We start from the raw sequence: 72089 nt of genomic DNA, 5'->3' as shown, positions 1-72089 counted from the left end.
TGGGATTAGATTGTAAACTCTTTGGGATAGGGACCATCTTTTTGTTCTGTTGCTTGTACAGCGCCTAGCACAATAGGGGCCCGGTCCATGACACGGGCTCCTAGATGCTACCACGACACAAATACATACTAATTTATTATTAATGTTAAGAGTCTTTCTAGTCTTTGATTCATTCATTGGGCCCGTAAACTGTGCAAATGAGACGAATCTTCAAATGTTTCCCTTCTTGCGGCCTTTTCAAATATGTCACTTGCTCGATCTGCCAAATCTCTTCACATCTGGGCTGCTCACAATATTCTAGCAAGCTGCGGTTAAGCAGCTAGTGGCTACAAATAGATGAGATTAAATTCCCATGACTTCTACTGGTAATACCTACGATAGCAGAATAGACCATAATTAATAATAATGCTTTGCTTCAACCATTAAAAAATTCTCTTAACACTCTTGTGAAATTATTATTGTTATCCCCATTGCACAGAGGGGAAAAATGAGGCACACTGAGGTTGCAGTGCAATGGTCCAACCTAGAATATAAACCAGATATCTTCTGACTCACAGTCCTGTGCTTTCACCACTAGACCTCATTTTAAGATTTCAGTACCATACAATTATATTAAAAAAAACAACAACCTTACATGTGGTTGCAGCAAAAAAAAAATGTAGAACATTGCTTGACCAGCCAATGTGAGCGAGGGCTAAACTACCTTTTAAATGCATTCATGCATGGGTCAGACCTAGTTAAAATAAACCATAAGGGGCGGGGGGTGGGAGGGTGGGATCCTTCATGTTCCAAATACCTGCTTTTAAATTAAAATCTACCACTTCATCTCTGGGAATGTTTGTTTTTAAAGTTACTATAGGCCCTACAGGAACACCTATTTTACTCCACTTTGAAATGCTGCAGGAACATTTACTTGGTGGTTTCCAGGGTGGTGACGGTGGTATTAGCAATGATGCCAAAGCACGAGGATTATTTGGGCAAGATAACAAGAGACATAGGTTAAATTTGCTCTTAAAGAAAACAAAAGGCGTATTAATTTCAACTCCATTCAAAACACAGGGATGAAAAAACCCAGAGCCTGATTTTTCTGTAGTTTTACACTAATGTAACACTATTGTGCCAGATTCTAAGATGCTGTAAATCAATGTAGCTTCATTGACTTTAATGGAATTACATCACTTCAGTCCAGTTGGGGTCTGGCCCATTGACTTCAATGGAGTTACTCCTGATTTACATTACTCTAGTCCAGGGGTCAGCAACCTTTCTGCAGTGCTGTGCCGAGTCTTCATTTATTCACTCTGATTTAAGGTTTTGCGTGCCAGTCATACATTTTAACGTTTTTAGAAGGTCTCTTTCTATAAGTCTATAATATATAACTAAACTATTGTATGTAAAATAAATAAGGTTTTTAAAATGTTTAAGAAGCTTCATTTAAAATTCAGTTAAAATGCAGAGCCCTCCAGACCGGTGGTCAGGACCCGGGCAGTGTGAGTACCACTGAAAATTAGCTCGCGTGCCGCCTTTGGCACGCGTGCCATAGGTTGCCTACCCCTGCTCTAGTCTGTAACAAAGGAGAATCAAGCCCCCAGTCTCCTGCCACATGAAAACAGCTACAGAGGGTTAATGATTTCCAGGCTTCTAAGAATGTATTAGAAATCATAGGCAGTAAAGAAGATATTAAAACAAATTTTTGGATGCTCTCTCCCTCTCAATATTATGGTTTGCAGTGGAAAAAAAAAATCAATGATTCTTAACAAAAGATACGTCCAAACAGCAATCTGTGTGTCCTGTCTGGGGTATATTGACTCAACACTTACCAAGCTTCCCCTAGGTTTACTAAAAAGGTGAAACAAAAGTGCCAACGTTAATTATTTAACCTCACTTTTAAGGACTATAGTCAAGGTTTTCCGCAGGGGAAGAACATGCCTTTTGTATAATCAATAGGGCACCGGCCATGTAAGGAATTAATGCAGAAATGAGATAAACTGGGGTGGAGGTGGGGGAAATGCAACCCCAGTACCGTGCAACCTTTTGTTATAATTTTGCATTTTGCAGTCCTCTGTCTAGTGCTGATAATGGGCCCAATCCTGCCATTCTTACTCAGGCAAAACCCCCACTGAAGTCAGTGAGACTTTCCCCATTTCAAGTAGTGAGTGAAAGCAAAATGGCATCGCGTTGTAACCAGGTTGGTAGACAACGGCTTTATAACTGAGTCCCCAGAACTTGTTGCACCTGTAAAGTATTTCAGCTGGCCCCACAGCAGCATGTTTCCACTGCCATGAAAGGCCAGCACAGTTTTTCAGACCCTAGATCTAGAAATTAACCCAAAAAAAAGAGGTCCAGGATGAAATCAATTGAAGTCAACGGCAAAACTTACTTTGAGTTTCACCGGGCTAGGATTTTAACCCTAGGATCTAACCAAGTTCATTCTGTCTGAAGATGCAAATTTAAAAACCAGAACGAGTTCTGATTTAGGTTAAATGAGGTTAGTTAGCCCCACCCCCATCTCCTTTAGATTCGGGGGAGGGGGTGTCAGATTTTTACAACATGAATTCTATCATCAACAGTGGCCAGTTATCCAAAAGAATCAGCCTTTGTTTTTACAGTCGTTAGGGACCCTCCCTAGGCCCCATGTATAAGTATACAGTTTGCAGTTCAATAAAGAAGAGATAATATTTAACCCACTTTGGTTTACCTGCCAGTGACACATTTTGTGAAGGCGGAATCAAGCCATCCTCTGTAGTGTTTAGCGTGGAACTTTACTACATGCTCACATACTACGTAAGGCACACGCCAGCTGCGGGTCATCAATAATCTCCTATTTATTGATACTGGTCTACCCAGACTCAGGGTCGCTGCTGTCGTCCCATCATTTCTAAGGCAGACAGTCCAGGTGAATTATTTATAGCATCAGCCACAGAGGTTAGATTCCAAGAGGTGTTGAGTAGATTCAGCTTCTATGGAGCGCAAGCAGGATTAGCCAAGATAGTTCTGATTCCAGGATCAGGCCTACAGAATTCCTGGACTCAGCACATTTCACATGCTCTCCTCAACTGTGGGAGAACCTGCCCTTTGGCACTATGATGCTCTCTGTTCATGTTTATTCACTTTGTATTTTACCAGTTCATCTTTTCAGGACGATCCAACCACTATCTTTTTTTGGGGGGGGGGTCCTCTTTGCTTTCCTGGAACTTCCTTCAATTGAGAGGTGCCCGTGATATTCCTCCTGGTGGTCTCTCCAGTAGCACATGCTTTGTTCCAGATAAAGGTGCTGATCTTGCAACTAGCTATGCGCAATGTGCTCCATGCAGTGGTCTGCCCCGTGGAACCACTTGGAGGATTTGTTTCAGAGTAGCAGCCGTGTTAGTCTGTATCCGCAAAAAGAACAGGAGTACTTGTGGCACCTTAGAGACTAACAAATTTATTAGAGCATAAGCTTTCAAAGTGGAGTAAAATAGGTGTTCCTTGCATCCGAAGAAGTGGGTTGTAGCCCACGAAAGCTTATGCTCTAATAAATTTGTTAGTCTCTAAGGTGCCACAAGTACTCCTGTTTTTTTTGGAGGATTTGCTCATGCAATGGTCATCTACTCACTCCTTTTTACACTTACTAAGTGAAAATTACAGCCAAATTAAAAAAAAAAAATCTTAATGATGCCTTGCTGGTCTGGCTTATGAGAAGGCAGATTATTGGAATCAGACAATGCTCCAGCGCTCTAAAGTGCTCTCCGGGCTGGTACCTTGTACCATTCCATATTGTATCAGCTAGCAAGAATTGAATAGACAGGAAGAAACAAAACAAAACACAGATGGCAGGTATAATTTTAGGGTTCTGAGATTTGATAGCGTCCCTACAAACAACTGTGCAAAGGTCTCTTTCTTGATGGAGAGCTTTATGTGACTTACTGATCCAAAAGTCTTCCTGCAGTCACTAAAACCTATTAGCACTTGATCGTTGTCCCCTCGTCTTTCCACTATCATCCTTTGGCTGTCAGTTGGATTTGGGGACACAGGATCCTGTTTGTCCAGATATGCTTCAATTTCCATCTTCTTTGACACGCATCTGGGATACCCATTGGCAAAAGTGAGTCAAAATGGGATATGCGCCAGCACGTTTAGGAATTCTCACCATTTTTCAAGTTGCTGGCTTTCCTGTACCCAATATCAGCCCCATAATATGACCTCCTCAGTCTATCAGCATGTCTTATGTAGAATGGCCATAGCTAGCTCACCACCATCATTACATAACATAAGAACGGCCGTACTGGTTCAGACCAAAGGTCCATCTAGCCCAGTATCCTGTCTGCTGACAGTGGCCAATGCCAGGTGCCCCAGAGGGAGTGAACCTAACAGGTAATGATCAAGTGATCTCTCTCCTGCCGTCCATCTCCACCCTCTGACAAACAGAGTCTAGGGACACCATTCCTTACCCATCCTGGCTAATAGCCATTAATGGACTTAACCTCCATGAATTTATCCAGTTCTCTTTTAAACACTGGTATAGTCCTAGCCTTGCCTCTAAACAAATTCAGCAGACTTACTATTTCTCCATTTTATTTATTAATTATTCCTGAATGTCAGTGACCATTGCTAATGTACCTGGATGGTTCAATCATTAAAAATAATAATTTACAAAACCCAGGCAGGGGCATCATTTGGTGAGGTTCACAATTAATCAATGAGCTTTTAAATGATCAGATAGTCCACTGGAAACGGCAGCTTACTGAAATGAAGACAATTTGCACAGCTAAATCTCATTCACACCTTTTTGCCTGATGCCTAGGCCCAAAAATGCCAGGAGCATGGGGTAATGGTTAAAGCATGGCCCTTGCACCCTGGGCAGCCTAGGTTCCATTTCCAATTCTAAATGACTTGCTGCATGACTTTGAGCCAAGTCACTTATCCTCCCAGTGTCTGTTTTCCTGTCTACAAAACGATTACTTATTGTATCTGGAGGCTATGAGATCTAAAGCATATGATGGGTGAAGTTCACCCTGTGAAGAGGGACCGTGCAGGTCTATGGACCAATTAAACCCCACTTTTGCCCTATTTTGTGCACGTAAGTAGAAGATAGGCATTGTGCTGGTCCTTTGCACAGGGGTGACATTTACCCTAATGTCTGTAAAAGACTTTGATGAAAGGTGCTAAGGAAGTACTAGTCATGATCCTAAAAGGCCTCTTGATGCTTTGCAGTAAACACACCCGGTCCAGCATAGGAAGGGTTAAGTTTTATCCTGCAACTGCAACGCCCAATTTCTTTATTTCCTGTTAATGACATTATTGCCTACATAAAACCATTGGAACATGTTTCTTTCATTTGTTTAATTTCAAGTTCTGAGCACACAAGCTGGAAACTATGTTTAATAGTTAAACTCAAACCATTTGGATTTCCTTTCCTCTCTGTGATTTTCAGTAAGACTTAGTTTAATTTTTAAGTAACCATTTTTTTACACAGCTATAGAAGCCAGCCGGCAAACAAAAGGGATTATAGTGCAGCATCAAATCACATCAGTTAAGGCTAGTAACACATCATATATTTCGCTTCCTCCATAATCTTGCCAAGATCTCATCAGACCCTACTTGTTACCAAACAGAACAAATTCACCCTTCCATAAGGCAGGGCGTCCAGCCCTTTCAGAAGGAAAGCCAGGCCTCAGCTTGCACTATAGACATAAGAACACTTTCCCTTAACATGCATGGAAAATATGTTCCTGTTTCCATGAACAAACAGGATGGAATGTTACCGTAGTCCTTTCCTGCTTCTCATTGGCAATGGCATTCCCTTTACCTTCTGATCTTTAGACTTGCCATTGCTCTCCTACTGTAACTCGCTTGCCAAATTCACACTGTTTCATGAAGTGCTCCATTAAGTCAGGATAAAATGGGAACGCAGATCATTTAATGGTAGCAGAAAATCCCATGTCCTCTTGTTAGAACAGGGTGTGTGGATCTAAACGCCTTCGAATATCAAGGGGAAACCTCAGATTGGAATCTGTGCTCATGGTTTTGTTTCAGGTCAGATCCAGACAGCTAGGGATCTACCATCTGGTTCTGAATACATCGGAAACCTTACAAAGACAGATGATTTTAGCCCTCATAATATGATGGAAATTTCACAACCGCTGATTACGTGAGATTTCCTCCACTCAAGCTGCCCGGCCTAATGGTCTAGTTGCCAATTGGGGCTGCAATCTCTCCAAAACAACTTGTGACGTTTTGGTGGGCATTGAACCCAAACCAATAACCCAGCTTAAAATTATTCTGGATCCAGACTCAAAGAGACAGTCTCCTTTGCACATCTGCACCCAAAGAGCCAAATTTATGCCTGATGGAAATACACTGGAGTCAGTGTAGCTACTCCAGGAATTAATGTGGCCAGGAATATCTGTAGTCTCCAAAGGGTTAACTCATAGTGCCTGCCAAGTAGGCAAGCCTCCGTTATTTATCCTGTTGAACAGCATTACTTGATACTACTCTGCCATTGCAGCCATATGGCCTGATCCAAAGCCCATTGAAGTCAATGGGAATCTTTTCACTGGCTTCAAAGGCCTTTGGATCACGTCTGGTGAGGAACAAATTCTGCTCTTGGATGTGCATGTGGAGCACATCGCTTCAATGGAACCCAAGTGGATACACTCAAGGGCAAAATTTGCCCCCAAGATGGAGAGTTCAGTCACTGGTTGTTACCTTGTGAACAGAAAGTATGTAGCATAGCTAGCTAGGTAGTATTAGCATAGAGCCCGATTCTGCACCCCTTCCTCCAATGGAGTAGCACTTCCCTATGCAAATAGCCCTACTGAAACCAAAACTTGAGTGGTGTTTGGCATAAGGGTTGCAGAATTCATCTCATAGTGGTTACTTGTAAAATAAGAGGCTAGTTAATAGGGTTAAGTGGTCAATAGCTAGTCTGTGTCAGGGGGAAGAGTACATGAATGAATGAATCATGGAAACTTGGTCACAAATGTCTTAGTCCCCCGCTCTGTCCCCAAACCTCATTTCCAATCAATATTCCACACAGGTGAAGGAAACAGTTCAAAAATGTTAATAGATAGCAAAGTGCTTGTGTGCTTTATCAGCTGCTATAGAATGTTTAATGATGATATGGTGCCCCTTTTAAGTCTAAAAAATGTGGCCAAGAGTGAGCAGATTGCAGGGAGAGTTTTCAACAAAACATCAAGGAACATGTCTGTGTTGGGGGATGGAAGCGTTAAAAGGGTTATAGTAAGAGAAAAAATTATCAGACCTATCTGGTAGGACTCAGTAACAAAAGTATGTTCGCTTAAGGAACAAACTTCAAATCCCATAAATCTAGTTGTGTGTTTCCTTCTCTTATATTTGAGTCTCTTTCATAATCCTTTTGCCTCTGCTGTAAATATGTATCTGCATGTATATTACTCTGCACTTGTAAGATGACTGCTTGAGAGAGAGAGAGAGAGAGAGTATACAGATAATCAGGTTTGCACTTATTAAACTAATGATGTGAAACTAACTTACCAAAAAAAAAAAAGGAAGGAAGGAATAACTTCAAAGGTATTAGCTCACATGTGGGATGCAAACCTCATGTCTTCTATATACAGGGCCTTCCTCTTATTTTGATCAAGTCTGTTCCCAACACTTCTGTTGAACTACTTGCAAGCCTTTGATCTTCTTATCAACATGACCACCAGTCAGAATACTGCAGCTTGCATAGCATATGACAGTACATATGACATCAGTCACAAAGTGTGAATAACACAGCTTTTGGGTTTAGATTTTACTGTCATGTTTCTTCCCTGGGCTGCTCTTTTTCCTTCAGTCTCATGCAGAAATGTACCATACTTTAATAATGATTCACACCTTGCACTTTTTCATCCAGAGATCCCGATACACGTCACAAAAGTGGGAAGAGTAAATAGTTCTACCCTTCTCTCTCTCTCTCTCTCTCTCTCTCTCACACACACACACACACACACACACACTATCTCTCTCTCTCTCTGCCAGATGGGGACAACAAGGTACAGAGAAGCTTGGCACAATTGGGATTGTGCAGGAGGGTTTTGACCTGTCTTATGGTACCTAGGAAAGCCAGGAAGGATACTTGTCACCACTGGAGGTGAGATGACAGGGGTTTGGAGAGCTGAGGGTGGACAGGATTTGAGACAGCCAGCAGCTAGAAGCGCACTCATCTTTCTCCTTCCAGCCTCAAACTTCCCATCCTAAACAGAGACGTTAGCTCACTAGGCAGGCAGCTATATTTCTTCTTGACCTAACAGGGCAGATACTCCTCACAGCCATGCAAGCAGCTCTCGCTAAGTGCATCTCCCCTTCCTGTGTACCCCTCTGTCGCACACTCCTTCCAGATACATGCACAATTAAATGACCAAACGAGGGGGCATTTGCCTCTGCTCAGGCTTAGTTTCCCTCTTGTGCCACCAGCTGCCTGGTGTAATTGTGCATGCCAGCTAGTAAGAGGCAGGAGAGTATGCTTAAAATTTTCCAATAGGTACTGTGGTAGCCAACATGCTCAATATTACACCATGGTAGCAGGTGACATGCTAGCAGCACTGGGGCTCAGCAGAGGCAGCTGGGCCCTGTCTCAGTCCTTCAGTTGGTTAGAGCTAGAGGAGGCACCATAGAGAGAAAGGTCAAGGAAATGCAGTGGGGGAATCACACACGGGACAGAGCAAGGACACCATACGCCAGCACCTGCCCTGGTGGCTTTTTGGTGGGGTGAGAGAGGCTTTCATTTCGCTGCTCTTTCTGAGTCTGCAGCCCCAGGTGGCTGCCTGTCTAACCCAGGCACTGGTTATTTACAACACACAAACTGATTCCAGAGATTGTGATTTAATTAAATGGAGAATAAAATGACCTGGTGATTGATTGACGTGCCAGGCACTTTATATCTCTTATCTGTTTTGATGAAGGACTGGAGTGTTGTGTTTACTGCTGAACTTGGAAGTCCAAGCTACTTCTCTCTTAACAAGATCAACTTTACAACTAACAGTGCTGCTATATTGTCCACAGCCTATGCCCTTCTGTGAAGGGGTTCACGTCCTGCAGGTGGTACCTCCTTGTGGCTGTTCTAGGATCAGCTCTCAGCCAGTCCGGTGCCCTCTTCTGTCAGTTAGTCAAGCTGTTAATCCCCCCCCCTCCCCTTTCACAACTCAGCCCTCCGGCCACATCACTATATAATCCTCCCCTTCCATGGTAATAAAGTCTTTCCAGTTCAGCTGTCCAGTTGGGATCTCCAACACTCCTATGCCACTTCCCCGACCTCATAGGGAAACCCAGGCCAACCCCCTACACTGGGTTCCCTTCCAGCCCAACAAGCAGCCAACGTTTGCATAGTCCGACCCCTGGCTACTGTTTCCCTGGGCTTCTTCCTACCTAGTCCTCTCAGGCTTTCTTTCCCCACAGCTCCTCTGGGGTTGACCCTTCTTGCAGGGCTAGAACCCCAGGTCTTATACTCCCTTTCCCCCACTCCCAGAGAGCAACTGCAGACTCTTTCCCTGCAGCCCCTTTCTGCTGCGAACTTCCTGGCTTTATAATCTAGCCTACTCCTGCCCATCTGGGCTTCTTTTCAGTTAGGTCTGGCTGTCTTCTAAGAGCACCTAGCCACCTTAACCCCTTCAGCGGCTGGTGTGGAGCGAACTCCCCATCACACCTTCTGCAATAGGGATAACAGAAGAGATTTTCAGGGGAAGAAGAACACCTATATAGATAGACTCCAACTTTTCAATATTTTTCATTAGTAGAAAATATATACCACCAAATTCCATGGTGGGAATTTCAAATTGTGTGTCCACTTAATAGTAATTCTGCCAAGCCCGCATTTCTCCAGCTTACCTATCAGAATGTCATGTGGGACTGTGTCAAAAGCCTTGCTGAAGTCCCGGTATATTATGTCCACCTTCCTTGGTGATATGTCCCTACTTCCATTCCCTGTATGTATCCCTTTTGGTTTTTAGATAGCTCAAATATGCTCCTTTGGGCAGTCACATTGGCCTCCTGTGCCTCTGCCTTGGAATAGCCTCATGTTCCCTCCCTGGGGGGGAGGGATAGCTCAGTGGTTTGAGCGTTGGCCTGCTAAACCCAGGGTTGTAAATTCAATCCTTGAGGGGGCCATTTGGGGATTTAGTTGGGGATTGATCCTGCTTTGAGCAGGGGGTTGGACTAGATGATCTCCTGAGGTCCCTTCCAACCCTAATAATCTATGATTCTATGTTGAGCCTCCAATATTATATCTTTTAGGAACTGCCAGCCCCTTTTAACTCATTTTCTGTTAGCTCAGAACAAGCATTCACATGAATAGGTCAAGTTTTTCCAAGTCTTTCCCGGAACGATTGGGGCCCATTTTGAACAGAAGGTCCCCTTCGTTTGCTGGATCAGAAAGCAAGCCCTGAGACAATTTAAACTCGGGCTATTTATCCAAAAGTTTTCCTCTGGGGAATCCAGTTTGAACTAGTCTAGACAAGCTTCCCTAGGAGGTGGTACCTCTGTAGAGGTGTTACAACCTGAGTGAATTTGCCTAATCGCCCCTCCACTGTTCTTAATTCCTGGAGAAGCTGTGGTTTCCATCCCCCAGGGAATTACATACAATCACTGGCCCACAATGGTATGTAAACTTAATTCAATAAGGTTTAACTTAATTCAGTAAGAGTTGTCCAAGATATTGCAGGAAGCTGCCATATCTCTCACACTGACTTCCTTTGTGAAGCACCTTGAGCTCTATGGATGAAAAGTGCTATATAAGAGCTAGGTATTACTATTTCTCAAGGCCTTAAGATGTGCTTGTGCAGTGGTGCTCTTCACGTCATTATTCTTTCCAGGAAGCACAAGGTGCAAAACACTTAAAACTAATGTTGGCCGTAAAAGGCAATTGCTTAGGATGCTGGTTATGTGTTTTCTTCTAAACAAAAATGAGCCAGATTCTCAGTCAGTGTAAATCAGAATAGTTCCACTGACAACAGTGGAATGACACCAGTTTACACCAGATGAAGATCTGGCCTAATAATTTGTCATCTATTTCTTTTGTGAAAATCAGAGGTAAGGTCTAATTTAGCATCTTGCGAAACATCCACAAAACTGCTCCTCCCAGTGGTACCGGGAGGTGTCAAAACTGATCAAGTTGTCCTTGAGCACGTGGACAGCTTCAGCTAGGTTTGAGCTGAGAAATGAAACAAGGCATTAGAAATTCTAGGAGACCAGAAGTGGCTTGATCAAATATGTCATCACAGACAGGGATAGTCCAAGGTGAAAACAGTTTTTTAAAATGACCAAATTTAGCTCTCTTCGTTTGATTATACCCATAAATAACTACGGTCAGGAGAACTGAACATGGCTGCACTGGTGTAGTCTTTTGAGATTCAGCATTAGTGGCATTTGACCTACTTTTATGCGGGAAGGCAACTATCTGGAGACGTCTCTTTCAGAGTGAGACACCAGCGAAGCAACTGCTTTGTGGGCAGAGAAGACATTGATGGAGCAATATGCTTGAAAGTTAACTAGGGGAAGTTTGGAAGAATACACATTGGTCTAGAAAATGTTTGTGTTATAATGGGCCCTCTGACTGTTGTTTGGCCTCATTGCTAGCATTACACAGAACCACTGAAAGCCGAGATGAAGAAACCTGATTTGATCAACTACTCGAGTTCCTAAAGAAGCACAATATTTTTCCGTACAAATTTTCTTCCCCTCTGCTCCAAGGAGGCTTCTAGGAAAATTTCCCTTTTTTCCAATAAGCTGATTTCATGCTCTTTGCCCTAAACGTAAATGTCATGTCCATAATGTCAGAGGGGGTTGGCATGGTTGGCTGCCACTGCTTAAACAGACCATTTTGTCACTTTATGACACTTTCACTGTGGTGTTATATAAAACGTAGAATGTAAGGTGCTGTGAAGTGAATATAAATTGTTAATTTTGCTATCTGTTCAGTGTGGGAATTCAGATTCAACTGTAGGCTGGTGAATCACAGGAAAAATCAAAGATATCCAGTTTCCTTGGTAGCTGTAGTAGCTCCCTGAACATAGAAACTTTCCTGTAGGCTATAAACAAGGATTTCCACAATGCCAGATACTGGTAATGATGAAGAAAACTCTGGAAGTTCTACTTGTACCCACCATTGTCCATTTATTTCATCAGTCTAGTCCCAAGTGGACCCTAGCAGTGTATGTACCACTCAGCATGTTTACACATCACAGATGATAACGAGAGAATATATTATTATAAGGTTACAAAGTTTTCATTGATGGGAGGAGGGATAGCTCAGTGGTTTGAGTATTGGCTTGCTAAACCCAGGGTTGTGAGTTCAATCCTTGAGGGGGCCATTTAGGGATCTGGGGCAAAAATCTGTCTGGGGATTAGTCCTCCTTTAAGCAGGGGGTTAGATTAGATGACCTCCTGAGGTCCCTTCCAACCCTGATATTCTATTACATGACTTGGGGATGTTCACATTACCCAACAGTGGCAAATCACACATGATTCATACAGGATGGTCCCCAGGTTCCAATACAAACTTTATAGCACCCATACACCACCATGTATTCTGTACACCATGTATTCTGGGTTATCCTTAACACCAGGCTACCTTCTTTACTATGAGTCCAACTGTCCAGGTTTTAGGGGGAGAGGGATGTGGTAACTAATACGTTTGGAAAAACCTTTCGAAGTTTCCCAAGTTACCTGGCCCATCTAGCCCAATTCCAGCTTGTGCTTGAGGTTGGAGGGGAACGGATCCTTAGTATCTTGGACCTAACTGGGCTTGCATAAAAGTGCGCTTGTCTCTGCAAATGTGGGCCACGGTGACTGTTTTGAAGGACAATGATGGTCAAGTAGCCCCAAGGGATATAAAAGAAATGGTACCAAGTCTGCGTTAATGTATATTGGCCCCTGTGCTATATCACCCTCCAGGTATCATTTCCAGGGCAAGGGCAGTGTTATTACATGAGGGCTGTTTACCAAAATGGCCACTATTTGTTTAAAATACACTTTGACAAAAATCACATTTTTGAGAAGCTAAACTATGAAAATGATGCCTGGAGACTTCTTTGGAAGGGGATGCGTGTCCTGTCTCACACATGTTTTGACCCCGCTAGAATAGCTTTGACCCCGCTAGAACAGAATTCTAGTATAGCACATGATGCTGTTTCAGCCAGTCAGACTAGAGTATATAGCCTGGATAATTAAATGGATGTTACCCATGTACGACCTTAGAGCTCCAGTTCTTCCCCTGTGAATGATTTAACCACAAGAGTTAGTAAATGGGGGAGAGAGCTTTTAATGTCCAAATTTCTGGTTCAAAGTCAGTCCAGGAGATAGGTATCCAGAAGCTACTTATTACCCTCTGATGGTTGTTTGGTGATCTCAGTCTAATCCCTAGTCAACAGGTGTCCCCATCAAAAATCTCACCACTGGCATGGACAATGAGACAAGAGTTGTAAGCTCTTCAGGGAAGGGGCCATCTTTTTATTATATGATTGTAGCGCCAGGCACAATGGGGCCTAGATTCGTGACTCAACACTAACCACAACAAACACTACTACTAATAATAATACCAGGTGCCTTGTAGAGAGAGTTCCTCTAGCTCAGAGTTGAAACACAACAGTGGGGCAGCCATAGGGAAGCTTGCTGTACCTCCCCTATGGATAGAGGAACTCCATCTTCCAGGGTGGAAAAACTGGACACTTTCACCAACAATAAATCCCCTTAAATTATATTTTGTTTTAAATTGAAATGGCACCAAAAACCTCCCATGGTGCCCAGGAGATGCATATATTAATATGTGACTGTGTTAGATACACAGTTTCTGTGCTGTCCAAGATTCAGCCAGCAAAGAGTTAATCAACACATGCGCTCTTCAAGAGCCACCAGTCTCTTAGGGTACGTCTACACTACCCACCGGATCGGCGGGTAGCGATTGATCTATCGGGAATCGATTTATCACGTGTAGTGTAGACGCGATAAATCGATCCCCGATCGCTCTCCCATCGACTGCTGAACTCCAGCTCGGTGAGAGGTGGAAGCAAAGTCGACGGGGGAGCCGCGGCCGTCGATCCCGCGCCGTGGACGCAAAGTAAGTAATTTTAATTCGATCTAAGATATGTCGACTTCAGCTACACTATTCTCGTAGCTGAAGTTGCGTATCTTAGATCGAAACCCCCCTCTCCGCCCAGTGTAGACCAGGCCTTAGTATCTTGGACCTATAGCTCAGGCCTAGGGCCACTGGAATACACAAGCTCTTCATTGATTTATTTGTAATCTTCCAAGAGGTGGTGGTTAGGGCTGGGAGGAAGCCATGCAAAGGTCTCAAAACCACAGGTCAAGGGAAATAGCTTGTTTAGCAATACAATTAGTTATGGATATTGCAAACCTAAAACATGTTTTTAAAGGGTATAAAAGAGAAGAGAAAAAGATGCAGTCCTTGTCTGGGAAGATTCTTACAGGGACACTCTCACTTGAATGAGCATAATTTAACTTACTATTGTCACAAGTATCATCTAATATTAAGTGAAAGAGACTAGAGAAAAAGTATATATTTCTTTTGTTTTTTCCCCCAGTTTGCTCTGTAGATTGACAACACTTGTTACAATTTTTTCAGTTTCCCCTGTATAATCAGTTAGGGCCTGGGCCTGTGAGCACATCAGCATCTGGGTATCTTAGCTGAGTAGTCCACCTGTCTTCTACAGTATGACTCACATATGTAAGTGCTTGCAGGCCTGGGCCCTTCGTTGTTTGTGTGGGGTCTTTAACACAGCAGCTAGGTGTGAAACACATAGGGCCTGATTTTCAGATGATGAGCATCCACATTTCACTGCATAACCCTCTCACACTCCGATGGAAGGCAATGGGAGCTGTCAGGTGCCCAGCACTTCTGAAAACCAGGCCCTTAAGGAACAATCTGTTCCACCTTGCCTGTGACACTCCTTCCCTTTCCCACACCTGCAGAAGAGCTTGGTGGAGCTCAGAAGCTTTGCCAATAGAAGTTGGTTTTCACCTCACCCATCCTGCCTCTCTCAAGCCCTTAAGGAAACAGGTGTGATTGTAGAACACGATAGTTGACAGGGGAGCGTAGGGGCAGGTGCACTACTTCAAACTGCTTCCCTTTCTTTCTTTCTTTTTTTAAACTGATGAAATTGGCAGGGCCTCTTTGATGTTTAAACCCAGGGAACAGATAGCTTTGGATGGGAGATGATTTCACTGCATCACCCTCTCACACTCACACACATAATGGATGACCAGATAGCAAGTATGAAAAATCAGGACGGGGGTGGGGGGTAACAGGTACCTATATAAGAAAAAGCCCCCCCAAATCGGGACATCTGGTCACCCTAATCTCAGACACACACAAACACCCCCCCTCCTCCTCCTTTCCACTGGGACTCCTGCAACAGGGCTGAAGAGAGGAACAGGATTCCCATCTATACTTCAACCTACCCAGCCCTTACGCTTTGCTTACAGTGGCTGGCCTTTGCGTTTCCCTGCCGATCACAAGGGATCGCCCATCATCCTCCCTCCCCCCAACCTGCCAGGCGCGCAGCTCATTCATGAAAGGGAACGCAAGCCCCGCCTCCTCCGCCCGCCCGACTGCAAATGTATCAATCGCCGGCATGTGGCTCTCGCCCCGCTGACTGTCCAATCAGAGAAGCCAGGGGAGGGCGAGGGGCCAATGGGAAGTGTCCGAATGACACACACCAGCTGCATGATCGAACTAGAGCTGTCAAACCTCATGCTCTCTGGGAGAGATCACCCCTCTCCCCCCAGGGCTTTTTCTTTGACACCCTCGGACCTGCAGAGCGGCACGAAGCCAAAGTATCATGCAATGGCACGGCGGGGGCGGGGCTGTGTGTAACCATCCATTCCCAACTCCGAAATAAAAGCCCCCGCTCCACCACAACACGATTATTCCTCCCCCCCCCCCAGGCACCACGTGCCGCTTATGGCACCCCAATTCCTCCAGGACACTTACCAATTATTCCCCGCACAGAAAATGCCCGAGCTCCTCATGCTGATTATCCCCCCAAATACCCCCGTGCCACGTGTTGATTGTAGCCCCCCAAAATATGCACCACGGACCCTGTCCCCCCTGCCTATAATGTTTTCTTGCCCCGTGCACTTGGTACTTCAGGTCAATAAATTAAACCCAAACATGCATTAGAGACAAGTAAGGGTCCCACCAACTTTCCCACTACGGCATTAAATGTGCATCTTTCCCCTGGCCCATACAGTCTAGTGGTTTCACTTCAATGACACGCTTCGTTGGTTAGCTTTGATTTTACAGAAAGAAGCGCCCAGATCCTCAGGAGATATACACTGGCACACATCCAGGAGAGTCTCTGTTTACACCAGCTGGGGGTGTGGCTCTATTGACTTCAATGGAGCGACCAGCTGAGGATCTGGCCCCATTGATTTCAAGGGAGCTATGCCAAGTAACATCCGTGGGGATCTGGCCCCATTGTCTTCAGTGGATATGCACTAGCGAGGATCCAGCCCAAGGTGGTTTTAAAGAAAGACCCCTCCAGGGACAAAGTACGTTTCTGTATTATCCGCCTTTTTTCCATAGTATTTCCCCCACTTACTCCCAAACCTAACCAAAAATGCACCAGTTACTGTTTACATCTGGCCAGTGGCGTTAAATGATGGTGAACAAACGAGAAAGACTGCTCCAGAGTCTGGGTACTGGAGACAGGCTGATGGAAATTCTACATAATTGCTATTTGCATTGCCTCCACTATGTATACTTTGGGGAGGTGGGGGGAATGTGTGCAGAGCAGAGAGAGAGGCAAGTCTTGTAGTTAAAAGTTAGTCTGAAAGGCTAATAACAGGTTGCATGTAGCTTTTGCATTTCCAAGGGATTGTCATAAATTACATTCACAAAAAAGAAGCTGGTGTTTGAAAAGCATAGCCCATGTGCTGCTTGGAATTCACTTGCAGTGCCAGCCCTGCCCTGCAGTAGTCGCCATTCTAGACACTGGCTTCTCCTCACACAGGCATTTTCAAAAGAGTCCAGCGATCTCAATTTTGGCACCTAAATCAAGTGGTCTGATTTTCAGCCTTTTCCACTGAGAACAAATGAGTGCTGAACACTTTCCAAAATTCAGCCCTTGATGCATATAGTAACGTTCTGACCATAACATATTTTCCTTAGATTGTGAGCTCCTTGGACTGTGCTTTTTGAGCTGGGGCACTGCTGTAAATAAATAAGTACATGTAATAGTGCATGCAACTCGGTGCACATGAATAGTCCTATTGGGCCTACCCACGTGAGTAAAGTTACTTACATGCATAAATAGTTGAACGATGAGGACCTTACATCATATACTCTTCGGGCAGGGACTCTGTCTTTGTATGTACTGGGACAAAGCACTGTGAGTGAACCTGTTTGCGGCCTCTGGGCGGAATCATAATCTAGAAAATAACAAGAAAAATCTGATTGCAAAGTTGTTTCATGCCATCGAGGACAAAAACACCAGTTGCCTTGTTTTGGCCAGGTAGAGGGAAGTTTCCCCTGCTTTTTGTTCATTCAGTTTAAAAACATCTGAAATGTGTGTTCTGTGTTCCTTAGAGGGGGCCACGAAAAGTTTTTCAGTACACTAAAACTAGAGATGAGCTGCAGCCACAAAGTTGGGACTGGACTGGTGGGAACACCACTTAGGACAGGGGTGTTCTGGTTCTGCCCTTCCCCCCAAAATAAACACATATGAGTAAGGGGGGAAAGGAGTTAGGGCAGCCTATAATGTGAGACTCAGGTGACATGAGTTCTAATCCCAGCTCTACCCCCTGGATTGCGGGGTGACCTTAGGTGAGTCCCTGTACCTTAGTTTCCCCTTCTGCAAAACGAGGGTAGTGATTTACTTGACCTCCCTTTATAAAGTGTGTTGAGACCTCCTGATGAAGTGTCATGCAAGAGTTAACCTCGGGGAGAGGAGACGGATTGGATGAGGAATACAGGTTTGGGGTCCAATCTCTAATTAAAGCCTTTTGTATAAAGTTTTTTTTTAAAAACCCCTTTCTGTGTCTGGTTAATATTTCACATATGGGGAGAGAGGGATGTGAACACAGCTTAAACCAGAGTTCGGTTTATGTGCCAGTTACATTACAATCAGATATTGTTTAATTAGGATGCAGCCTGAAAACAGGCATTTGGATCATTAAAACGGGCCAATTTTCTCCTAATACGAACAGTGTTTTTGGAGGGGGAGGTTAAGGTTTTTTTTTTTATATACCGCAGAAAAATGTCACAACCCTCCGGTACTAAAGCTGACCAGAAAAATAAAAGCAATAGGCTGTTGGTTGGCATTGTCTAAGGAGGGAAGAGTTCAAGACCAACGGATACCTATCTCGCTGGCGGCTGGTTACAAAGCAGACACAGAGCGAATGGGGGTAGGCAGGCGGATTGAGCATGGAAAGGGTTACACGCAGGGCGCAAAGCTGGCAGCAGCCGTGGTAAAGGGGGGTTGCCTGTCCCTTTAAGGCTCCGGCAGCTCTGGGAGAATTGCAGGGATAATACGATTGGGGCGGCAGGATCACTTACTTCTGACGTTCCAAAGCCTGGGGGAGTTGGCTGGAGATTGTTTCCCTTTGATAAGGTCCTGGCAACTTAGTAACAACTCAAGAGATGAAAAAAAAAAAAAAAACCAAGTCCGAAAAACTTCATTAAAAAAAAAAAAAAAAGCAACATAATAAAAAATCCTCCTTTGAAAAAGAATTAGCTCCAGCTGTATGCCAGGCTGCCACGGGAGTGTCTGGCGCAATGGTGCAACAGGAAGCTGAGGCGTGTATGGGATGGGGGTTTTTTTTTTGTGGTGGTGGGGGGGGGGGAGGTGTTGCAGAAAGGCGCTTATCTCCCTTGCAGGACCGTTCTCTCGGTTCTTCACTTTGATGTGCACAGTTAAACCCACAGCTCAGTGTTTGTTGGAATAGCCTGGAGGACATTTGGTGCATGGAATGACTGCTTGAAACAGGACCTGAGTTGAAAGAAGGGGGGTGGGTGGGGGGTCAGGAGAAGCAGGGAGGGATCAGCTCTTTTGTATTTTTTTAAAGGGGGTGGTGGTTGGTAGAAGGAGAGGATCACCCTGAACTCTTTTGCTTTTACTCATACATTCCCTGCAGCCGCTTTCTTCCAATGCTCTCAGATGCTATTGCAAAGCCAGAGAGGAGGAGGAAGAAGAAGAAAATATAGGGGAGGGGGGGGCAATCGGGGCAACATTGCGGATACTTTTGGTGGGAAAGGGCCGGGGGGCGGGCGGGGGGTTGTTTTAAGGAGGAACGGAGCGGCGGCGGTGCGGAGAAAACTACTGAGATCCATGGTAAGTTGCAAAAGAATGTATGTGTGATCCTAGCGCTGCCCCCCCCCCCCCGCGCTTTTCTCCCTCTCCGGGGCGCTTTGATGTGCTCTTCGCTGGGGCTTTGAAGTTTTAAGGAAAGCTATTTATGTGCTAGCTATGGGCAAGCAGGGCTGGGCTGACTCCGGAGTGGGGGTTTATTTTATTTTTGAATTAGGTTGCACAAATCCGAGCTCTCGGTGCCTTCTGCAAGAGGGGAGGCTTTTATTTTATGGGCATGGTGGGGAAAGAGAGGCAGACATAGCAGGATGCATTTTTGTTAAAGGTGGATGTGGTGAGAATGAGATTTCTCTCCTCTCTTTCTCCCCCCCCCCTTCTCCTCCTCCATACCCCTCCCACCCCCCTCCGCACCCCCTGTGAACTCCAAAGAGGCGCTGCACGCTTAGTTAGGGGTCAGTTGTTGCACAGGACTCGGAGGAAGCAAGTAGCTTAGGACTCTCCCTCTCTCTCTCTCTAAGATCTCTTTCCAACCTCTCATTTCTCTGCCCGTCGCCATTTCTGGAGCAGGTTTTTTTTATTATTATTTGGCAGGATTGTCCTTTGAGGGCTTGGCGCCTCCTGGATTGTTTCTTCCCTTCTTTAGTTTTTATTTTTGGAGGGTCTCTCTTTTTTTCTTTTCTTTTTTGTTTGCAGGAGGGGTGGTTGGGTGTATTTATTTTTGCTCTAAGGTGGGGAGCAGGGGGCTGAGCTTGGAGGAGATGAGAGCCCAGGCACGGGATGCCTGCAGCAATCAGGTACATTATAGACAAGGGGGAGGCACTTTCTCTCTCTCTCTCTCTTCCTTTTCTGCAAACGGGACTCGATATTGCAAGACTGCTGATAATAGGGGTGACCCTGCTTGTTTATGTGTGTGTGAATTTCTGCTTGGGTTTGTGCAGCAAAGAAAAAAGCCAGGAACTCAGTTCACGCTTTCTGATTAGTTTGAGAGCCTTTCACATGCTTATTAAACCAGCTTTTTATTGGATGGAAGCAGGTTTTATTAAAACTGTAGAGAAGCTTTTAAAAATCATTCTGCACCGTAGTGAGTGTTTACTTTTTATTGATCTTTTTTTAAAAAAAAAAACCTATAGCAAGATTTAGTTAGTTTCACATTTACCTTCTAATGATGGAAACTTGTTCTAATAAAAAAAAGTCACTAGTGAGTCAGCCTTTGGAGGCAAATGGGTTGGTGATTTTTTTTCTTCTCTCTTTCAAACTTTTAACAAGTGCATGTGCTTAACTTAACCAAATCCATGGGAGTTTTTTTTTTATTTTGAAGGTTGTAGTTAACTTCTAAAATGAGTCAGAACTGTTTTTAAAATGAAACATTGTAGTGATCCCCCCCCCCCAAAAGTCTTTCTGAACGTGCCGTTCCAAAACAGCATTCAGCATTGTGCTAGTAGGGCTTCTGGTGATCATAATCTAAATTTTTAAGGAGTGAGAGGAGAGGGGGGTAAAATGGAAACCAGATGCCGAGAAAGGCACGTCTTGTTCCCTGCCTTGAGTTATCTACAAAAAAGAGGCAAAATGGGGGGGGGGGGGTGCGTGCGCAAAACTGGTTTACCCTGCAAACAGCAGGACAGAGCCAAGTTTGTGTGCCTGATGCTATCACTGAGCGGGGAGAAGGTTACCTGTATTTTTGTAAAGAGGGGTGTCTTCACTGGAGACGGGTTTGGTAGGTTGTGATTATATATGCAGTGTAAGTGAAGGGTTAATTCTTTTTCTTTCCAGCCCCCCCCCCCAGGCCCCCCCAAGTTAAAAGTGCGCCGGGAGTTCAGAAAAGCATATCTGATACTTTTGATTAACACTGCAGATAGCTGCGTTGATTTTTTTATTTTTTTTTTTGAATGTGAAGAGTTGAAAAGCCTGTTTACTTTTTGTCTTTGATGTTGGGTGGATCTGGTTTTGATTAGATCAATACTCTTTTCTTTTCTTTTTTTCCAGAGAGGAGGCTCAGAGGATCTCCTGCTGACTTGAGAGAGAGGCGCACATCCACATCCACACACACAGAGGCAGATTACTGAGGAATTTAAGGGGGGGCGGAAAAACCCTACCAGAAGAACTCGTGGAGCCATGAGTAGTGCTGTGTTGCTGACTCACCTTCCAGACCCCAGCAGCAACTTCAGGGAAGACGCCCCCCGCCCCCCTGTGCCAGGCGAGGAAGGAGAGACACCATGCCAACAGCCTGCAAGCTCGTTTGTCATGAAAAGCCAAAGCTTCAAGGCCATGTCAATTTCTTCCAACCCAAGGAGGAATGAGGATGGGCTTGGCGAGCCGGAAGGCAGTGCATCTCCAGACTCCCCTCTGGCAAGATGGACCAAATCTCTGCATTCCTTGTTGGGGGATCAAGATGGTGCCTATCTTTTTCGGACCTTCCTGGAAAGAGAGAAATGTGTGGATACCTTAGACTTCTGGTTTGCCTGCAATGGCTTCAGGCAGATGGACCTTAAGGATACCAAAACTTTAAGAGTAGCCAAAGCTATATACAAAAGGTACATTGAGAACAACAGCATTGTCTCCAAGCAGCTCAAGCCTGCCACTAAGACCTATATAAGAGATAGTATCAAGAAGCAGCAGATAGATTCTATAATGTTTGATCAGGCACAGACTGAAATTCAGACTGTGATGGAGGAAAATGCTTACCAGATGTTTTTAACTTCTGATATATACCTCGAATATGTAAGGAGTGGGGGAGAGAATCCTGCTTATATTAACAGCAATGGACTGGGGAGCTTAAAAGTTGTCTGTGGCTATCTCCCAACCTTGAATGAAGAAGAAGAATGGAGCTGTGTGGACTTTAAAAACAAAATCTTGCCTTCTGTAGTTGGGCTATCCAGCAAGACTTTGAGGGTTACAGCAAATGTCAGAGCTACAGAAACGGCTGAGAATGGATACAGGTAAGAAAACTCTATGGAAGAAATGGCCTTTTGTTTTGATTTTAATGACTTTGAGACTATTATTCTTTAAAAGGTTTGAGAAGTGGGTGTTCAGTGTTAGGTAGTTTTAAAACAGAAAGCTAACAACATAAGCCCCCCTCCCCCCCCCCGTTTTAAAAATGGTCCAGAAATCCTATTAGTTAAGCATGCCATTGGTAGATTCAACACAGATGCTTATCTCAACCTTAAATATTCAGGTATTTATTTTGTTTTTTTGTTGCTCTTTTCTGAACAGAAGAAATACTGTATTGTGCTGTTAAAGCTTATTGGCTCGTCCGGTTCTTATACACCAAAAGGTTCATAGCAACTACATGCATTAATTATTGCAGCAACTTTCAAACGTATTCTGTGTAACGGTAAAGAGCATCTATATAGGCATATGAAAAATGAAACATTAGTTCACCAACTTCACCACTAACTGGTGCTTAAGTTGGTTGGTTACGTGGAATGCAGTTGTGTAATAATGGAGCAGGAAATGTATGCACTTACTACATAGTAAAATACATGTAAAGTTTGTATGTGTAATATAAAAATATCTCTCTCTCATCACATTCATTATTGGTATCATGTCAAAGCCATTCCAGATGGCTTGTATACATCCAGTCAGTGTATACAAGAGCATAAGATCTTAGCATCATGTATTTAGGGTTATAGTAGGTCTGGTATTCTCTTATTGGCAGTGTGCTTGAAGTTAAACTTATTAAAAGTTGGATCTATGTCTTAATGCCAAGTTCAGAGTGTGTAGTGTCTGTTATGCGATACCAGAGGCAAAGTCTTCATTATGCACTTAGGCAGAGAGATTTCTGTGATACTGAGCCCTTCCTTTTGCTGTATGCTTTGTTGAAAAGGTGGAGTGAGGGGGCAAGTAGCCCCTTACAAAATGACCATGATCATATTCCAAATGAGTAAAATTGTCTTCTGAAAACTTATTTTCCCTCCCCAGCCCCTTGTCCCTTCTCCCGCCAACCTTTCCATTAATGTGAATTGTTGAATAAAGATCTGGGGCAAAGTGATCTGTTTTCAGTTGTATGCTCTGTCTGCTAGCACAGATGCAAGGAGTTTGTTTTTTAGTGTGGTGAGTGTTTGACATCTGGTTTACAGGAATTTTGAGAGCAGTTTCTGTGATTCATGGACTTCAAAGGGCTTCAGGCTTCTATTTCAGTTGTATTCTGCCTCTTAGAGGAGGGTGATTGTAGTGCATCTCTCTGTTCCTTTCCTGCCCTTCAGAGAGGCTGCAGCAGCGTGGCTGTGGTGATCAAAGTGGATCCAGGGACTGTGGGGTTAATTCTTCTCTTACACCTGTGTAAATTTTGTTAGTCTCTAAGGTGCCACAAGTACTCCTGTTCTTTTTGTAAATTTGGAGTGACTCCTCTGACATCTATGGAGTTACTCTCCATCTTACATCGGTTTGACTGGGAGCAGTATTTGGCCCCTTGTCTCTTCTTGAGACCAGCTTTTTAAGTGAAGAGGGAAGGGGCTATAATGCTCTTCCATTCAAGGGAGTTTGCCGGTCTGAGGGCCTAACTGGCAGCCAATTTGTGGGGACTTACAAGTGCTGTGAGCCTCACCCTCTTGCAGGACTGTCATAGCTCAACAGTCTACTGTTCTCCAGTATTAAACAGTGCTGAGTTGTGATGTTCTGTTATCTTTTGGTCTTCACTGGAATTCAGTGCCCAGTTGGGAATGGATTTTACATTCTACCAGTTGCTTCTGGCTCAAGAGAACTTTTTCACAACCATGACTGGTGTTGCCTTCCTGGCCAGGAGTACTGATGGCCGTCATGCCTTGAGATTGCAGCTCTTTCAAGTGAAGCATATTTTTTTTTTGCTACTTAGATGTCAGATCTGCCCCCAGGAGGTCAGGTGGTGCTATCTGCTTTGATCACCTTCTCTTGCATTTTCAATAGCTTTTTGAATCAAGATCTCTTGACTCCATGGAGAATGCAGAGAGGGAGGTCAAGCTGAGATTCTTCCCAATCCAAAGGCCAGGAAACCTGTTTCCCTCCCCCTCTCCAAGTTATCCTTGTTCAAAGGTGTGTGCGCCCGCCAGCTGGTAGCTAAGGGGTGCATGGATGAGTTGTGTATCACTATTCACTGCATTTAGGATTGGAACTGGAGCTTGATAAAGAAGAGTTTTCACTGAGTGGTGGCCAAACCACACCTCCATCCTGGCATGTGTACGATTCAAAGCACTACACAGACTAACTGCCTACATCTGCCACTATCTCTTAATAAATTTCAATTTAAGAATAAATAATAAGACAAAACATAGGATTAGAGTCTGGAGGGAGGGGAAAAAAAGGGAATTTGGTGTGTATTAAGAATTAGTTATATATGTGGGCTCCTGATGTATAATAAATACTTTGAGCTTGTTTCAGATTTCCCCCTCCCCTGAAACACTTCTTCTTTTTTAAAGTATTAGATGTGTGTCTAATGGTTTTTGTGAGACTGCTACCCTCAAACCATTGAGTTTATGTTGGACCCAGGAATGTAAGATGGAATCTGACCATTATTTATATTTGGTTCTGAATTTATCATGCATATGTTTTATGTACATGGAACTTTAGAGTGCTGCCTTTATAATATATTTTTATTCAATCCAAGGTGGACTCATCTGCCTCCCATTATGTTCTCTGTTCTAACATCTCTGAGACTGGCCTTGCTTTAAATAAGTTGGGGCTAGCAGATGGCCCTCTGCTGGCTCAAAGTGCTTCCTGTCCTTTGAAAGAACTCGCTGATGGAGCTCATTTTGTGTGAAGTTATTGGAACCAAGTTTGGCTTCAATTATCAAAGTAAATGATGCCATTGTAAAGCTATGCTTGAAGCAGTGTTCCACAGTTAGAGCATGGAAGCTGTGATTAACACCATTCTGCTAATACATATATTTTTAAGGTGTTTTTTTTTTTTACCCCTGTTTTGCAGTGATTTTTGTGTCTCAGTAAAATATTTAGTAAGCTTCAGTCTTGCCTTGAAAAAACGCTGCTTGAGGATTTATTTCTCAGTGTATAAGTCTTTGGTTTAAACTGCCAGACTGATTTTTATTTCAGAGAGCCATAGGTTGACTGTGTGTGTGCTCACCAAAAATCAGGGGTGCTGGAACAATGTGTATAGCGGGGGTGCTGAGAGCCATTAAACCAAACTGTAAACCCTGTATATGATGGAAACCACTGCAATCCAGGGGGTGCTGCAGCACCCCTAGTTCCACCACCCATGCCAAAAATCTCCTGAATTGTATTGTTATAACAGGGGATCCAGAAAAGAGCCCCATAAATTCTAGTTGCATTGTAATCCCTCTGTGATTTTTACCCATTGCCTAACATAATGTATAGAGAGCTACATGCTGTGTGTCATCTCATCAAGATAAGAGATAAGAATAGTCTGAGAAACATCAGTCGTTCTCCTTGACGCTCCAGAGCAACTGCTACCTGACAGCTGAAAACACTTTGCATATTGAGTTTGAAGATTTTTGTGTATGTGCAGAATCTGCATCAGAGAACTCCACTTTCCATAGGAATTTAAAATCCTTGAAGGCAATGTGCTGCATTACTGGAGTGTGGTCAAGTTTTTAAAAAGTTAATCGTAAAAAAAAAACAAAAACCAGCCCTAATCAGTTTTCTTGAAGTATGTGGGAATTTCTATGTGGGGCGATTCTGAATCTTTTTCTGCCCTTTTTTTTTTTTAATAAGATGATTAAAGACAAAGTAAAAGTATGTGTGTTTTTAAGTTAACCAAGTTCTGAAAGGTGACGTTCTTAATTATAACTTGCACAGTGGTTCAGTATCTCTGTGGGGGGAGGCGGGGTCGGTTTTGGAGTACAGTACTCATCAATGAGTTAAACTTGATTCACATAGGGTAGATTAAAAGCTGAATTTAGAGAGATGAAGGTATTTTACACACACTGAACCATCTTTCTATTAAGTGATTAGATAGCACTACTGATTTTTTTTAATAGGGTTGCAGCATAAACTATCAAATGATTAATTGCTTCTGTATTAGCATGATTAAATAGCAACACTGAACATGAAATAAAAGGACGGTACTTAAGACTCACTTAAAAGCAGGATTGCTTCAGTACATATGGTGAACATCTTGAAACCGAATACTTTACAATAATAAGCCTAATGGGTCTGGGTTTTGTAGAAGCAAGACATTAAACAGTTTCCAGTAGAGTGATAAAAAGTAGAGGCTTCAGCCTTTCTGTGAGCTACCAAAAACTAGCAGTGGCCTAAAGAATGTCATTGGAACCTTACAAGCTGACTTGTATTAGCAAGAGGGTTGTATTATTTTAAAAGGACACTTTTTTTTTTTTTGGTGGTCGGGTAACTTGGCTTTCATCAGCATGTGGAATTAATTTATCTTTTAAGACTTGACTTCTTTCCTGTGGCATTCCTTACTATCATCTATTTTTTTCATTAAAAAAAAAAAAGTCTTGATCTTCCCATTGAAATGACTTAGCATGCTTTGGAAAAGAATGTAATCCCAGCTGTGCTTAAATACCTGACTCTTTGCAACAAGGCCTCCTGCAAAGCTCAAGCCTGAAACTGGGGCCTAGAACTTCAGTCATGCTATTTGCAGTAGGGCTCTCATACCAAAGAGGCCCATCTTCTCCCCCGCCTGCTTAAGCCTTTGCGAAGGCTCATGGTTTTCCCCTTGCTAGTGAAACAGAGGAATGCACCACAGCAGGGGAGTAGGGAAAACTTGTTGTTTGTGAGAGAACTGAATTAAGACCACTGAAGAGGTCGAAAGTGGGTAAGTGGGGCAAATGAAACAAAGGGACTAGAGATACTAGCAGGAGGGGAAGTGCCACTTTCCATTAAGGCAGCTGTGCTGCTCACTTAAATCAAGCTGGCCTCATCCAATCCCAGAAGCATTGGGGTGGGGGGTGGGGAGATTGAAAGACCATTTAAAAACCTGCAGAGCATGCTAGCTATCCTGTTCCTGAGGCCCCAAGTGCTGTGTAAGTGACCCTAATTATTAAAATCAGCAGACCTTATCAGATAATGAGGTTCTGCTTTGAGACACAAACTCAAAAGCTTAACAGCCAAGACCTGAATTTATATATAAACAAATATACCTCTGGAAACCCCTAGGCACAGACCACTTATCACAGATTGAAAGATTTGTAAATGAATTTACCCTCTTAAAACTTGGAATCATTTTGACCTAAACATTGTCCAGTGGTTAGGTGGTCAGGGCAGCTGGGTTCTCTCCCTACCCTGAAATACTGTGACATGTTAGGTCAGACTTTACTGAAGTGTCTGCTAATTCTTGATTTCTCCATTCTTGGATACCCAACTTGAGACACCTAAGGCTGTTTTTTCATCCCTCCCCTAAGGTGCATTGATCTTAATCGGCACTGAGCACTCAGAACTTCTAGGCACCTCGAGGTGTCACTAAAAGTTAAAGTACTCTTGAAAACTGGCTTTGTAGTTTCCCTCTTTGTAAAGGGGGCACCAGGGCACTCACCTTTGTAAAAGCAGTTTGAGATCATATTGTTAAACTGGCTTGTATAAATGCCTATTATTTATTAGTAATTCTAAAGCTTGTCTGATGTCAGTGGTTGCAGTCAGTCATCTATGGTGCCTGAAAGGAGAGGTGGTAACATTTTCAAAAGCACCTAAATCCTATTTTCAGAAGAGACTTAGGTATTAGCTCAAGTCCTAATGACTTTCCATGCACTAAGGGCTAGATTTTTTTAAAGGTATTTAGGTGCTTCTGAGATTTTCAGAAGCACTCTTTTGAAAATCCCAGTAGGTCCCTAACTATATCTTTAGGCACCTCAATACCGTTAAAAATCAGGCCTCAAATCACTTTTGAAAATGGGATGTTGGGTATGTCTACACAGCAATAAAAGACCTGCAGCATGGCTGAGGCTGGCCTGGGTCCACTGATTCAGGCTTGTGGGGCTTCAGAGCTAAAAACTGCACTGTAGACGCGCAGCATGGAGCCCAGGCTCTGAAACTCTACAAGGGGGTTGGTGTCTCGGAGCTTGTGCTACAACCCAAGCCTGAATGTCTACTCTGCTATTTTTATCCCTGCAGCCTAAGCCCCTGAGATTCAGTGCTGGGGCTTTTTACTGCAGTGTAGACATATTCTTCGAGTCCCAAATCCCTTAGGTGCGTTTGAAAATCTTGTCCAGAGTGCTCAGCCACCAGGTTGATGTTAGTATGTAGAGAATGGTTGGTGACTGTGTAGTTCTGGGTCCGTCTTAACTCTGTGTTTGCTGTCAAGATAAACTTCTTGTGGATTGTGAGACTAGAAGCATTCTGAGTGTCTATTGGACGTAAAACAGCGGAGGGATAGTTTTTTAAAGACATTCATTGTGTCTTACGTACACACCTACCATGAGCGTGACACTAACCTTCTGCGCTTTTTTTCAGATGTAAAAATAACGCGACCACTATTTTGCTTGTCCCTAGGTCATTCAAGAGGAACGATCCTATTAACCCATACCATGTGAATTCTGGCTATGTTTTTGCCCCAGCAACTAGCGCAAATGATAGCGAAATATCTAGTGATGCCCTGACTGATGATTCCATGTCAATGACGGACAGTAGCGTGTAAGTATTCCACTTTAGCAAAGTCCTTTGGAATTTACCTCTTGAAAACTACCTGTGCTGATGTACCACAATGACTTGCCAGCATGACTGTTCTATCATTTTAATACTGCTTCCACTTTTTCCATTGGACGAAATCACTGGAAGGCATCTTAAGCCATCCAGAAGTATTGCTATTTACTCAGATGTCACAGATATTGGCTGCAGTAACAATGGTGGGTGGTTCTTCCCTTTTTTTGTTTTTGTTTTTTGCCACAATTCTCATTTTAATCCTCAACTGAGCAAATGTGTGTTCTCCCATCTGCTGAAAGAATAAAATAGAAACACATGAAATGTATTTATAGTTCATCACGCCTCTTTATTTGAAGGCCAAGCCTCCAATAGTATTTGATTTGTCATTTAAAAAAACAACAGCACACAACTTTCTACAGGAATTGCTTTCTGTAATTCGGGTTCACCAGTAATGTCAGAATCAACACTAACAGGGTTACTGACCTGAAGGGACAATAGCTGCACATGACGATCTTTCAGAGAATTGTTTGAATGGAGCTTTATGGATTAAAATGTCAAGAGTCTTAAGAGCCTGTGGAGGAGAGGAAGGATGGTCCTGTGGTTGAAGACCAAGCTTGAGAATCATGAGGTCTGGGCTCTGCCACAGCTGGCTGAATAACCTTGGAAAAGTTGCTTAACTTCTAAAATGGGGATAATGACACTTTTTTTCCCTTCCTCATGGGGGTGTACTGAGACTTAATTCATTAATATCTGTAAAGCACTTTGAGATCATTTGATGAAAGGAAGTATAATTAAGTGCAGGCCATGCCACTGAAATGGACCAAGTCCTTTGGAAAAGGTGTTTGTTAAATAAAGTAGTGTGTTCAAGGCCTTAATCTCATAACTGCAACTCCTTCAATGTCTCTGTTGGATGTGTATAGTGTATATTTCCCCCCCCCCCCCCCCAAAGATCTGCTTGCTGGCTTTTTAAAGTCACCAGTCTGCTGCCTGATGATGTACACACACTTTAATGGAAAACAGAGCACGTTTTTTTACAAAACATCCTAGATGTACAAACAGATGTTTATTTTATTTTTTTTAAAATGCACATGTGTGTGTTGAACTGATATTATGGAAAAAATAGCTTGTTGTCCCACCGGATTCTCTTATTGAACAATATTGGCATTAAATAAAAGAGCTGAATCATAGGGTGACTTCTTTATTTCTTCTTACTGGCTCTAGTTGTATGTGATCATGTGTCAACAGAGCATTCATTGGGTTAGTCATTTCTGGACCAATGTAGGGTCACTTGGGATTCACAGGGCTAGGATTAGACCCTCTCTTCACAGCAATGCCAATTGTAGGCCTTATACAGATGAGAGCACTGAGTGAGAAATAAAGTGCATGGTGGATGAAAGGCTTAACTGAATCGCTTTCAGCCTATTGTTAGTCTAGGGGAGCTTAGAGGGGATAAGAGGGTAGCAGGCCGCTTTGAAATTTACTTGAACAAGTGAATAGGAGCTCCCCATAAAGCAGTGCATGAAAGGAGCCTGGCTGTTTTTTCCTGCCATAACAATAGCCAGTGCAGACTGTGAGGAGCTTGGGGAAGCTTGGCTGATTAAACTGCTGGGAGCTTCAAGTTTTTTTTGGGGGGGGGGGGGCAGGGAAGAATGAGAGAAGAGAGGGCATGTGTGGATTTCAATAGAATGCAGGTTTACATGGTGTTAAGAGACAAACCTAGAAAAGTAATAGTTCCTGCTATAAACTGAGCCAGTCCCTGAATCTTTGAAAGTGCAGGACTCCCTCTAGCCAGACTTACTCCGTGGGGGTGGGAATGGCCCAACTACTGGAAGTGGTGGTGTGTGTGAGGTGTTTTATTTTTCGTGTGTGTGTGTGTGTGTGTGTGTGTGTGTGTGTGTGTGGAAAATGGACTTTGCTAGAGATTCTGAAGTCCTTCTAAAAAGTTCTGCTGCGTGGATTCCCACCGTTGTCACAAGCTGTGTCCTGGTGTTTTCTTGCTGCAAGTGTGCAGCTCTCCCTCTTTCACACAAGGCTTTTACTATTAAACCAGTGTCAATGCAAATCCGCTCCTAGTGGAGTTACTCCCTGTTTATACTGATGTAAACTGAAGAGCAGAATTTGTCCCATAAAGCCTACGTCAGTCATACCAGTAAAGTGAGGTATGAATTTTATAAAAAATCTTCTAATGAATTGCAACTATAGGTAAGATTGCCAAACAATACACACCCTGTGTGTGTGTGTGTGTGTGTGTGTGTGTTTTAGTTTAGTTTTTTTAAATGTCAAGTATAAATTTAATTTTGTAATAGCCACAAAGCATCATGCAAATTTCCCTTTCTTGATTGGGGGAGGGGGAAGAGGAAAGGGGATTTTTTTTTATTTGCTTATATCTTATTTATGGATTTACTTTGGACACAGGGGAATGCTGCTGAGCGAACTTCAAATATTACCTTATCTTACAAACCAGGCTTTTGATGTTGGCAAGATCAGAGGCTTGTTTCAGAGCCGTTGCCAAATGAAGATGGGAGTGAATGCATATGCGCATGAGTCTGATATTTCAAAGCAGCAGTAAAACTACATTCAGGTTAGGTCAGGCACATCTGAGTCAAAAGGCTAAGATAATTGGCTCAGTTTAAATGGCAGCTGACTGGAAAGAAGATTTCAAACTAGTGTTTCCCCAGAAAGAGATTGGCTTAGCACCAGGCTGGGTAGCTGAAATGTTTATAATTAAACTATACTATTTAGTGCCTAAACTCTGTAGCTCTTCAGCCCACAGCTTTTAGTAGCCAAGAAATGTGAGTGCATATGTTTACTGCTGGAGAAAGAGAAGAAGGTTATATTGAAATGACCTATTTGAGGAACTCTGTTTTTAAAAACCAAACACAACACCCCCTCCTCGCTCCAAATAGTAATCCTGTGCTATGCTCTCTAACATCTGGCAAAGCCTAACCCTTTAAAATAAAAGGCACTTTCTAGTTGTCACTGTGGCCTATACGCATTTCAGCTTCAGATTTTTCTGTAATATCTTTTTCTTATTGCACCCAAGCTGGCTGTAAACTCCCAACTCCAGCTACATGTCTTGCCTGTAATAAGTGATTGCCCATTCTTGTTTTCCCCCTTAAACCTGGCATCATCCCCTGTTCCTCATTTTGTGTGGAAGGCCTACATTTAAAAAGCAGACATCAAACCAACTACAAAATTGTCTCTTCCTTCTTTAGAAGGCTTGGCTCTCCCAAGGCTACTAAGTAACCTTCCCATCTCAGTGAAATGTCTTTCCTTTTTTAAAAACTGTATCTTGTACCTTGTTACAAGCTGTATGAGCAAGGAGCTGATCCTGACTCGTGTAACTGCATTGAAGAGAGAATCGGGCCCCCTTCTCCCTAGCCCATGTTGGTGTCCTCTTTTCCGTACCTTTTCTGCAGTTATCCATGACATATACGCCCCACCCCTTTGTTGTCTTCCACCTGCAGCTATCTCATTGCGGCTCTGAATAAGCCTGACCATGGCAGGAGAGGTGTTCGTATGCTTGTTTCCAAGCCAGTGTTGTCAGGTGTCCGACAGCTGCCTTTGCTGCTCTTAAAGAACAAAGGTACCATGCTTGGAAAATCCTGGCTGCTCATTGACTGAAAATGGTGCTGACTCAAAATTCTTACATGACACGAAAGTGGTTAACTTTAAACCAACCCAAACCAGGCACGTCTAAATGGAGATGGAAGTTCTGTCCTACAGTCACTTTTTGTGGCTGATAGGGGAGAGATGCCTTTTTACTATGAGGCAAATCATCCCGGTTTGGTAGGAGCTACATCCCCGTGGGAAGCACTGCAACTCTGTAAATTCCAGCTTGCTTTCCATTACTGCCCCCATGGCTGGAGCTGAAGGTCTGGCCTCTAAAGGCTGTCGTCCCCAAAGCTGGAGCACGGAGTGTTTTGGAGGGATCCGTCAGACGTGGAAGGGACTGGCAGCAGAGCTGTCCTTCTAGGCCTCGCCACAGAATGCCGTGGCCAAGATAAGCAGGACTAGGGTGAGCTGTTCAAGTTGTATATTTCTGCTGATTTTGGAGGGGAGCAATGCTATAGACAGTGGTTCCGTTCCCTCCCTCGGCTATCCCCTCTCAGTCCTTGGAGCCCTGAACTCGTGGGCTTCAGGCAGGGATGTTGCAGGACAGGCTTATCTTCTACCTCACCCCACCTCCCCTCCATCCATTCTGTTGCATTTGGGTTAGTGTTTGTGCAGGCTTCAGTGTGTGTGTGTTATGTACAGTACTAGCCCAGGCAGGTGGATACTTGACATGACGTGGAATTTCTGTCAAATAATACGAAAGCAGACAGTCTTACTCTGGTGGAAAAGATGCAGGGGGTCTTTAATTCCTCTGTATGGAAAGTCTCATTTAAAACATCCTCACCTCGGTAACCCTCCAAGAACAAAATCCCTCTCATCCAATCCACGTGATGAGCATTGACCTCCTTCCCCCTCTGCCCCCATAACTGCTGCTCAACCTGGCTACAACCCAACCCCTACTCATGTGTTGTTGCGAGGGGCAGGGCCTCCAAGCCAAGTTCAATAGATATTGTCATACTTTTATTGCCCCTTCTTTCATCATGAGCATAAATGTTTAGTGCTTGCGATAATGACTGATAACCCCGGTCGTGGTACGGAACAGTGCAGACAGATGCTATGTGTGATTCTCCAGAGTGTGTTCCCATATGGGGCTCTGGGCAGACCTACCTGAGGCAGAATTGAAGGCAGATTTTCATTAGGAACTGAACTGAGCACCCTAAACTCACTTTGCTTGTGACATAGCCAATGTCTCCAGTGATGATTGTCCACCCTGTTAAACATTGCCCCAAACATCTCTTCTCTTGACCAATGCTCTGTTCTGTCTGGATTTTCCAAAATTTCAAACAATAAACTGGTTTGACCTTTTTCTTCAGTCTTTGCTACTCCCGTATCACTTGTGAATTAGTTGCTTTGTAATGGAAACTTAGAAAGCACTAGGCCAAGACTTTCACAGATGACTAGGGGTTGTGCGCCTCAACATTTGGGTACTCAACTCAAGAAACTACAATGGGGCCTGCTTTCCTCCATGTCCCCCCTATCCCCTTGGGGGTGGATGCTTGGCACTTTCTGAAAATTTGGCCTCTTCAAATTGTCTCAGGCTGGGCACCCAAACATTGAAGCATGCACATGCATCTGCACACGAAAAGAATATCTGGTCACTTTTTGGAAAAATCTTGGCCTTTTACTGTTGTGAGAGTGGGAAGTGCCATGTTACCATAATGGTGGTGGATCTTAAAATGGGGTTTGTGTGAGAGAGAGGGAGCGGTGTGAGGGTTGTTTTTTTGTTTTTTGTTTTGGTGTGGAGTGGGGAAGGAAAAGAGGGGTTGTGTGGGAGGGGAGATGGTACAGAAAGGGAGAAGTGCATAATAATCTTTTCACTGGCTGTGAGTGGAATTTATATTTTACTCTTCTATAGGTCCTTACATCTAAGGACTTCAGAGCACTCTACAAATATTAATACTCAGGTGTTACCTCCCTATCCAACATGGTGCTGTATTATCTCTTATGGATTTGGGGTGTGTGTGTGGAGAGACTGGAGCACAAAGACCATGGTTATGCCTCAAATTTATGGGAAATCTGAGACTAGAACTCATGATTAGTAGTCATGCTTTTCAAACACTGGACTATCCCTGCTCAAAGTTCATTTATTCATGGAGGATAAGTCCATCAATGGCTATTAGCCAGGATGCAAAACCATGCTCTGAAGTGTCCCTAAACTCTCTTCCCCAAAACCTGGGAATGGGCGACAGGGGATGGATCACTTGATGATGACTTGTTCTGTTCATTCCCTCAGAAGCACCTGGCATTGGCCACTGTCAGAAGACAGGATACTGGGCTAGATGGACCTTTGGTCTGATCCAGTATGGCTGTTCTTATATTCTTAATACTAATGTGGGTAAATCTTTGCATGACTAGATGACAGCATACCTCATTGCTAGAGAAAAATTATTGCTTCTGCTCTCTTGATGGCAATTTTCAAAGCTCTTCTCACTTGGTCTGGGGATTTTTTTGGTTTTTTTTTTGTTTGATTGCTTTATCCCAATGGGCTGACCTAGCCAAGAAGAACGATGTCCCATAGCTTTAGGAGCCTGTGTTCTGTTGCTGCACCTGGTAGTGACTTTACTGGGTTGTGCATGACCACCTCGAAGGCAGAAAAGGCATCTTGGGTCCCACCTGGGGGGGGAGCCCTTTGTGACCAATCATTTTGTTATCTTATCTGCATAGTGTTGGCAATCTATGAAGTGCTTTAGACCTAATAGCCCCCCTACAGTCTATGGTGACATACAGAACAAGTGTAAGGAGTGTGTGAAACCTATTCCTGGAAGGCCCCAGTCCAGTAAGCTGCTGTGTACAGGCAGAGCCCTGTTGAAGTCAATGGGACTCCGCAGGGATCTATCCACAGTCAGATGCCTACACGAAGGGGGACGGAGCTTGCTCTGCAGCTCTCTTGCTCAGCTACTGAACATCCAGGCCTAGTGACTAAGGCTTGGTTTCTTTTTTCAGAGGCATTGAACATCCATAGACTTATTGACTTCAGTTGGAGTCCTCAGTGCTCAGGACTTCTGAAAATCAGGCCCCTCAGTCTGTTTAGATTATTTCAAAGACCATGGAGGGGGCTTGCTGGGAACCGTAAAATGATTAGATAATTTTGAATTCTGTCTTCTGTTTTGGAAAGTACTTGCAATGGTCCATCGATTTACAGCATAATAAGTTGAAATAAATAGGCGTAGGATATCCTGGTTGACTGTGACTTGTCTTTCCATTTGCAGAGATGGAATCCCTCCTTATAGACTTGGGAGCAAGAAGCAGCTCCAGAGAGAAATGCATCGTAGCGTTAAGGCCAATGGTCAAGTTTCTCTACCTCATTTTCCGGTAAGTCTGATGCAGAGTCCTCTGAAAAATGGCTGGAGAGAAGGCCCTCTAATAATGCTGGAAGAGACTAGGAGAAATCATTGCAGGTTTACAGGGAAGGGAGGAAAATGGCTTCCTTCTCATCAGCTTGTTGCATCCTTTTGTCTCTGAATGCAAAGACTGACAGCTTCAAGAAGAGATGCTAATAGATGGGTCAGCTCTTCAGCTGGAGTCAACAGAGCTACAGAAACCCAGAGGACCTGGCTTATTATTCTTACTGCCATTGGCTTGAGGTCTTTGGGCTTATTCTGTAAACATATAAACCCCAAACATCAGCTTAAAACACTCCTGAAAAGTTTGCTTGCATAGGGTTGCATTGGTCACTGGTTGGGTTCTGTGTAAGGTTTTTTGCCTTTCTCTGGATCGTTGACTAGAGCTCACCTTCTAGGTTCAAGCTGGGAGCACCCCATCTGGTTGATTGTATAGACATGAACATGGCTGCGCGGGTCCTTCCTGTCTAAATCTAACCTTCTCCCCCTCCCCCACCACCACTTTCACACCTTCTGTGCTCTGATGAGGGTTGTGTTTTGCTTTTCCTCTACTGCTCCAAGACTTCAAAAACACAGTTGGCAGTTAATAGGATTTACTAGCTTCTCAAAAGAGAGAGATTGGTAGCCAGTATGTGCCTTCTAACAATAATAATAAAAAACTTTATCTGCCTTGGTTTTGAGGAAATCCAGTTCTTCTAGTTGTGTTGCTTCTGAAAACTAACTCATTGACTTGTTGATTCAGTGCAGACTTCAGGAAGGTGCTGCTGGTTCTTGCAGTGAATAAACTGTTTACACAGACAAGAAGAAACATATCTTGTCTTGAGATTAATATTCCCAAATTCCTCCTCCTTTTTTAAGCAGCGAGACATTTTAGATACTGTTTCTGGTGGGTGTGTGTGTGTGGTGGGGGGGGGGGGTATGTTGGATTGAATGGGGATTTTATTTTTTGGAAGGGAGGGTGTTCTTCACCCCCTTCTATAAAGAAAGTTCTGTAGCCTGAGCTTGTAAATTAGATTATTTTGTCCCAGGGCGTGCAAATCGACTTTCTCTGTAAGGCAGTGCTTTGATCAGGGACTGAATAGAGCTGGCTTGTGTAAGAGTGACAATTTCCAGCAGAGTGGCCTTTTTCTACCCTCACATCATTTCTGGAGCTAAGTGGTTGTCGGAGAGAGGCCCTGCCTCATCTGGTGGGTAGTACGTGAAAGAGTTGGCAGTTCAGCTTTCTGCTTCAAAAAAAGGGGGGGGGGCAGAGGGAAGCTGGGGTGAGGGCGAAGAGGGGGGTGTGTTTGGGGGGAGAAGATGACAGGAAGGAGGAGGAAGAACTCTGGTGGGTGGTTTCTCTTTCTTTTCTCCCATGTTTGCTTCTTTTGGCAGAAATTCTCGTTTGCCTTTTTATATTCTGCACTTGATTTGGAGATGTTCCCTTTTTCCCTTGATAGATCTGCTTGAGGCAGCCAAGCTCAGCAGTGTACCACTACTAGCCTGCAGCAGCTTTCTTCATTTTCTGTACAAAGAGATGGGGGGGGGGGGGGGGGAGGGAGATCTAGGACACTGTTGAGACAACACTACCTCAAAGGTGCCCAGTGTGTAGCCAGGAAATAAATTACCAGCACTTCTCTGATCTGCAACTGTTTGACTTTTTTTTTTCTCCCTTTTTCTCCCCCATCTTATTTTTTTTTAATTTCCAACTCCTTTCTGTTTATACTCACTTTATTCCTTCAGTTAAAGGCTCTTCCTCCCACCTCAGAGGGTTTTTTTTTTTATTATTTGATGTTTGACAACAGTCTTTGAAGATTTTCTACTTCAGAGTAGCTACTGATGGGCTGGTTGTACTACAGAGAGAACAAGCGGGGTTCCTCGGAGTGCGACCAACTGCTCCTGCCGAAGGCAAACGCTAGTGGGAAGGATGTCACTCCATGAGGCCACAGCACTAGCTCATAAAAATCCAGAGCAGGCGATGCCTACTTGCGGTAGTCTCTTCATCCAAACATGGAGACACAACAAGCATAGTGGGGCCAGAAATGCTGCTCCAGCTAAGCTTCTGCAGCTTGCACTGCCTGCTAAACATGACTTACCCCTTTTGTCCCTGCTCTGTGTAGAGAACCCACCGTCTTCCTAAGGAAATGACCCCTGTGGAACCAGCTACCTTTGCGGCTGAACTGATATCCCGGTTGGAAAAGCTGAAGCAAGAGCAAGAAACGATGGATAGTCTGGAGGAGAGGCTACAGCAAATCAAAGAGGTAGGAGGATTAACCCCTCCGGCGCCGGTGTGGTGCTTGGAGCCTGCTGATCCGACATCTTTCTTGGGGGTGGGAGGGAGCGGCATAGCCTGTCTGCACTTAGTGTAAGGGAAGACCACTTTTCTTTGTAAGCTGTATGTTGCATGCTTTAATGATCTGTCCTCAGTACCGGTGTGTCTGCTGTCCAGCAGCAATGCAAGCTCTGCTTTCCCCGCTAGCCTAGTGGGAAGAGCCCCTGTTCCACTGCCGCCGGCGCCCTGTGCTTTTTATTTATTTCTTACGAATGTTGCACCTTCAAGGAAGAAGAGAAGGAGGGATCCGAGCTACCTGCCAACACGCAGACCAATCGGGAGGCAGCAACCACTCCGCATCAGCAGCACTCACTCACTCTCCTGCCATCCGGCAGCTACGAGGAGGACCCGCAGGCGATCCTGGATGACCATCTATCGCGAGTGCTGAAGACTCCCGGCTGCCAGTCACCCGGCATGGGGCGGCACAGCCCCCGCTCCCACTCCCCGGACCGCCTCCCAGGAGGCAAGCCACAGCCGAGCACAGCGTCGCCATCTGCCTGCACCCTCATCAGTAAAGGATTTATCACCAAGCAGACCACCAAGCACGTCCACCACCACTACATCCACCACCACACCATCCCCAAGACTAAAGAGCAGATAGAAGCCGAGGCAGCACAGCGGGTCCAGTGCTTCTGTCCTGGGGGCAGCGACTCCAACTGCTATTCGAAATGCAAGAGCCACTCGAAAGGGACGGAGCTTCTGCTGGAGCAGTTTGGGTAAGTTACAGGAGTTTTATTTTTCAGTAGGAGGGAGGTGGGCTTGATTTAGAAAACCAGGTGGAATTAGCCCCTTCAAAACATTGGGAAGTGTGGTCATGACACGAGCCCAGGATATTAACGGTGCCTGCTGGGGGCGGGGAACCCTGTCCCCTGGTGTCTCCTCCTTAGCAAACCCGGCACGCTGACGAAGAGGAACGGCAAAGTAACAGATGGCGTCGCCCTGCCGGCCGGGGAAGCAGGGCTATCCGCAATGCCCGGGCTCCAGCTACCTGGGGGCGAGGCGGATCGGTCACAGAACGTCTGGCAGTGGATGCTGGAGAGCGAGAGACAAAATAAGCACAAGCCTCATAGGTAAATATACAGCTGTCTACAGCAATATCGCTCCCGGTAAATATTTATATATTACATAGGCTGTCTATTTTTACAATCGCTAAAAACAAATGAGACTCTTTGCTCCTCCGGTTTAATATAAAAGCCATTCTGCAGAACCAGAAAAACCACAAAAATGTCATGTTTTTGGCAGTAAACCCTTTTCATGTTATGACAGACTTTGGGGAGGGAGCGAGCAGAATAGGAGCTGCTATTGAAGTCATATTTTCCAGCTTTTATAAGCCGGTTCCTTTCCTCTTCTCTTCCTCCCCCCTGCCCCACTCCGCCCCCCAGCACACAAAGCACAAAGAAGGCCTACAATTTGGAGTCCACCAAAGGGATCCCCAGTGAGCGCCCGGCCCGCCATCACCTGTGGGGGAACAGCAATCACTCACGCGGGGCACAGCCTGCCCACCCGTTCGTCCAGGATCCCACCATGCCCCCGCTGACCCCGCCCAACACCCTCGCCCAGCTGGAGGAAGCCTGCCGCAGGCTAGCGGAAGTGTCCAAGCCTCAGAAACAAAGGTAACTACAAAGGGGAATGGCGGGGAGGGGGAGTGAGAAGTCTCCTTAACTTTTCCAGCCCTGAGTGCCTCATTTTATTAGTTCTCTCTGATAGGCAGACGCCCCCTGCTGGGAATGGGTGTGAATCACCAATATGGCTTTCTTTAGGAGGAGCCTTATTTCAGGCTGCTTGTTTCCTTCTTCCCGCAGGCTCCCCGCCATCTCCCAAGGGGCATTACTGGCTGGCAGGCAGGTGAACTTAGCAAGCTAACAGTAGACATCCAGGTAGCTAGAAATTTTATGTGATGTGCATGTAGCCTTGCCTTCCACTGTAGGAAGAGGTCCAGATTTGTGATGGGAGGTGAGAATGGGGAGGCATTGCCACAAAACATAACTTAAGCCCCGAAGGTGAATTGTTTTTTGTTTCGTTTTGTTTTGTTTCCCCCCAGTCCTCAATAGTTTGAATTCCACGTTCTGCCTCTCACTATCACAATGTGTTGAATTAGGTTGTTTATCGTGCATTTGGATACGGAAGGGGAAGTTAGTCCATAGCATTCTTAATTCTTCCTTTTGATTGTGTTTTGATGCAAAGGGGGAACTTAATGGCCTACAGAAGACTTCAATTAAGAAGATGTATTTTAACTTTGTTTGTTTATCCCCCAACTTCAGATGTTCAACCTCAAATCAGCAGAGGGATCGAAACCACTCATCTTCTGTTCAGGGAGGAAATGGCCCTTTTTGCAATGCAAGTCTAACTACAGAAGAGTATGTACATATATACATTCCATGTATTTCCACGGCTTTTAACTATACTTGCATTAAATGGATGGCACTTTGAAAATAGAAGACATTTTTATATCTGAAGTTTAGTCTTTCAAACATACTTTTGTTCTCTTTCTAAAAAAAAAAGAGAAATTTTCAAATCTTGTTTCTGGTTCTTTTTAACTTGCATTCCTGTAAAGTGGACAAAGATTGGATTAGTCTAATTACAGGATGGTTCTTTTAACAAGAAATCTGCTACAGAGAGGTCTAAAATGGCCTAAATAATTAAAGTTTTCTTTTTTACCCTCTTCATCTTAAGCAATGAGCAATGTTTGAAGTCCAGACTAAGCCACCTGACTAGAGTCTTTCATTTTTAATTGGTTGACCTTAAATCCACCAGCTGTCTTTGCTAGGAGCTTTTTTTTCTGAAGCCACTCTACAAAGACTTAGAACAAATTAGGAAGACTACATTACTGTGGACTAACACTTTGTGACCTTTTGACATGCCAAGTATACATTGCCTCAGAAGTAGTTCTGGATTTAGCTACATGGCATTCACTGCACTGTTGCTATTTTGTTATGTAGTAATTTTTTATTATTCTTTAAGAAGTGTTCCTCATTTCAAGTAACAAGGTCCACTTTATTTTTGCCTGGTTGTTCACGGCTACAGTAATGCTACCTGTGCATTCGGGAGAAGTAATCTTAGTGCTTTGAGTAGTTTTTGAATGGCAGGCTTTGAAATTCCAGCAACACCCATTAACGAGTGTATACCTGGAGCGAAATAACTAAACTGTTATTCTCTGCCATATAATTTGCATGAATGAAAATGGTGCGAATTATCTTTGTGACCTTTGAAGGCCAGACATGCAATAGTTAATTTGGCTTAATGGGAATGTGTTTAGCATAATGGTTAGCGCCCTAACCACTGGGGGTTACTGTTTGAGCCTCAGCAGACCATGTGATCTCTGTCCCTCATCCATAAAATGGGAACAGTTCCCTGTTGCACAGGTGTGCTCTGAGGCATAGTTCATGAATGCGCCTCAGCTGCTTAGAGAGCCTCTTATTATTTGTATTAGCACAGCGCCTAGAAGGGCCAGGACCCTGTTGTGTTAAGTGCTCTACAAACCTGGCACATACGTTTGCCTTCATTGCATCGGACTTTCAAATCGAACCTGGCATCAATCTGGTTGCCATTGTCTATAGTAGAAATATTGGATTTCAGTGAAGTCTTTGTTTCCAAATAAGAAACATGCTTTGTTTTTTGTTGCAGTCACAAAGAGCCAAAGAAACTCCCAGTGGTTCATGCCTCCCAGTCCAGCGAGTTGGTTGTCACTTATTTTTTCTGTGGAGAAGAAATACCCTACAGGAGGATGTTAAAGGCCCAGAGCCTGACACTTGGGCACTTTAAAGAGCAGCTGAGCAAAAAGGGAAATTATAGGTAAGAATTTCGTGGTTTCTTTCGTCTGCTGAGACTATGAACCAAAATAACCAGCAAATATGTTTCTGCAAACCCGCCCACAAGTAAAAACTTACAGCACCTTTTTCGGGAGGTTGGCTGCACTGGCTCACTCAACTCTCTTCTGTCCTTTTTCTACTCCCCCACCAAAGCCAGGGTGGTTTAGAGAGACAGGCTTGGGTACTATGTTGCTGAACTTGGCCTTGTCTCATGGGTCAGTGAGCTTGGTTGATGTCCCCCCGATGTCTGTCCCCCAAGAATTGCATAAGAGAACACTGATTGGCCATGGGCAGCTATTGCCTACATGTTGACTCCCACAAAAAGGAAAGATGGTCTTGTGGTTACGGGGTTGGGCTGGGACTCTGAGAGATCTAGGTTCAGTTCCCTCTACCTCTGACTTCCGGCCAGACCTTGAGCTTAATCTATCGGTGGCTCCATTCCCCATCTATAATGGGGATAATGGCACTTCTCCGCTTCACAGGGGCGTTAATGTTTGTGAGGCACTTGGCCTCCTTTGGCAGAGCCTCCACATAAGTAAAGTCGGTTCATTCTGGGGTTGGGGATGTGAGAGATGCTTTCAGGAATTTTGTTTTCAACCTAGTTGAGTTCCTGCAGATGCTCTTGGCCTGTTTCTAAGCGCCTTTCAGTTAGAAATACCAAGCCTTGGAGGGTCCTGTGGCACCTTTAAGACTAACAGAAGTATTGGGAGCATAAGCTTTCGTGGGTAAGAACCTCACTTCTTCAGATGCAAGGAAAGCTTATGCTCCCAATACTTCTGTTAGTCTTAAAGGTGCCACAGGACCCTCTGTTGCTTTTTACAGATTCAGACTAACACGGCTACCCCTCTGATACTTGAAGCCTTGGAGGATGAATTCCATTGAATGACACTTAAAAAACGAACAAAAAAACCCCCTATCTTCCCGCTCCTCCTTATAGCCACCCATATGAATATAAGGAATTCTAATGGTCTAAGATTGTGTCTGATATCTGCGGCTTAGAAGCCAGTTTCCCCTGTTTGCTGCCTTTTTGTAACGTTCATTCCAATTACAGTGGCTTTGTCCTCCGTTATTTTTTACTGTATTAGCCAAACGGATCTGATCAGTAATGAACTGACCATGTCCTATCGGTCGACGAGGCTCTTTCATCTGTACAAAGGAAACAGCCAGGTTTAAGTATTTTTAAATTTTGTTTTGAATTCGGCACTCCTCCCAGGTGCCAGAGGGCGCCCTCTGGAGACAGAAGTCACAGAAATGTCAAAATAGTACAACTTTCCCCAGGTGGCCCCACCAGTGAATCTTCACTGGCTTTGAAAGGTCCACTAGAGTCTAGTCACCTGGTGGCTTTCTGTTTTATGTAGATGCTTATCCAGTGGGGCTGGGGTTTGAGACCCCCATATTCCCCGGCCCTCCCAACTGCCTTCGGATGGCAACAGCTTGTAATTGCTACCAACTTGAGCTGGATCTGAACTGGCAACCAAGCAGTGCAAAGGATGTCTCTCCTATTATCCCGTTCTCTCAACAGTCATTTAGTGCCTCCAGAACATCTCATTCGGTTTCCTATGAAATTCTTTCTTGTGATGCTAGGTGCTTGAATAGGATATTAAAACTTCTGTGGCCTTAAAGCCCCTGCAGGTGCAATTATTTGTGCCTTGTCAGACTGTAATTACTTTAGAAAATGTTTTTAAGTGACTGACAAGGATGAAACAATGTTTTGCTTAGATCTCTCCCCTTTACACCTGGGTAAAGACAATACAGAAATTTATAAAAGGAACTTGGGTACGTGCCCAGTATTTTATCTTGCACAGACACAAGGTGAAACTAATTACACAAATGTGTGTACCTCCAGGGAATCATTTTGATCTAAGCTTTGACTTTTGGCTGGACTTTGAGTGAAACTGCAGGTGACCTTCAGGGAAGAGGGCCGTGCTACCCAGAGTAGAGTGAGTGTGTGTCTGTCTGTCTGTGCTGGGGGGGCAGTAACTAGACTGCTTTGGTCACATCTGGCATTGATTTCTTTTTAAGGCACACTTAATAAGCATGTCTTTGAAGCTTTTGCCTTTCATTTAATGCACAAAGACGTGCATAAATGGTCGACTCTCAAAATTCTTTATTGATTGAATCAGTTTGCAACATGGGTACCTAAAAGCTCTATTTTTGCTCCCTTTTCAATGCCAAAGTCATGTGTCCGATATTCACCCGGCACATTGTGTTTCAGTCTTTTTCGTAATAAATAAATAAAATAAATTTTTTTTTTCATGCTGATGGCGTTAACAAAAAACAAACACACACACAAACTGGGTGGTGTCGGGTAATCTTAACATGGCAGCAGTTCAAAACAGAACAGCAACACCAGGCCTGCTAGATTCTATTGGTGCCAGATGTCGGGGGGCGGGGGGGGAGAAGCAGAGCTTGCCACATAAAACATGTTTGAATGGAAAGCCCATTTCTGTGAGCAAATAAGTGCAGAGCGACTTGTTTGAAGATGATGTGGGGGAGGATATTGCTTTGCTTCCTTTCTCTCTCTCTGTGAAATAAGGTTGTAATTATGTAAAAGGTCATAGCGTGTTTTCTTAAATAAAGATTCAGTGTTCAAACAAACACAAATTTTTTTGTAAACACCAGCAGAGTTTGTTTGTGGGAAGTTATTGGGAAAGCAGGCTGCTCCCTCAAAGAGGGGTGGGGATGGGGAAAGCGGGGAGAAAGTCCTTAAAACTCATTCACATTTTTTTTTTTTTTGCCTTTTGGTTTTGTTTTGGGCTTACTGGCTCATGGAATTACAGCTCTGACCTGCACCATTAAAGTCAGTGGGAGCTTTGCCATTGACTTTAGTGAGTGTGGGTTCAAACTCTCTATGAAGAACTTAAATAAGAGCTATTTTCATGACCGAACCATTAAAAACACGATGCTGTACATCAGTCCAACTGGGAATGACTTTAAAAAAACCCAAGTAAATGTACCTTGACTAAATGTAGCTGTTTCACTCACCCCTCTTCTCTCCCTACCTAATTTAGCTCGCCTTAAAAAATAAATTAAAAACTTCTGGTTATTGGGTGTTTAGTTTTTAAATATTACTTTTATAGCAAACTCATTATTTTAAAACTGCTAAAGCCCAATCCATGTTTTTAATAAAGTGAAAAATCCAAGTTAAATTTTGGGGGATCCTCCTATAAAAGTTATGACCTTTAACCCTCCAACACCTTGTTTGAAAATTACGGAGCAGGGGATTATTATTTTTTTTTTAATCTTATCTGATGAGGATTTTCTTTTGCTGGTGATCAGATCACAAAGTGCTTTTTAAAGAGCGCGAGAGAGCAGGGCAGATCGGAGGAGGTGTGTGGTAGCAGACGGGCAGGCTCCTTAAATGCTAACCTTCTGAATGGAAGCCCTTCATTTGTGCATATGCAATTAAGCAGCCTTAGAAGGAAGAATGCTAGAAAAGGGATAAAAGGAACCTTTAATCAAGAAGCTGAACGGTCTAATTCGGGATAATAGAGGGGTCCTTACTGTTTGACACAAGAGGGGTGGGGGCGCTTTTTGTCTGGGTGAGCATTGGCTTCATGATCTAACGACCCAGAGCAAAAGAGAAGGAATGCAGGACACTTCTACTTGACCTTCCAGTGTCAAATATTGCAAGCTTGACCAAGATTGCTCTTTGCATGCGACCAGTAGGAAGCATCCGAGAACAAACACAGCCATATCTGTAACTTAAAAGTGGATGCATGGTTTTAGTTTTGTTAAATGCAAGGCACCCTGTTTCACAAACTGGACTAAGGGAGAAATGCCACATACTTAGTCTTGTTTTGCAGAAAGCATGTGACAGACTTTGAGTTACTGTTTTTTTTTTGTTTTTTTCCTAAAAAGCCTTTTTTAATAAAAGCTTCTCAATGCCATATTGTGCTCCAGAATTTATGCATGAAAGAAAGGAGAACAAAAACTAGTTTTTTATTTTGTTAAGTAAGATGTTTGGCCAGAGATTGCTCTGCTTTTTATTTTCTCTTCTTGAAAATATCTGCTGCCAACATGTATAACTTGTTCAAGGCACTGTCCCTGAGGTGCCCTATTTTATTAAGTAGTATACTCCATTCCTTTGCTCTTGTTCCTCAAACGCTGCTTCTTTAGCGCTGCTTGGGCTGGCCGCAGTTGCATCCATTCTAAATCGAATATTGGCAGATGCATGCAAACAGATCACTTGTGAGTTATGGAGGATTTTAATGGTATTGGACCCGATTTTCTTTCTTGGTTATCTTGTTACACTCATGTGAAAGGAGAATTGGACCCTTTGTTGGAAATGTTTGCTGCTGTTATCTAAAAAGAATGGTAAAGTAACACTTCATTATTTAAACTGCTTCCTCCCCTCCTTCTCCCTCAGGTATTATTTCAAAAAAGCAAGCGACGAATTTGACTGTGGTGCAGTTTTTGAAGAAATTTGGGAAGACGACACAATTCTGCCCATGTATGAAGGAAGGATTCTTGGGAAAGTAGAGAGGATTGATTGATGGCATCTGTGTTTCTTTAACGCAACCTAAGCTAAAGATGTCTTTGGACACGCAACAACAACAAAAACTTTGAAGGAAAGTTTTGAACCAATGAAGAAGAAAGTGAGGCCTATGAAGACTTTGCCAAATTAGCCTTAGAGAAAAAAAATGGCATTTATTATTCATGAGTTGGGTACTGAGATGATAAAAAAACAACAACCCTGAACTATTTATTAAAAACATGACCACTGTTGGCTATTGAAGATGCAGACCATGTTTGAGAGACTTCCATACATAATATATGACTTCCTGGGGATCTGAAATCTATGGACTAAGAGAAACTGTGTATAGCTTACCTTACCAGTAATCCTTATTGATATTTATTGAACAGTCTGTTTTCCCTTAAGTCCAGTTTATGGATATGCTGCTTTAACAATGGTGAAGAGAGGGGGAAAGGGTTGAAGGGGTTATTTTTTGTCCCACAAGCTACAACTTGGGAGTTCAGCTCTAGGAGTGCATTAATAATTTCTACCACTTTAAAGGGATTGGGGTGGGGGTGGGGGAATTATGCTGTGCCCAATATTTCTCCAAATGAAGATAAAATTCTTTTCTAAAGAAATAATAATTTTAAAAAATGGTCCTGCCATTCACTCATTTAGAGATTGGTGCATTTTAATCTAAGCTGCTCTAATGTGTAATCAAGGTCTTTAAGTGTTAAATATGTTAGATGCAATATAGGAACAGCAATTGGTTTCTGTCCCTGGGTGGTGAGGTTTTTTTTTTCTTTTTGTTGCTCTCATTGTGTGGGACTCCATGTTATGTCCAGTGCCTATCTTTCGCAAGGCAGACTGTAGCCAATCCCAAACCGAGGAGGAGGGCCGTAAGAGAAGCCAGACAGTTTTCATTTACATTGTTAACGCACCAAAAGGACACATTGCAAAAGCCAGGTTAAAACCCAGATGTGTATTCCACATAGCTAGCTAGCCTTTTATTTTGTTGGTAATTCTACTTCAATGTTAGCACATCTTGTATTTAAACTACATTCATATATGACAGGGTGAATTTTCTGATGCGTTTTTTGGTCTTACCTAAATGACACCCGTTCAAGCCAATGGGAGTTGTGGGCGAAGCTCCTTGCAACACTTTGAAAAGCTTCCTCGTGTGAGTGGGTGTGCGTGCATGAGTGTGTGTGCGTGTGTGTGTGTGTGTGTTGGGACAAAGCAACCCTTTTCCAAGAAAGACCTTGCATTTCTACATTTGGGTTTTGTGTTGATTAACTTAATCTGTGCATTCTGTTTGCCATTGCTACTTTGTATAATACGTCTGTATATATTGTAGAAAATGTATGGTGGAAAAAATAATAATACACTATCTCTAGTGTTTGAAAATTTATTCAGTACAGTACCTGTGCCTGCATGGTGTTACTTTGCCATGTGTTGCCCTATATTCAGGGTTCAAGCTTTCCCTTGTTTGTTTAAGGGGTTTATGTATAAATATATTTTATGCCTTTTATTACAAGTCCTGTACCCATGACTTTTGCCATGGCATTTTGTTCTACTTATACTGTAAATTATGCATTATAAAGAGTTTCATTTAAAGAAAATTACTTGGTACAATAATTATTGTAATTAAGAGATGTAGCCTTTATTAAAATTTTATATTTTTCAAATTAATATGGTCTGGTTTTTAATGTCTTAGGTTTATGGTTTTGAATGATGGTAGCACCTCAAGGCCCGGACTGAGCTCTGGTCCCCGTTGTGTTTACGGGCTATCCCTGGCCTGGATAGCTTGCAATCTAAATAGACAAGACGGACAAAGAGTCAGGGAGAGGAACTATTACTCTTATGAGACGCAGTAAGGGCTAAAATTTTCACACACACAACCTTAAGTCCCAGTTTCAAAAGTAACTTGAGCACTTTGTAGCCAAGGCCTTAGACTCCTCTCAGGACTTCCCAGCGCTGCCACGGCAGCGCTAGTGTAGTCGCGCTGCCAGCGCTGCGAGAGCTCTCTTGCAGCGCTGTAAGTACTCCACCTCTCTGAGGGGAATAGCTTGCAGCGCTGTGAGCGAGCGTGCAGCGCTGCAGGCTCTGATTACACTGGCGCTTTACAGCGCTGTACTCGCTGCGCTCGGGGGGGGGGCGTTTTCACACCCCTGAGCACAGCAAGTTGCAGCGCTGTACAGCGCCAGAGTAGCCAAGGCCTCGGGGGAGTGGGGAATTAACTAAAGGTGTGAAGTCAACCTGCCTCAATCAAAGCCTATTAATCCCCTATGTAGATGTCTCATTCAGGAGTAAAGTGGCCTTAGATTGCTGTAATTTAATCCTCCTCCAGGTATAGCAGATCAGGGTTGGAAGGGACCATAGGAGGTCATCTAGTCCAATCCCCTGCTCAAAGCAGGACCAATTCCCAACTATTTTTTTGCCCCAGCTCCCTAAATGGCCCCCTCAAGGATTGAACTTGGGTTTAGCAGGCCAATGCTCAAACCACTGAGCTGGTAAATCTCATTGCTTAAATCCCACTGATTCTCACTTTTCACACAGCGATTTAGGAGCCCACGGGGGTTGTCCCAAGGTCCCACAAGAAGTCTCTGACAGAGCCAGGAATTGAATCCAGATTACCTGAGTGCCAGTCTGATGCTTTAACCACAAGCTCCTCTTCTCTCATGTTATGGTGCAGAAACTTGTTTTAGGGATGAACAAGCCTCATTAGGCCCTATTCATCCCTGGTGGAAGTTATTGGTTTCAGTAGCATTACACCAAGGATGAATCTGACTCCAAGCAATCACCGACAAGCCTCCAAGTCTCATGCAAGTAGCTCTTGAAGAGTGATCATGGGAATGCCTTTGGCCCGTTGTGTTAGTAACTGAAGCCTAATCTTTTTCTTTTTGATACACCTGTGGCACCTATTGCTTTTTCCCCCACCCTCTTTTTTTTTTTTTCTTTTCCCATGTAGTTTAAAGTATCTGGGTTGTTTTGTGTGTATGAAAAGACTTCATTTAAAACATCAGTAAAACTTCTATCAAAGGGCTCAACTTCATACCGAGTACACAGAACTAAGAACTGAATCCTTCAGTTAAAAAATAAAAAAGCTGTAGGCGCGGTTGCACATTTAAATGCATGGTGTCTTTTATATTAAACACCTTTTGAAGTTCATGGGGTTCATCTTAATTGATAAGCTGGACATAACGGCTGGGTAGGGAGACTTCAGCAACATGGGGGAAGAAAGGTGGGTTTTTTTTTTTCTTTCCCATTCTGCCATCAAAGGTTAGGAACTTAAGCACTGCACAGTAATATTATTTTTCTTCTGCTATTAAAATGAGTCACACTGTGCCTAATTCTTCTTGGGAAGATAAATGTGTTTGAGGCTGCTTGAAGTCATTCACTGCCATACGAGCCTTTGCATCTTTTTATCAATGTTCCAAAATACTCACCTCTGTTTTTTTTTTTTCTTCCCCCCGAATGTCTGTAGAAACACAAAATAAAATGGCTTCAAATACATGGCAGGCTGTTTAGCAGAGATGAAAGGGTATTTGAATAGTCTTTTAAAAATGAATGAAAAGTGAATACTCTTCTGTTTCAATTATAAGTGGGATGTGGAGATCATTAGACACCACCTTAATGTGACACTTTGAAAGTGTTCAGCTACCTTGACTTGTTCAGAAACCTTGTTTTGAACTTGTCCCAGGGGCCAGAGAACCTAGCCACAAGTGTGCCCATGAAATGAGAGACCAGCATGAGCAAGGGCTGTCTACATGAGAAAGTTGTGCTGCTCTAACTTAATGGGTGAATTTAAGGCAACCTAATTAAACTGGTAGCTGGGTGCCATACAAGCTTTACCTCACCACACCACTGGGAAGTGCACTGACAAGAGCCAGATTTTTAATGGTATTTAGGGGTCACGTGACTTGCCTCAGATCACACAGGTTGTCTGGCAGAGCAGGGACTGGACCTTCCCAAGTCCTAGGCTAGTGTCCTAATGACAGAACCAGCCATCTTTGTCTGCGCTGCCTTCAAAGCTGTGCTTGCAGCTCAGGTCGGCCTATGTATGCTAGCTTTAATTTAGCTATCATGGTTAACTATAGCAGTGAAGACATGGGCAGTGTGGGTTATCGATACCAGTACGTACCTAGGGACCAAGTCGGTGTGTACACCTCACATTGCTATATGCTCACTGTTATTTTTAGCTATGCTAGTACCAGCAGAGCTAGCACGGGGCTGCCTACCCATGCTGCAGGTGCACCTCTGATTTATAGACATATCAAAGTAAGAGTGGCTTATATTGGTTTAGCTTAAGAAGGCTGTTAAGAACAGGTTTAACTCCATCAAAATATTCTGCTCAGACTGAAGTAAGTGCGTCTTCTGCAGTTTAACAATATCAGTTTAAACGCAGCTTCAAGTTATGCCAGGTCAGCTTTCTTGTGTCTTTGACTGGTGAACTGACCCCCCCCCCCCCCCCCACAAACTCCCGCCAAAGGCTAGTCCCAGGTAGTTGCTGGGCTGGTTTGAAGAGTCACTGATGCTAGTTAGCCAAAGTGATTTCGTATAGCCACCCTCCCTGGCCAGATTTTTTGGGGGACGGGGGGGTGGGGTTGTTCCCAAAGGGGTAGTGTCTTGTACGAAACATTTTGCTGTAAAAACACACAAGCCCCCAGATATGGTGCCAACAGACTACATGGTGCAGACACAACTGCTCTACACACTTAAAGCATATGAATACTTTGTACTCACTGAGCTTTTTCCAGGTTTAGCACATGCCGGAATTAAACATTCATTAAACCTCGTGACACCCCAGTGATATAGGTGAAGCCAGAACGTGCTAAACTACAGTGTGGTTTATAATTGGTGGTGTGGCCAGGGCAACTGCCCCAGTCTGTAGCTCAAGAGCACTTCAAAGGGAGTTATGGGCCTGCTGTAAGGTGGTTTGTGTTCCAATAAAAATAAGGAACTTGTGTAGCTAGAACCATAACGGTCTCCTATAGCTGAGCTAAATAACCAAGTTATGATCCTAGGCTTTGGTCTGGTACTAAAACAGAGTTAAAGGCCTGTCCACGCTACACATTTTAATTGTGTTGCCTCGCCATTTTGTTCTGTTGTGGTTGTAGTGTGGAGTTGCCCTTCAAGAAGGTTCAGTTGATGCTGGGACAGTGGATTTTGGTCACAGTGGGCATGTTCTCACTGATGACATAATGTCCCTTGGACCCTTTGGCAGAGAAGACTGCTTCTTCGGGTGCATGACAACGGCAACAGCTGCTGCTAATGACCAGACATGAGATAGATGATCCGGCACTTCATGAACTGCATCACACATTAGACAGGTGCTCCTTATCTTGCAGGCCCAGATAAACAGTAAGCATTACATTAATTCTATGAGCGCTCTCCATTCTGTTTGACACAGGAAGCAGAGCAGTGAAAAAATATAGCATCCCTTCCTCCTCCACATAGCCTGGAAGGGGCAAGGAGGAAAAACTTCGGATGCTCTTCCAGCAGCTAGGATAGCCCATGCACTAGACAAATATAAAACAATCATGGTACAGCACATTGCTTTGCCGCAGAAGATCAGCACGTGAAACTGACCCAGGATAGTACAACATCATTACAAACATGGTAACACGGGGTCTGTGGTTCGAGATGGGTGAGGATCGCTGCATTAGACAAGACGTGACCTTAGCTCCGAGGAGCCGAGAAGACGGTATTTCCAGTGTGAGTAACTGGAGGGTAACCAGGCTCTTCTTTGACCTGTGACTATGAATACTTTAAACGTGTGTGCCAAGCTGGTCTTCCATTGCTAATAGCATGCATGTTTCGGTGGCTATGTAGTCCATTAGTGACTGTGTGTTATAGGTCTCCCTCTGTGCTGAAGCCACATAGGCTGAGAGTTGTTACAGCCCCCACCTCTATAGCACTGACTCTTTAGCTCGAGCTGGAGCTCAGGCTTTTAGCCCTGGTGCCTAGGCGCTGACACTGAGGGTGCTCCGGGGCTGGAGCACCCACAGGAAAAAAATAGTGGGTGCTCAGCACCCACTGGTGGCCCCACCGATGAGCTCCTCCGCCTCCCCGCGAGCACCTCTTGCCTGCCGGTGATCACCTGTTCAGCGGTGTGCAGGAGGGATGGGGAGGAGCAGAGGCAAGAAGAGGCAGAGCAAGGGCGGGGTGTGCTCGGGGTGGGAGAGGACAGGAAGAGGTGGGGCTGGGTGGGTGGGGCCTTAGGAGAAGGAATGGAGAGGAGGGGCGGGGCCAGTGGTGGAGTGGGGGTCGATCACCCTCGGGGAAATTAGAAAGTCGGCACCTATGCTCTGGAGGGCTCTGGTGTGTTGGCTATGGGGAAGGCCCTCACATACATACTACAGGGGGGTCAGTCGTCAGAAGCAGCATGTTACCATCATTTCAGGGTCAACGATGCAAGGGCTGACCAGCTGGCTTCATGTAACCATTTTCTAAAACAGGCCTCCCTCATCCAACCTCTATTTCTGACTCTGAGGATAAACAGGAAACAAAAGCCAGTCAGCTCCTTGGTTTAGCTGTCAACCAGATAGGCCCAAGAGCAAGGGAGTGTTCTTATTAATGACATATGTACTGTGAAGCATTTGTTCCCTTGCTTGTGATGGATTAAATATTCAGTATTACTAATGCCAAAAAAGTTCAAACCTCATCAGTCAGAGCCCCCCCAGATGCATGAGCTTGGCCCCCCAATAACATGAGATTAAAAATATAGATCTATTAACTCACATTGGTGGGGCTGTTTTTTTGCATGCTCCATGCCCTTACAGTGTTGTCAACGCGTGCAAATTTATAGCGGCTGAAACTGTTTTGGCTGCTGCTGCAGGACTGCTCACTAGAAGACCCACCTGACATCAAATTATACACCTTTGTATAGAAGTGCACACACAGCTGTATCACGTGCTCCCCTCAGGACATGAGGGAAGGTCCTTCTAGCGTCTCCTAACACCTCCCGCCCCGCATGCCAATTTATTATTCATCCACTCCTCAGCCCCACATCAATGCTGTGCCAGCCAGCCCCACATTTGCTTGTCCCCAGCTACACATCAATGCTGTGTTGCCTTTCTCCCCACCCCCACCACACAACAGTTAATTATGCAACCTCTGCCCCATCTCATGTAATGTTGTGCCCGCCCCCAGCCAGACTCTACATTTGCCCCAACCCTGTATCCCCCGCCCCCAAAACTTCTTCTGTGCCTATTGCAGCCTTACAGGATCTTCAAGCCTCCCCCATCCCAGCCATCAAGGTAAGCAGGGCCAGCCAGGCTCTTCCTCTTTCCCTGTCCAGGGCTGGTGTTGCCGGGCTAAAGCTGAGGAACTGGGAATGGGGAGAAGGGAGCAGAATCTCACTGAGCTGCTGCGGGGTCCTTCTGCTTCCTTCTCCCTCAACCCCGCTTGTGACCATGGAATCAGCTGCTCCCCAAAACCCAAACCCAAACAATCTGTCAGTTCCTGGGGGGGGGGGAGGGCAGGGAAGAGTTCAGCCTGCAGTTTGCCACAGGTGTGGTTGGCTGGTCTTCCTCCAGAGGCGGGGAAGTGGGGCTGGCAGCCATTCAGTGGGGTTTTCCCTTTGGCTGGGCTGAAAAAATGCTGGAGGCCTCACCAGATCATCTGCAGCAGGGGCTGAATTCATGACAGTTGGCAGCACTGTGCTAGTAGACATTTGGGGCCTACGTTTTTGGGGTGTCGGGCACCCAAAAACCCTATTGAACTCAACAGGCGTAGCAAAGACTCAGCGCCTTCAAAAGTCAGCCCATAATTAATCTTTTAGTCACTATTAAAATGTTAGTCATAGAGCTAATGAGACAAAAAGCTTATTAGGCCCATCAAGGCTCTCCCCTTGCTTATACGGGGAGTGTACCCTGCAGCACATTGGCTAGGGGTTTTCCACAGTACCATCCACTGGACGCTCACAGAGGCCCTTGAATTAAGCTTCACAGTTCTCCCCTATGTGGTAGATAAGCACTAACCCCATTTTACGAGACAGGTAACTGAAGCACAGCTTGGTTAAGTGCCCTGCTCAATGTCCTGCTGCCACTCTGTAGTAGAGGCTGGAATAGAAGAACCAAGACTTCCCAATCCTTCCATCCCATGCTTTATGCACAAGAGCATCCTTTCCCCATTTAAAATGACCCAGAGCATGGGGGAGGAGGGGTTTCTCACTTTATCCTCCCACTGTTTTCTATAAACCCACTTCCCATAGGCAAGTTCCATGCGTGCAACAGTTAATTTGCATGTATTTTCATGGGCACCTATCAGGTTTGAGGATCTCTCTAACTGTGGAAATTTCGTCCCCCTCCACCAATCACATTGCAACTCTCCCCACCCTTCACCCTTCTTTTTCAGCCCCTTCATTAAATCTTTTTCTAAAACAGTTTATTCCCTTCAAGTTATGATTCAGATGTATCCCTGGATTAGGCTGAGGAAATCTATTGTGTTCACATTTTGCTTGGCTTGTGTAGGAGCTTCATTTTCTGTTCTTTCACTTTCCATTAACATCACATTAATGAATCTAAATCAAACACACACATCCATCCATTTCACAACAGTAGAAACCCTGGATTCATTTTAGAAAAATACCAGGGATATCGTGTCTTTAAAATAAGAATCATATTCCAGCACTCTCAAACATTTTCTCTATTAATCATACAGCCCAGGAAACACCCACACAAAGGAGGATCTGACTGGCTGAAGAACTATTTAAAGCAAACCCTTTTCTCTACCACCCCGCTCCTCCAACCCCCAGAAAAAAAAAAGATCAGAGTAGTTATGGGTATAGAAATCAGCCCTAGTTTGGGTTCTTTGAATTCCACAAGACACTGGTGATGTCCTCGATTTCTGTGAGTGATTTCGTTGATGAATGTATTGGCACTGGCTGCTTCTTGTCCTAACCTTCCTTAGACAGCATTGTACTCCTTGACTCTCTAGCCATTTCTTCCTTTACACTTTATTTCATTAGGACATTAATAATAATGGTTTAAAAAGTCCTGATCTGCATTTCCACGGCTTTAAACTACATGCGCCGTAAAACTGCAGCCTCCCCTGTTAGATTATATGAACGCTCGGATACATTTAGGCTGCAGGGATCTTGAAATCACGTAGTGAGAGGATGTTAATTTTGGACACCAGGTCTAAGTAGTTGCATAGTTTAAGACAGTCTCTGCTGACCTCCCTGGGCAAGGCACCTCTTCTCTTCCACAAGAGAATCTATCTATTGGCAAGGCAGTCCATTAACTCTCACCTTCCATAGTTCAGTGGTTCTACTTGATAAGATTTGATGGGAAGAAATTTTTCAGCAACCAGACAGAACCTCTGGGATTTCTAGCTTTCAACATTTGTCTTGGGCCCTACAGGAGTCTGGAATGCTTCTGAACCCTACAGTTCATTCATCTTTGAGAGCGCCACAGGTTCACTCATAATGTGCAGGCTACCAGTACATCCTTCTAATCTGTAGTCAGAACACTTTTAGCTACTTGCTTCCGCAGATAGCAACAGCACCTTACCAAATCATCTATAGCTGTTGTTCTTTCCAAAGCAAGGTCACGGGCACCTTCTCTGGTTAGAGCAAAGGTCCTATTTAATTGTTACACTCAAGGAGGTTAATGAAGCCAACTGGGATGATACCTTATAGGCCTAGTAGGACATTATAATAATTATTGTCTTCAGCCACTGGTGCAATGACTCAGAGTGTGTTCTCATCCTCTCAAGCAACCTTGGTATATTTGGAGGGAGGAGAATATGGGAAGGCGGTTAGACCACTTGTGGTGGCATCCGGATTGGCTGCTGTACAAGGAGTTGCTAAAATCCTCCAGTGCCACAGCTGGTGAGGACCCTGCCAGCAGACCTGTTCCAGGCAGCGTACTGTTTCTAGAATATGGATTGCTTTCTCTTGGCAGGCGAGATGAACGGTTCTCACAGAGCAGAGTCTTCTATCTCCTTTGGGGACAATGCCAGGAAGATTCTGGTCAGACTGACTGGCTGCGGTGGATCTGTCTTTGGAAGAGGTTAAAGGAAACATACATTATCTCTGGCAGGGCAGGGAGTTCTCCATCCTTTCATGGCCTTTTAACCCTGCTCACTGCGTTTTGGTCATTTTCTTTCAGAGCGGTTCTAGAAGTGCAGGGGGAAATGGACAACTGGCCCTCTTGACTAGTAAAGCCAGGGCAGGAGGCACTGGGCCCATTTTTGGTAGATATCATTAATGTCTCCACCTTGGAGGAGAGGAGCCATTGTCCCTCAAATCAGTGATGGGCTAGGTCTATGCTGAAGAAACCAGGCTTGATTCTGTTGATCTCTGTGTCTAACCTTTTCCTTTTGATGAAGGTTGCAGGGCAGCATTTTTGTCATCTGGCGTCTTCTGATTTCTTTGATCCTGATCTTTATTTTATATCTGTGTCTATGTGGCCCATATATAATATAACACATAGACTGTACTATTCTTACTGGTCGATGAGTTCTTCCTAGCAATAGACATAGGTTTGGCATGCACGTTGATTCATTCAGATCTGTCAGCATGTGTTGATGTAGGGGGAGGCATAGCTCAGTGTTTTGAGCATTGGCTTGCTAAACCCTGGGTTGTGAGTTCAATCCTGGAGGGGGCCACTTAGGGATCTGGGGCAAAATCAGTGCTAGTGAAGGCAGGGGGCTGGATTTGATGACCTTTCAAGGTCCCTTCCAGTTCTAGGAGATAGGATATCTCCATTATTTTAATTTATGAGGTTTTGCTGAGCAGCCTGGGGTAGGGATGGGAGCCAATTAACTCTTGGGGAATTTTGATTTTTGCACTATTGCTCCGCTGCCTCGGGGGAATCTCTAGTCTCTTGGACACCCCATCAGCGAGGCTGCTGTGGGAGATAGTGAGACGATTTGGCCTATGATGCAGCCATTATGCAGCTGAGAAGCAGCTGTATGGCTGCTTGCCATCTTGGCCTGACAGCATGGTGTATCCTGCTCTCTCAGTGCCCAGCCAAAGCAGAACAAGCTCGCTGGAGCTCAGTTCAACTGAGATGGAGATCATGTATGTAAGGGGAAAACCTTTATGGTATGTTGGGCATGATGCCTTTCATCGCTGTTGAAAGGGTTCTCGATCTGCAGGAGCTTTTTGGACCTTGGCTGGCTCTTGGATTCCTTGATGCTATTGGTGGCCAGAAGTGGATTTTTTATCTACAGCAGGCGAGGCACATAGTATCGTATCGCTCAGTGGGAAAGTGTGCTACCCATACAGCTGTGTCTTTTAGAGCTACCCTTGAAGATACAGCTGGCACAGAAGGCAGCTGCCCACCTATATGGTAATGTGAGCTTCTAGGCAGCTATGACACCATTACATCAAGTTTCTAAAGACTGCCGGGGGCAAGGTTGAAATTGGTCAATAAAGCCTTCTATGGCTTAGACCCCCAGCTACTTTAAAGACGGCCGCTATGCCCAAGTGCTGCCACAGCATTTGACATCAGCTGTGGCACTCTGCTAAAGTTCCCTAGATTTGCTCTTGTCACCCAGAATTCTTCAGACCATTCTCAGCACTTATGCTTAGCCTGCTTTGTTAAGGAACATGGAATTGCCAGACTGGCTCAGACTCATGGGCCATATAGTCCAAAACAGTGGCGAGTACCAGATGCTTCATAAGAATATGCCTGGGAGTAAGTGGCTATTGACTAACTAGCTCACAGAGAAAGTTTCTTCCTAACTCCTGTCACTTATGACTTATGTCCTGAAGCGTGAGGGTTCATAATGCTTCCAAAAATTTGCCCTTTAAAAAAAATCCTTACTGTTGTAGCTTTGGATTTTCTTCGTTATCTATACAAATGTCCAGTCCTTTTTGAGTCCATGTTTGTTGGCAATGCTTAAGACTGCAGTAGGCTGCCTTTTCATTTGCATTTACTTATCAACTTAATTTACGAAACTGAACAAAGTGAAAGTGGAAATGAACAATCCTAAAGAAATCACACAGGGGACAATAAGGGTAACTTCATTACGAAAATCTGATTCAGAAAAATACCAGAGGAGGAGAAAAGGAAATTTACGTTATAGGATTATTCTATAGCTGTATCTATGTAAATAGTTAGTAAATAGATACTGTGCTAGTAGATGGTGCACAAGAATATGTAGTTACTGGGTTTGTAGGACCAATAAAAGTTGTTGTGTGCTGCAAACAGTATATGAACAATGGAATAGCTTCCTCTGGCAGTTCTTTACATCAGCGCTTGAAACTTACAACCCTCTGTTCAGTTTCAGACAGTAGCATGCACAGCATATAGGCCACCAGGATTTATGGGGAAAGAAATGGAGCACAAATCGATGGAGATGACAAGGTCAGTGTAGGAAGAGTGGACATATTTTTACAGGACGAATTCTGAAAAACAGGCAGGTGCGTGGAAGAGGGTGAAGATAATAAAAGGTTTTGAGAGGCTATTGTCTATGTGGCAAGGGTATTCACCGTCAGAATATGTTATTAAATTGTTAAACTGGGCAGCGTTTGTGGTTTCCACACAAAAGCAGATATGAACATTTTGATTGAGTTTTGTGTTAAGAGTCACTCACAGCTCAAAGCAAACCTCGGGGAGGAATGTGCCAATTTAGACTAGAACTAGAGAAAATGTTCTCAGCAAACTCCTGGGAAGTTAAACCAGCAAGTTTCATAAAGCTCAATTCAACAGGTCATTTGAAGAGAAATAATTTTCCTGCTGACACACTCACACCCAGAAAGGCCCCTATTACTGAACACCTTCTAAATAGCAATACACCCTATATATTTGACATTCCCCAGTATCTTTTGGACCTGTCATTTAATTCCTTTTCAATCCTTTCATGCCTTTTAGAAAGAGATGGGCCTAAACAAATAGACTTGATCCTATCATCATCAAACTTTGGTGACAGTCATATGCAGGATTTCCTGATAGTCTCTCTAATGTATTGAGTCACCCACCTTAAACGTTCGGAGATAGTTCACATCCAGATTTATACTTCATTGCCTTTTTAGATGGGTTTGGACCCATCTCTAGGAGGAATGACCCAGGTGACAAAATAGCCAAATCATATCTCCACGTTTTTCTTCCTTACTGTTTATTTTAAAACAAACAAAATAGGGCTGTCAAGCAATTAAAAAAATTAATTGCGATTAATCGCGCTGTTAAACAATAATAGAATACCATTTATTTAAATATTTTTGGATGTTTTCTACATTTTCAAATACATAGATTTCATTACAACACAGAATACAAAGCATAAAGAGCTCACTTTATATTTATTTTTGATTACAAATATTTCACTGTAAAAAACAAAAGAAATAGTATTTTTCAGTACACCTCATACAAGTACTGTAGTGCAATCTCTTTATCATGAAAATAGAATTTACAAATGTAGAATTATGTACAAAAAATAACTGCATTCAAAAATAAAACAATGTCAAACTTTAGAGCCTACAAGTCCACTCATTCCTACTTCAGCCAATCGCTTAGACAAATAAGTTTGGTTACAATTTGCAGGAGATAACGCTGCCCATTTCTTGTTTACAATGTCACCTGAAAGTGAGAACAGGCGTTCGCATGGCACTGTTGTAGCCGGCGTCGCAAGATATTTACGTACCAGATGCACTAAAGAGTAATAAGTCCCTTCATGCTTCAACCACCATTCCAGAAGATATGTGTCTAAGCTGATGATGGGTTCTGCTTGATAACAATCCAAAGCAGAGCGGACCAACGCATGTTAATTTTCATCATCTGAGTCAGATGCCACCAGCAGAAGGTTGATTTTCTTTTTTAGTGGTTCGGGTTCTGTAGTTTCCACATCTGAGTGTTGCTCTTTTAAGACTTCTGAAAGCATGATCCACTTCGTCCCTCTCAGATTTTGGAAGGCACTTCGGATTCTTAAACCTTGAGTCGAGTGCCGTAACTATCTTTAGAAATCTCACATTGGTACCTTCTTTGCGATTTGTCAAATCTGCAGTGAAAGTGTTCTTAAAACAAACAACATGTGCTGGGTCATCATCCAAGACTGCTATAACATATAACTGTGAGTAAAACAGGAGACATACAATCCTTCCCCAAGGAGTTAGGCACAAATTTAATTAACACATTATTTTTTTAACGAGTATCATCAGTATGGAAGAATGTTCTCTAGAATGGTGGCTGAAGCATGAAGGGGCATATGAATGTTTAGCATATTTGGCATGTAAATACCTTGCAACGCCAGCTACAAAAGTGCCATGCGATTGCCTGTTCTCACTTTCAGGTGACTTTGTAAATAAGAAGCAGGCAGCATTATCTCCCGTAAATGTAAACAAACTTGTTTGTCTTAGCGATTGGCTGAACAAGAAGTAGGACTGAATGGACTTTAGGCTCTAAAGTTTTACATTGTTTTGTTTTTGAGTGCAGTTATGTAACAAGAGAATCTACATTTGTAAGTTACACTTTCACAATAAAGAGATTGCACTATGGTACTTGTATGAGGTGAATTGCAAAATACTATTTCGTTTATCATTTTTACCGTGCAAATATTTGTAATAAAAATAATATAAAGTGAGCACTGTACGTTTTGTATTCTGTGTTGTAATAGAAATCAATATATTTGAAAATGTAGAAAAACATCAAAAATATTTAATACATTTCAATTGGCATTCTATTGTTTAACAGTGCGATTAATCTCGATCAGTTTTTTTAATCACGATTAATTTTTTTGAGTTAATCACGTGAGTTAACTGCGATTAATCGACAGCCCTAAAACAAACTGATGAAAATGTTTTTTTTAAAGTTCATTATTGTTAATTTGGGGCTATTAGTTGGTCTGTCTGTGTCTTTATTCTTTCAGAGTCACTACAGTGAGCTGGTCATCATTGGGGGATGAAGGAGAAGTCATTTAGGACATACCTTCCCTATGTGACAGACTGCCAAAATAAGGCAAAAGCAACTAGTCACTTATTATATTAGCATGTAGAGCCTTTGTGTTTAGAGTCTTTGTAGATTTGCACTGCCTTTAAAAACCTTCACAACTGTCCAACATGGGGTGTTTAATTACCAGGTAAAAGAATTTTTTTTTGAGACTCCATTTAATTATTTGATTGCACAGTAACCAAAGAGTGTAAGAGGGCTGTAGCCAGAAGGCACTTCAAAGCAATGCCTTGATGTTTCTTAGTGGGCATTAATGGTTTCTGAAGGCAGGAGATTGTTTAAAAAAATATTAAAACCCTCCTCATGATCCCGCCAGCAATCTCAAAAAAATGCATAAACACTGGAGTCCTCTGCCAGCGAGGAGGAAAAAAAAAAAGTTCAAAGGGATCTGAGAGTTTTCATGTAAAGTTTAGAGTTTAAGGCGTGACTGTTGGCTATGGAGCCCCACTGTTTGAACTCTTGTTTATTAAAAACAGTTTCCCAGCATTTCACAGAGTTCAGAAAGACAACAGAAAAGTGCAGGCTTTTTCCCTGTGCAATGTTTAAAGGCTCTATTGATTTCTACCGATATCCTTCATCTTTTGTGGTTTTTTATCACTTTCAAAAGTATAGCACAGTATCCAAGAGAAGGCTGAGCAGGGTTTCAGGAACAGAACAGGCCTGGAATATGAGTCTTCCCCCCCCACCAAAAAAAAAAAAAAAAAAAAAACGGGTAAGTATTCACTCCAAGTTCTCAAGAGACACAAACATTTGGATGACATCAACATTACCTTCAATAATGAACTGACAATTCTGTTGGCATAACAACACGTTTTGCTGTCACTATCTACCCTCCCCCCTTCCCTGACAACAAAACTGTTGATTAATGTCCCATCAAACAATGGGACACTGGGAAAAGAAAAGATTGCAGTGTCTCTGGTGGGAATTGATCATTCAGCCTATCTTGTCTCATCACTGTAATATGCAGGCACCTCTTTCCTCTTATTATCTACTTGTATCTGGCATCCGCTGATTTAGCCAATCTGATTAGCTCAAAAAGCCCTCCATGAAGTCCAGGGCTTTTCATTCAGATCGGAAATGGACAAAGGGGGCAATGGAGTTTGCAGTGCACCAGTGTAATACGATTATGGTGGCTTTGGTTGCTTAAGAGCTAGGCTTGTGAGTGTGGCATCAACTAGACCTTCCATACGGTAGCTACATTCAGCCCAAACAGAATGAGTTACAGTGATTTAACCAAGAGGTCAATGGAGTTATACCAGTGAAAGGTATCTAAGTATCTAATTAGCTAGCTATCACTATAGTATCTGAACACTGGGGGACGTATGAGCACCTGGTAATATCCTGCATTGTCCTGGAAAACAAGCTTATAAGTTGTACATTTTATACAGAATTCTTAAGCCTAATTGAATATATTTGGAGGTAACAAGGCTCAGAGCCACCCAGACTTTGCATTTAACGACAGAGGCTGCCATCCATCCAGCATAGGCCTAAAAATCATGTCAGGAGAGATTTAAAAGGTGTATTAGGAAGAGAATCAGAGTACACATAAAAAAACAAAACAAATTGAAACATCTGCTGACCAGGTAGCATTGGTAACATGAGGTCTGTTCTCAAGGCCAAATCCTCAACCCTAAATCACTGGAGCTACCCCAGCTGAGGATCTGGCCTTGTCATTGTCTAAACAATGTGTAAGAGAAAGTGCTGATAATAATGTAGCATCAGAATCCAGTCTTCCCTTGTGTAAGCATAACAAAGAGATAAGAGAATACGATGGAAATAAGGGAACAGATGTTAGTTTGAATCAAACTGGGTTCAGTTCTACTCAATTTCATTGTGACGATAGCTTGCAAGCATTTATGTTGTTTAAGAAACAGTGATCTTTCTGTGAAGGTCTCTCCACTTCTGTGACTTCTATTTCAGCTAGTTGGCAGGGCAGAGGAGGGGAGGGGAGTACTGAGGCCAGGTTCTGATCTCTCTTACACCATATAAATCAGGAGTAAGTCAGGTGAAGCCAACGCAATTATAATGGCATAAAACTGGTTCAAGTGAGATCCAACCCGGTATACTCAAGATTAGCATAGAAGGCAAAGACCCAGAATCTGAGAGTGGTTGAATGTTGTTCTGTTGACCAGCTAACAATGATTAATATAGTTTATTTACATAGATATAGATAGAGAAAGCGCGCACAATGAAAGTGTTTTAGGAGCTTTATAGTCACATAGGACGATGGGCTCCTTCCCCTAAAGAATTAACAAACTAAGTAGAAAATACATAAAGGCTAAGAAAGGACGGAAGGCTACAACGTGAGCCTTTGTATGTGTAGGTAAAATGGTATCCTTTTCACTTAAACTTATTACTCTGACCTATGCCTTAATGGCAGGACTGTGTTCCAGAGATGCCCCACACTCACTGTCACCTCACCACCTGACGCTGTGTGAGCGGTAGAGCTGAAGAGATTTCTCCTTGCCAGCCCCACTTCAGGGAGGGAAAAAAAAAAAAAAGCACTCAAACTGCAGGGAGGGATTGATGGAAAAATATGAACTTAATTTTGGGTTCTGTTTTCCCTAAACCAGTGCAGCTCCAGTAAAATCAGATTAAAATACCTCCAGTTCCTGATGTTTGGGGATATTTAAAGTCAGATCAAAGTCCTTTTAACCAGCTCTTTTGGTAGCACGTTTGATGAGAAACACAGGTGCACTAATATATTAAGCTAGCAGTCCGGCTGATTTTAAATACCGCCTTGAAATCCTGTTTCTGATCCCCTTAAATATCAATCAAGAGGGAAAATGATGTTTTAATAAAACCAGGGATTTTTTTCTGGATACAATTTGAGCTGCTTCGCGTTCTGCATTATTAAACTTTTGACTTGCTTCTTTGTTAAAATAGTTACTATGGGAAAAGGCCTCTCACTTTGGAGAGGCAACTCTGTTTAACATTCAGAATACGCTCAGCCACATGAATATTGAGGACAGAATGACTTTCTAGGGGACATCTTCTGCTGGGGGACCGCATGGCCTGCACTTGTGTTTGCACAGAATTACATGTGCCCAAACATAAAGCCAGCACAAACACCTGCTCAGAATTCTAACACTTGCCTACTCTTTAAACAGTCCGATGCCAGCACATGGGCAAGGTATAGCACAAAATTTGCCAGATTCAGTGGGACTGTGGCTTCAAATGTTAACACTTGTGCATGAGCAGGCATTAGGCTATTTAAATGGTGTTCATGGAAGTATTTGTACCTGCAAAATGCAGGCACAAGTTTGTCATAAATGGAGACTGACAGTTGAAAATCTGTCTTTGTGAACCTAGCAAGAGACACCTTTCCATTCCCACCTCCACTCGCTCTTTATAATCACCGCAAGATTGAAATTGGAACAGCATAAGGCAAATCAGTAAATGAGGCAGACACATGCTAATTGCATAGGTTAGCCCCTCTCCCTTTGTTGTATGATCACATCAGATAGTAGAAACTCTCAAATGCCAGAGTGGTGGGGTGGGGGAGTTTAAGGGATTTCCCCAGAAGCATTTCTTTAATGAAGATGGGTATTTTTCTTTTTAAACATTTAACAAATGTGATAATCAAATAGGAAAGAAACGGAGATATTTCTAAAATTATTTCTAACAACAGTGGTGGTATTGTAGTGGGCAGTGTACAAAGCAAGTCCACTTTGAATAGAATGGGCATCTTTCATTTGCACACCGATTTTTATTTTTTTGTAGATTGTTTGGATGACAGATTCTAGAAAAACTCTTAATGATCTGGAGAGCTATGTTTCTTAGTGGCTCCAAATACTTGCTTTACTTAAAAAGCATAATCGGTGTCTCCTATCCTCCACCCCAACTGAGAACGGGCCAAATTAAATTTGTTATTCATAACCTTTTACTTTTAAACCCCAGGAAAATTAGTTGCTTCTCACTAAGGGTTCACTCCTGCTTTTTTTGTACAAGCAAAACTCCCCCGGCATTTCATATGTCATGGGACTGGATGGCATGCAGTATAAAGCTTTCTGAACATGGAGCATTTAGGTTTTATTGTGGTTGTTTAAAATGCAAATAAATAAAGTAAAATTAAACAATATTCCATACAACATTCCCTGGTGAAACAAAGCTGTCAAAACGGAAGAAGAAAAAGGGAGGGGGGAAAAAAGAACAAAGATTATTTCCTCTCAATAGAAAACATGAAAGTTTAACCAAATGTATTGTTCTTATCAAAAAGAGATCAGTTTCAACAATTTATTTTCAAATTCTCTGTTTTCTACAATTAATATAGAGGCCCCTGGACACTGATATACAGGTGTATGCATCTCAGAGTTTGTGGCCCAATCTTACAAAGAGAATGGTGAGGGTGGACCAGCCCCATTGAAGTTAGTGGGTAAATTTAGAGGGGAATATAGGTGTTTGTGTGTGTGTATACACACACACACACACACATATATATATACACACACACACACACACTCTCACATCACTTCATCTACTGTAATGCAGCTACCTCTGGGTGGAACACAGCTGGTTCAGAAGGCAGAGTATCAACTATTGAGTCACCAACACCACTTTCTACAGCAGTGATTCTCAAACTTTTGTACTGGTGACCCCTTTCACATAGCAAGCCTCTGAGTGTGACCCCCCCTTATGAATTAAAAACACTTTTAAATATATTTAACACTATTATAAATGCTGGAGGCAACACATGGTTTGGGGTAGAAACTGACAGCTCGCAACCCCCCACATAATAACCTCACGACCCCCAGCTTGAGAACCCGTGTTCTACAGCAACTACAGAGCTTCCATTGGAAGTCTCCCATCCAAATACTGGCCACACCCAACCCTAATTAGCTAGTGAGAGCTGAGTAGCTCAGCCTGAGGTGTTATTGCTTTCAGCCATATGGAGCACTATTGTAGCGACACCATTCTGTCTACCTGAATTAAGGGTCTGGTTAGATTAATTGCTTTTGCTAGTTTGAAGACAGTGTGAATTATTTCTTCATTCAGAATGATATATTTTTCTTTTCAAAGCAAATGACATTAAAATAGAATTAAAAAAAAAAACCACAGAGACATGAACAAGGTATTTCAGGATTAACAGAGGGGTCACAATTATAAGGGGAGCTGGCAACAACCCCCATACGTAGGTTGCCAAACATTTTCCTTTATACAAGATTCTTATGACCTTTTTATGAAAAGCTCTAACACCTCCATTGTTTGCAATTGGCCTTCGAAATTCTGCAGAAAGAAAGCCCTGGGGCCAGACAAATGCCTTTTCTTTGTCCTATGAAATTGCCCTCTGGTTTGACTGAGCTATAGACTATTACAAATACCATTTCCCTTCTCTTGCTTGCATTCCTCATGAAAATGTTGGAAACATGACAAAACAATAACTGAATATGGACAGTTTAAGGAGGCCCATTATGCCACTAAAGCAGCATCAGTCCAATGCACTAGGAATGCCTGGGAGCTGCTGGATCAGGTGTAGCAGCACAGGTATGTGTGGGTGGAGGGAGGCCACCCAGGGTCCCTCATACCCTGATCACTCCCTTCTGCAGACCCGGCACATGGCCCCAGCAGCCCATCCCCCACTCTTAAAATACCACATGGGACAGGAGCTTCTGCCTCCTGGTGGAGAAGGAACTGGAGCCCCTCCCCAGCATACGGCGCCAAGGGCCCATCTTCCCCTCTGGGATAGCATCCTTTTCCTGGAGTCCACTAATGTTTGCATCTCAAGTAGTAGCAGTCTATGCTGCAGTACTAAGGGTTCACAATGAGAGGGTTGTACAGAATATAATTAGTCTTTAAAAAAAAAAAAAAAAAAACCAACCTAGGAAATCACATACAAAAAATGTCAAAAGGATATTATTCCAATGGAAAGTCAAGCACTTGAAAGTTAGCAACTCCCAGATTTGCAGTGGCCAGATCAGTTTTAATTTTGCCCCTTGTGCATATACCTTAGAGACAGTTTTTAATTACATGATCACATGCTGGTTTTTTCACAGGACCCAGAGGGCATAGAATGAACACAGAAGAGGAGAGAGTTAAGTTTGCACAGGCAACTGGAAACCAGGCATTTCCTATTTTTCAAGTGCTTGACGTCACAACCTAAATAACATTCTTTTAGCATAATTCTTTTGTATGTAACAATACAAATGATGAATCAGCAATTATACCAAGCCTTACATTGTCTTTTATATGAACAGATCTAACCCTGTGGTCTAAAACACTATAAAACAATCATTAAAAAAAGACTATCAAGCTCTACTCATTGACTCTTGTGATAAATGACAAGACTGAATAGCAAACAAGACCCATATTAGGGAAAAGAAAAACAAAACTTTTCATCTATTGCTTATCTTAGTCAGTGAGCTCTTTGAGGCAGGGGCTGTGCATTTGGACAGCATCTGCCATATAGGGGACACTACTGCAATACAAATAATAAAGAAGAACAGTAGAAAGAAGAACAATTAACTGATGATGGAAAAGAGGACATTTCAGGAGTTCTCCCTATCTGCAAAATAGCCCACTAAAATCTGTGGGTCGCACCTGCAGAAGGTGTAAATTGTGCCGCTCAACTGACTTCAAAGCTCAGAACTTCAGTTATTGCTACCCTGATTTACACCAGCTGAGGATCTGGTCTGTGGTGGGAACACCTGTTCCCTTTGTTCTCACTGGTTATTGTACTTAGAGTTGTGATTTTCCTCTCCCGCTTTCATATAGCTGTCGACCTTCTGTTCTCTTCCCAAATCAATAGCAACGGCTTCCTTTAAGCTTCTTCTTGGCTCTCGCTCTTCCCGACAAGATTTTGATCATTTTGATTCTCCCCAACTCTTCTTTTTTCACCCTTCTCTCCTCACACTGCTTGTCTGCCTCTAATTCACAGCATTTCTTCTGAGATAACATCAGCGGGACTTGAGGGTTTGGGTGACTTCTATTGCATGGATGGGAATCAGACACGAGATATTGAGAGAGGCTGTAAATCTCAGACTCCTTCACTTTGTGTGTGTGTGTGTGTGTTTGCACGCGTGAGGATCATTTTATGAAAACGTAGCTCTTTCCATAGTGATTCCTATTCAGAGGCCGCCTTCAAAATAGACATTTGGACATGGGGTGGGGAGTAACCTGTTGATTCCGTTCAAACCAGATGACTGATTTGCACACAAGACAGGACCCTCAGCAGGTGTAAAAGGGCGTAGTTATAGTCAACAGTTATAGCAATTTGTAGAAGCTGAGTTTCTGGCCCAAAGAGTTTTCAAACATGTGGAGATTAGATTATATGACATGGGCATGTTACCAGATTCTGCCTACAGTTTGGAACACATGGTACTCCACTTTAAAACTCTGGTTAATTGGCCAGATTCACCCCTGGTGTGACCTCATAGACTACAAGCGGGTTACACCAGGAATTTATTTGGCGGATGATGTTTTAAGGCTAGTATACCCAAGTAACTGGCAGAAAAAGAAGGGAACGTCCTTTATCTACATTTCTTAATGTGTGAGATAAATAAGAAAATCCCAGCGCTCCATGTCCCACATGACACCAGTTATCAAGACAGAGAGTGGTTGAATTCAGAAACTTAAAATCACACAGTGCAAAGAGCCTAATGAACTCTTGATGACAAGTTTAGCTTCAAATGATGACTTCCCATAATTGTTACACTTCAGCACCTCTCTGCTCCTATGATCACTCAATAAGTGGGGATAAGATCTCTTCATTTGGTGGGAGAAGATGACAGTGTGAGACAGGCATTGTCTAGCAAGAAGCCACGCGTGGTGCACACACTCATTAGAGCAAGGGTAGGCAACCTACGGCACGTGTGCCAAAGGCGGCACACGAGCTGATTTTCAGTGGCACTCACACTGCCCGGGTCCTGGCCACCGGTCCGGGGGGCTCTGCATTTTAATTTAATTTTAAATGAAGCTTCTTAAACATTTTAAAAACCTTATTTACTTTACATACAACAATCGTTTCGTTATATATTATAGACTTATAGAAAGAGACCTTCTAAAAACGTTAAAATGTATGACTGGCACGCAAAACCTTAAATCAGAGTGAATAAATGAAGACTCGGCACACCACTTCTGAAAGGTCGCCGACCCCTGCACTAGACCTTTCCCGCTACACCCAGAACACCAGCAAAGATGCTTTGCAGGACGGCTCCTCGGAGGGTCTTCGCAAATAAGGAATAATACGTGAAATTTCACATTTTTTCAGCGACGTAGGAGCAAGACTATTACATTCATGCTGCAAGAGGGTAAGTAGCTGTTGACACAGATGGGGAGGACATGTCAACAGAGATCCCCCGCCCCAAATATTGCAAAACAAACCCAAACGTTTTGAGAAGGCCATTCTGAGGGCCTGCGATCGAGTGTGAAGCAAGCCCAAGCCCTGCACTCATGGCGCCACGACAGAGGCCCATCTGCCTTATATGTGAGATGTTGGAGAAAGTGCGATGGAGGCAGCACTCACCCAGCGTGAGGCTTCGTGCTTGGATCCCAGGGAGATTATCCAGGCCATTGAATTCAATGGAGTTACGCCCACTTATACCAGAACTGAACTTGGCTTGCTGACATTAGCACCACTTGCTTGAGAGTAAAGTGAGCAGGACTGTGCCCTTAGAGAGGAGGTCATCAGTTGAGTGCCTTGTTAATGTTCAGAGCAAGCATTCTGACATGCTGAGCCCCTGAAGACCCTCTCCGAGGTTTGAGCTGTTGGCGGTAGTTCCCCCTCCCCCACCCCCAACTTTGTGTCCTGTTAGTAGGGAGGGAGAGAAAGTGGATGAGTGGGGTTCTAGTTACTTGATCTTTGCACCAAGGCCCAGATCCTCAAAAGGTGCCTGACTCCCACTGAAATCATTGAGAGTTAGGAGCCTAAATACCTTGGAGGATCTGGGCCCAAGTGAGTTGCGTTCACATTTTGACTTGGTGAAAAAAGTCTGAAAACAAAAAATACCATTTTTTTTTTTAAAGAATGACAGTGACTCACTCTACCCGAAGCTGTCACGCAGTCTCGCCTGCTTCACTGCTGTCTGCTTATGGGCTGTACGATCTGAACGGCCCCTGAGATCTTTCAAAAGGGAATTCAGGATTGGGGAGAGATATTAGATGGACAGATCTGGAGACTGGAGGCCTCCGTTTATGCAGCGCACAGACAGCAGCAGCAGCAAAAGCGCCCTCAGCTAATAGATCTCAGCCCTGACCTCATCTCTGGGGGTGAAGGGCAGCACAGCTTCCATGGCCCTTTTACTTGGCTGAGACAGCCAACCATGGTGCCAGTTAGAGCTTGTAAAGTGGAATCTTGTCCACAAAGAAGCTAGCCGTGAACTAGAGGTGAATGGTTTTATTGATCAGCTTACAGGGCCACAGCATCTGAGTGACTCAGAATCTTTAATGCATTTATCCTCACAACATCCCTCGAAGGAGGGACAGCGAGGCTAAGTGATAGAGCAGGGATGTAAACCCATGTCCCAAGTCGGAGGCTAGTGCTCTAACCACTGGACCATCCTGCCTCTCAGCCTGTACTCAGAGTCACCACATTGTTTCACATAGGCATGATTTGAACTGATGAACTAGAGGTAAAAGGCCTATTACCAATTCCCTGAACTAGCCCATTCCCCCAGTTACACTCTCAAGCGGGGCTGGCTGTTCTTAAAAATCTAATCACCCACAGGGAATTTCGTTTTTTGATCCTGGGCTTTCATTTTTACCCCAGAAGGTATGAAACTCATCTTGCTAACCAAGGCAGAGGAGACCTCAGTCTGACTCAGTTGATGGATCACAAAAATGATAGATCCCATAAAACTCAGTTAAATGAAATGTCTTTGGAGGAGAATATTTCCAGTGCCACTCTGATTACTTGCCCTCTGTTGTCTTCTACAAAGGATACTGTGAAGCTAATGATCCAGCCGTGGAATTTTAAATAGCTGCTTCATGACTAACAACATGTGCTCCGGATCAGCTCAGGCTTGTATTTACATATTTCCCATGATAAGTCAACATATGGTTCTTGTTTGTAATGTGGAGTTGCGCTCTTCATATTATTGCTATGATTTTTTTCTTTCACAATTATGGCGGAGAAATCTTTTTTTTTTATATAAATTATTGTTAGAGAACGTGTCATACAAATAATAGGCTATTAGGGCAACAAGAAATCTGCTAATTGCTTTGTTTTGATTCCCACTAAATCCTGAGCCACTGTTAGTCATGAAGGGAGTAGAGATTGTGACTCATAAGCAGTATCATATGCACAAGGTCAGTTATATTATGCTTCATGCTCCTGCTGCATGAAAAGGGATTTCATGACAATCTTTGAGGGCTCAATAATGATTTTCCTTGGGAAGCTTTGTTGAATGGTTTCTATTTCTTGTCTCCTAATTTTTGCATGTAGATAATTTGTACAATTATAATTTTCCCCCTTATTTTCCCCACATCAAAGAGTCATTTAATTACTGGATACAAATGTTCTAAATATTCTTTTATGGCATGTTTGGAAGCATAGAAATTAAAGCTGGAAATCCCCTATGTCTGTTCCCTGCATTACATTCCCCAGTACTGGGTCCTCCTGTCTAATTTGCAATGACTCAAGTCAGGGGGCTTCTACTACTTCTCCTAGGAGACTATTCCACAATGAATACATGTAACCATGAAGAATATTTTCCAACTCTTCAGCCACAAAAGTCCTTTCCTTTATTTAATCCAATTACTCCTCATTATAACCTCCCTCCCCCACACCGTTTTGAACCATTCTCAATAATTCCTCTCCTCCTTTAGTGTTTATACCTTCACATACTTGCAGATGGTTATTATATCCCACCCTTAGTCATCATCTAGCCAAGCTAAACATATGTAGCTCTTTTAATCCTTCCTCATA

At 43.5% G+C, this 72089-nt stretch overlaps 1 protein-coding gene across 3 annotated transcripts; it reads left to right on the top strand.

Annotated features, from left to right (window-relative positions):
• The first annotated feature begins 19218 nt into the window (after nucleotides 1-19218).
• On the top strand, nucleotides 19219-46793 carry AXIN2 (axin 2). 3 transcript variants are annotated; one of them, XM_024198329.2, is made up of 11 exons: nucleotides 19219-19280; nucleotides 21240-22192; nucleotides 28650-28790; nucleotides 35624-35726; nucleotides 37855-37995; nucleotides 38295-38782; nucleotides 38954-39136; nucleotides 39449-39679; nucleotides 40328-40423; nucleotides 41691-41858; nucleotides 46245-46793. In XM_024198329.2, the coding sequence occupies exons 2-11, from the start codon at nucleotides 21369-21371 to the stop codon at nucleotides 46369-46371; spliced, it is 2502 nt and encodes an 833-aa protein (XP_024054097.1). In that variant the 5' UTR covers nucleotides 19219-19280; nucleotides 21240-21368; the 3' UTR covers nucleotides 46372-46793. The 3 variants fall into 3 exon arrangements, with proteins under 3 accessions (XP_024054097.1, XP_024054099.1, XP_024054098.1); XM_024198330.2 differs by lacking the exon at nucleotides 19219-19280 and adding an exon at nucleotides 19998-20050; XM_024198331.2 differs by lacking the exon at nucleotides 28650-28790.
• Nucleotides 46794-72089: the final 25296 nt, after the last annotated feature.

Source organism: Terrapene carolina, unplaced genomic scaffold (assembly GCF_002925995.2).
Source record: "Terrapene carolina triunguis isolate 2854851 unplaced genomic scaffold, T_m_triunguis-2.0 Scaffold192, whole genome shotgun sequence".
NCBI classification, from domain to species: Eukaryota; Metazoa; Chordata; order Testudines; family Emydidae; genus Terrapene; species Terrapene triunguis.
This window is presented reverse-complemented; position numbering and strand designations above follow the sequence as displayed.

Bases quoted from the DNA above. Each gene is read 5' to 3' on its own strand.
- AXIN2 (XM_024198329.2), top strand. From the start codon at position 21,369: ATGAGTAGTGCTGTGTTGCTGACTCACCTTCCAGACCCCAGCAGCAAC. The intron at 22,193-28,649 runs GTAAGAAAACTC...GCTTGTCCCTAG, and splicing joins ACGGCTGAGAATGGATACAG to GTCATTCAAGAGGAACGATC. The intron at 39,137-39,448 runs GTAAATATACAG...TCCGCCCCCCAG, and splicing joins AATAAGCACAAGCCTCATAG to CACACAAAGCACAAAGAAGG.